Source organism: Adiantum capillus-veneris, chromosome 4, assembly GCF_014529385.1.
Source record: "Adiantum capillus-veneris isolate H3 chromosome 4, ASM1452938v2, whole genome shotgun sequence".
Taxonomy (NCBI): Eukaryota; Viridiplantae; Streptophyta; class Polypodiopsida; order Polypodiales; family Pteridaceae; genus Adiantum; species Adiantum capillus-veneris.
In genome coordinates, this window is record NC_140934.1 from 30,395,675 (window position 1) to 30,467,763 (window position 72,089).

Consider the following 72,089-nt stretch of genomic DNA (forward strand, 5'->3'; position numbering starts at 1 on the left):
TATGGCATTGGTAAATTTGGCGGGAGTCTTAAACTGAATGAAAATTAAATTTTAAAATACCAGCGCTTCTATCAATGCTAATACCGATGCTTATATTGAAGTTGATATAGATGCTTAAACCACCACCCATATCGATGCAAATATCAATGCCCAACTGTAAAATAAAACCCATGACCCTCATTTCCACGTTTTTTCTCACATTTCTCTCCTCTTGGGGTTGACTTCACACAAACTTCTATTGGCACCATTAGGAAAAATATGAACTTAGCATGGGCCATGTAAGAATCCCAAATTTTAAGGGATTAAAGCTATTTTTGTGTAGACTTTGGAGGACAAGTGCATTCAATAGGCTACTTTTGAGTATGATTCTCTAGGCTTTTTTTTAAAACCATGTAGGTTGTGGTCCTCCTACAGGTCTCTTTCTCTCTGTAGCTCTTTGAAAAAGGTGTTGTGGCACTAACTACCTACTTCCATCCCTTTCCCATGCCACATCATCAAAAACATGCAGAAACCAAAGCTAAAAAATGAAAAACAAATTAACTCATTTTCACATATTTTCTACTTAAAAGGTCCTCTCATCCTATATGCATATAAAAAACACATTTTTTGACCCTTGTTTGACTTACACTCACAAGAAGGCCAATTTTTACATTTTTCTTTTCCCTCCAAAAAAGTAACTATCTCCCTCCCCTCTCTCCTACTTCTCCCTCTCCCTCTCCTCTCCTTTCTCTCTCCTCTACCTCTCTCCTACCTCTACCTCTCCCTCTCTCTATCTCTCTGTCTCCTCTCCCTCTCCTCTCCCCTAACTCTCTCCCTCCGCTCTTCTCCTCCATCTCCCCTACCTTCCTCTTCTCCCTTCCATTGCCTTCATCAATTGCATCCTGAAGTGTAGCAGCCATTATTCTCTACAATATTACAAACCATGTACCCCGCAAACCAAAAGTATGTATATTTGCTTGCCCATAGAGTTTGCATCAAACATTTCACATGTGGGTGACCAAAGGTCATGACAACAATGTCGTGCTACAGGTTGACACCAATGTCAACTATTGAGTGGATAACATTTGTACCCATGCAAGTGCCACTCCCATCCTACTTTAAGAAGTCTCTCAACGTTTTTTCAATATGTCGGGAGAGGGAAGGCATATCTATTGGAATAATGTAAGTGATAGCCTATACACTCTAATTTTTTTTTATTGCTTTTCTTCCTTTTAAAATGTTAAATTCAAAATTTATCAAAATATCCTCTCAATGTATATGTGTATACCTAGCACACACACTCTTCTCTTTGGATAAATTTAATTGTAAATTTTTTATAACCTTGTAATCTTTGACATAATAGAGATTAAACACCACTTTCCTTTAAAACAACCTTCTTTATTATATTTTGTATGTAGGTTCTTCAAATCCATGCCTATTGGAGGTGGGTAGTCTGATCATGATGTATATTTTAGCATTGTTTAGTCCAAGTTGGATGAAAATACTTGCAAATTTTTATAGAATATACTTAGAAAGTATGTTTAGTATACAACTTGCAATGTAGAACTCGAGTGGTCAAAGGATGCATTTTCCCCCCAAAAAAGGGGGTGGATAACTTTATGTTTTTTCACCTTCCATAACTCCTACATATTATTTTTTATTTGAGTGGAGATTACATATCTATAATCTACACAACGAGCTCTTTCCATAGATATGTTACATGATATGGTTTTTCTTGTTAGATTTTAAATTTTCATTTTGGCAGGAAATTTTGAATTCAAATACAATAGTCGTTTTGCTCGTTCGAATTCAAAAGATGTCCTTTGATTGCTTTCTTAATACTAGAAGTTTGACTCCCTTGAACTTCCAAATAAAGAGGCCCTCCTAGACCCCATTCTCTTCCTATTGTGTACAAGCCAATTCTAAAGTCTATTTACGTTATTAATATGTGAAGTGGTTCATGGTTATTGCTAGTGTTCTCATTGCCATTGTGTGCAAAACATAGTAATGGTACTAGTTCAATTGAACTCTAGGTGGTGTGGATAGATGATTAATCAGATACATTTGTACTTCAAAAATAATAAATCTAGATAGATTCGTCCACCAAAACTCACAACACTCATATTTTTGGTGTAAGAAAGTACAAATACTAAATTTCCAATATATGACAGTAGGCAGTATCAACATACCAAAACACTATAAAATCCATCCTTGTTTATTCAACTTGAAGGAGAAAAATAAGGCGTATACCTATTACCTATTCCCATCCACATACACAGCATTAAGGGAAATCACAAAAGAATAGAGAATCATTATCCACTAAATCACTAAGATCTAGTTTGTCAAATCATCAGCATAAATCAATGGAGAGTGAAAGATACATCATGAAAGGGAAATAAGGACATTAATTAGTCTTAATCAAGTCACATGACCAAGGAGAAGCTCAAGCACTCCATAGTCACACACCACATGATCTCTCAGTAGAGATGGTCTCAATAAATGAAGCAACCATAATGCCATTTACACTCTTCCTTACACACCTAGGGTTAAAATGTGCAATGTTTGGACACCAAGGCCTTTAAGGATACACAACATACTATATCTGCAAGATTTGCACACTAATTGACATATTCTTCAAAGCATGGAACTCTCATTAAGCCTATAACAAAGCACAATTGTTACAATATATGGAAATAAATTGGGAATTTACAATACATGGCCATATTGGAAAATGTGCAATTCCAATCTTTAATGTATCATTGTATTCATCTCTAATGTGATTCAATTAGCATTCTCCCCATTTGATTTTAGTGCCCGTCCTTGAGCACTATATAAAAGTTTCCATAGAGGATGGAATATTGTTGATTGGTTGTCGATGGGATCTATTTTTTGCATTGGTTGATGAGTCTGTTGGTGAAATTCATTCTATTGTACCATTTTGAATGTGTTAACTTGTGGATATCTCCGGTGTGAGATGATGATGTTGCAATGTCCATTCTAGCAACATAATGGTGAGGTTTTCTCTTATTTATTTAGAGTATGTACAAGAGAAGTAGAGAAGTAATGATCTAAATTAGGCTATAATAACTAGATAGCCAAAGAAAAAAAACCATTGGAAAAAAAGTTCCTTTGGAATAGGTGCATTATTGGAGTACCTGTTAACATGACAAATATTAATATAGTACTAAAGAAATGATTTTATGATGTAGAGTATAAGATGGTAGCAAATATGAGAGTAGCAATATGGGAAGTTTTTTTTCTTGTTGTAGTTCACTCTGGGTGCACAGATAGAACCAAATAAGAGTGTATAATGCATATGTCTATTGATGGGATATCCTATATGCATACACACAAATTCATGGAAAATAATATTTTATTCAAGAAATATTTTTAAGGGGTACTTCAAAAAGAAGACATATCTACAAAAGCATATGGCATGGAGATAATATGCTATGCAAGAAAGATTTTTTAGGGGTTCATCAAATATAGAAGTCATAGCTATTAAATCATATGGCATGGCTTTACAAGTTGGAACCCCTTTACAAAAAATTCTAGTTGTGGAGGATATGTGCTCTCAACTTACTGCACAAGGTGCGTGAGTGTAAGACTCTACACCACTCCACCATCATTAAGTTAATAGACTTTCTCTTATTTTGATCTCCTTTGACACATAAGAGACATGACTTAGCTAGGCTCCACTCTTCCAGGTTGAGCATAAGCCTAATAAATACAACTCTTAACACATATTTATTAAGTCTTGAAGCTTTAAGACTAATGCTTTGCTCATTTCATGGCTCAGTAGCCCAAATCTTCCTATTCCAAGAGTGTTTTTTGCATCGTGGCCACTTGACTTTTCACATTCTTGTGCATATCACAAATATATCTTTAGATACAAGTAAGGTTGAATACTGAGAAATTGGATTATTGAAGGACCAAGTTGGCATTGAAGGTTTTTCTTGCCATACTTGTTTTATCACCTTTGAATCTATAGCTATGTCGAGTCAATTGTCCTTCTTTGACTATGAAGACTCCATTATCCATTTGATTCTCCAATTAGTCCTATTGTAAGGAGCCTTTGGTTTTTTTGTATGCCTCTGTTGAATGTCAAAATTAGGCCTTTAACCCCCATGAGTATGGGTGGTTCAATCATAAGGATAAAAAATAGCATCCCGTCAGCTCCCTAGAACGTGGGGGTACACACATAGGTCTAGTCCTTCCTGGATAGGTAACATATTCTTTTTTATCAAATACTCATTGATTTTGAGATACACGTACATCATCCATAGAAATGGTCACATCTAGCCTCTCGATTCTAACAAAAAATTAAAGTTCAATAGCTTTGAGTACTTCAACCCACTTTAATCTCTTCAATTTTGAAAAAAACATCCTTAATTTCTACATCGATGAGGAAGACACCACCAAAAATGGATAAGATTATCCCCCATACTTTCTAAATAGTTGATAAGGGAGGGAAAAAACATCTTTTCTAGCAAGCTCATCATGCTTTTACAAAGTTTGTAGTGTTGAGATCTACATGAAGCCTTGAATATAATGTTGAAAACAATAACCTTGTGGTAGTCCTTGACGGATATCTTTTTGCATTGATGGGAAATTTTTCTCCTTTTTAACGTATATCACAACTGCACTCTTAAAACATATATTGATTTTTGAGTTGATTGGTTGCAGACCTCACACTTAGCATCAAAGAATGTGTTAATTGAAATTGTGCACCTAGAAAACTGCACTACCCAAAGTATTTTCTTCCTGTTATTTCAATCAAGTGTTTGGTGTTTCTTGGTTCTTGGAAATCATGTATGCCCGTCTCAGCCTATTGATCTAGATCATGATAATGTTCTTATCAATAAAGGACCTGTATTTGAAGAGTGGCATATTGTGTATACAAATTGGCAACAAGGTGATAAAGTATCTTGTCAGTATATTCTTTTTACTATCACTAATTCTCTTATTCTTGATGTGTATGAACTTCCTACTTCCCACTACCTTATTGCAAACTTTTAAAAGAAATCTGCCACAGAAATACTTTATTTGAGAGATTTACTTACCATGTTACAATTTGAAGTTGGTACTGCTATGACTCAACATACTGATTCTTTTAAACCTATTTTTAATAATTTTTCTACTTTCAATGATCTCGTTCCCCAAAAACAATTGATTACACTTCTCCTTGATATCGTGAAGGAATTTTCCTATGATAACATTGTTACCATTCTTTCTAGCAAAGACCGTCTAGATTTTGACCAAATCCACAAATCTTTAATTAAATACTGTCAGCGTCATGACATAATGCTAGTCATAATGCAACTACAATTTCACAAGAGGAGACTCAATCACAAGAGATGGAATGTATTTTTATGCTCAAAGGAGACTATTTCAATGAGTAAATTACAAAGATAGTCGTTGTGTTGCGATAATAGTTTCTCTCGTCTCAAATTTCATAACAAGCGCATTGTTCTTATTGCAACAAAAATGGTCATACTAAAGATAATTGTTGGGTACGTCAATATGATGAAGAGCACAATAGTATCACTAAAAGACTATGTTTATCTAGAGATTCTTTTTCTTTTTGTGAATATTGTGGACAATATGATCATCCCACTCATATGATTTGACACAGATCACAATAGAGCATATGCTATTGACCATTATAACAATATTGTACTATAAATAATCCATTAGGAAGTGAATGGGGTATAGGGGGGCCTCTTTATTTGGAAGTTTAAGGGAATGCTTCAAGCTTAAGCCAAGTTTGACCAAGCCTAAAAGAGAGAGCAAAAAGGTCTATGCTGAGATTTTTTTAAAAGCCATTTCCATATTTTGTATTTGAAAATAGTCTATTTAGTACCCCAAAAGAGAGGTGGATAAATGAATTCTAAAATGTCATTTTTCCATCCCTCTTATCTATCTAACATATAAAACACTTTCTCTCACTTAGAACTCATTACAGGAGGCACTTTTCAGCCCCTTGCCAAGAAAGTAGATTTCCACATTCTCTCACTGCATTCTCTCTTTGAAACATAAGTCAGCTCTCTCTCTCTTTCTTTTCCCCCCTTTTCTCTCTTGTCACTTTCCCTCCAATCATTATGGAACATTCTTTGTTGCCTCTTTTCAACAGAGTGCAAATTCTCCAAAGTTGCATATCTGCCCTTTCTCCCACTCTCTCTTCCTTTATTGTCTATCTATCTCCCACTCTCTCTCTCTCTCTCTCTCTCTCTCTCTCTCTCTCTCTCTCTCTCTCTCTCTCTCTCTCTCTCATGCTTCTCCCACTCTTGCTCTAGCTAAGAGCAATGGAAAACTCCATTATCTCTATGTGCAGCAGCATTTCTCTCTCTACACTCATTATCAACAATTTGAATTCAAATGATATTGAGATGCACTCCCTCTCTTTCTTCCCTCACAACATAATCCTTTTCTCCTATCTCTGAGTACTCCCCACTTCTTTCCTTCATAGCCACCTTCCCCTGCTTGTAGAGTTCTTGTAAACTGCTTGTAGCAGTCACCATCACACATTCTCTCTAATTTGCTTGATTAACTAGCACAAATATCATTCAATCCACTACCACTACAAGACATTACTAGCAAGTCAAAATAATATTGATTAAACATTGATTTAGAGTAGAAGTATGCTACTGTGCGACTTGGCACATCTAATTCTAATGCTGGAGATTAGCTACGGAACCTTTGGTGCAAGGTAATCAACTTATGGGTTGATGGCCATATTTACCCTGAAGATTAAATGACCAATGCATCACTGCCCTTTCATAATGTCATTGAGCTACTTCGTTTTATCGATTATCATTGCAAGAGAAGTGTGAGAAAGATATTCAGCAAGTCAGGGAGGAAGCCAACAAGAAGACAAAGCAGCTAAACGATGAGATGTCAAAGCTTATTAAAAAAGCAGAGCATCAAAAAATGGAGCAAGAGCACCATCTAGACAATTATGTTCAGCTACAACACACTGTACATAATATGCATCGGTGAATCGATCATCTCACACGCATTCCATTGGGCTACCACATTCCCAATCGTCGCAAGAGACATGCAATCTATATGCTATCTTCAAGCGGTGGAGAAGCGGTGGAGCTCAAAAGAAACGTATCCCTCAAACTAGGAGTTGGTGGAGTTATTGGATGATCCATCCAATGCTGCCATTACTAATGTTTTACACCAGAAACATTTCAGTGAGATGAAGAGCATTGTGTCGCCTCAGGGGATGAAGCAGGTTTGTGACAGTGCATGAATAGGTTTCAAGGCCTATGAAGCTTTGTATAGACTTGTCACACTAGGTCACACAAAAAAAGGTTTGTTTAGGTTGCTGCCAACACCTTATAGTGCCAGCGTTGCAAAAATGTGCACCAATATGATGTTGCAAGCTTGTTGAGTGGTATTGAATATGTGGAGGATGTCCTGCCATTAGAATAGAGCAAATTCTTCCGTTACAACAAGTTCAATAGTGTCTATGTTGACTTGTTAAACCTCCATGAGTCAACGATCAGATTTTATGGGTTAACACAGGAAGAGTGTGATGGCAAAGTTATATTTGTGATGAAGCTTGATGAGTGCCAGATTGTCAAAGGTCAACGGCTCAAAAGGATAAGCGTTACGCTTATGAACAGAGCCTTGGTGGGTGGCGTCGATGTTGAGCTAAATGCCAACAAGAAGGGAAACACCTATCTAGGTGTTCAATTTGAGAAGAATATTTGGTGGCTAGCAGCTTTTCATCTCCCACATGAGACACATGAGTCCCTAAAATAGTATTTTAATCACACCCCAATCGTTAATGTCATTCGGCAACAACAAGAAGGACAATGATTGTAGGTTTCAGATTTTAGGCTCCGAGACCATTGTTGGAGAACTCTATGTGAGCACCTCTAAGAATCGATGCCCCAAGTGGCTCAGATAGTGCCGAAGCAAGCTATCCCTACCCATGGGCACGTTGCATGAACCTCCAGTATGCATTGCAAATTTATCAACATGTTATGCCGTTGGTGTAGCTAAAGTTGGTCGAAGCTAGGAGATGGTCAATGCCACGCAGAGGTAGCAATTGAGTGCGGTGCAAAAGGCTAGGGCAGGTGCCGATGCCCTTGGCAGCCAAAGGATAGCGAGAAAGTGTGTCTAAAGCGATTTTTTAGGCCAAAAGTGCAGCGGAATAGTCCAAAGGGGATGGCAGGTCAAGGTGCGCGAAATGCCAAGTCAGTGATCTAGAATGTAGAGTTGAGAGTGCTCTAGAAGCAGGTCCAGACGGATCGCCAAACGGAGTCCTGGGGCTCTAGAATATTGCAGTTTAAAGAAAGGGTGTGTAGCAGATTCCCGACGGGCAGGGCAGATAGGGACAGGTGGCCCGGGCTGATGTCAGTGCATATGTATGCAGTGCTCGAGTTATGGAGCATACCTCTCTTCTCGAAATGCAAACCGGAGCTCTGGTTAGCAAGTTATGGTCAGTTGAAGATTTTCCGAGGGCCGGATCCGAGACCACTTGGCCGCATTGGAAGATGTGCCACTTGGCGGTTTTTAAGCCTCGCTAAAGCTCTTAGTGATAAAGCGAGCCATGAGGAGCTAGTAGGAGTTGACGGCACGTGAAACGGAGTTCAGAATGCAAAGATATGTCCGCCCGAGGTCAGCAGTTCATGGCAAACGTGAAGGGTGAGATGTTTTCTCATCGCTTTTGAGAGCTCTGTTCGAGGTCACCGTGATGTTGGAATGCGAAGCTGAGATGCGAGCTTGGTGCCGGATGTGTCAGACGGCCGGAGCGTCGGATAACCGAGCACCAAACAGGTGGTCGATCAAGTGGGATCAAAAAAAGGTGGAATTTTTTGTGGAAAAAGATGGTTCTCTTGAGGCTCAAAGGCCATATGATGTGGTGCTGCCACGTGGCGCGGAGTGAGTCCACATGCAAGGGGAGGGCCGGAATCCGTGCGGTATATGAGCTGGGACATGGACGCCCATTAGTATCAAGGAAGCGCATGGGGAGGCCCGTGAGTTCATGGCTATGGGGGCGTTGGCGCAGCCCAGGAGGGCGCTGTGAATGGTGGCGAGTGGTGGCGGTTTTGGCCAGTCAGGGGCGACACGCCCGCATGCGAGAGGGGAGGAAGATGGTGACGTGGTGCCCGCCCATGGGGGGCTGTTTCCCGCGGACAAACTCGGTCCAAATCCTTTTTTGAAGGCAATGTGAGCCCTTAAGGGGGCAACGACGGCGCCGTCGTTGCTCCCCTAGAGGGTGCTTGTGTATAGAGTGAAGTATGAAGCCTGGAGATGAGCACAAAGCTAGTCACAGTGAAACTGAGCCTCCCAAGGGAAATGCCACATGTCGGAAAATCATGAAAATTGCTGAAAAAACTCAAAAACGAACCTGTAAGGGGGCCAAATTTTTTTGTAAGGTGGTCTTTTGTTTTTTGGGACTGTGCACTCAAGAGGAGCAGGTAAGAGTAAGAGAGAGAGCTCAATGGAACTGTGTAAGGCTTTTTGAAGCTATTAATGGGCAACCCTCTTTGTCTTTGGCTTGGTGTCGCTCCCCCCTTCCCCTTTTCTCTTCCCCGTCTCGTCTGTTGCCAGCCGCGGTGCCGGTGAAGCGTGTGTACGCCCGGATCGCTGCTGCTTTGCAAAGAGAGAGAGAGAGAGAGAGAGAGAGAGAGAGAGAGAGAGAGAGAGAGAGAGAGAGAGAGAGAGAGAGAGAGAGTACGTGTATGTGCAGAGGGAGGCAAAGCAGGTGCAGTGAGGTGTTGACTCATTTTGCGGCCTTGGATAGCGCGTGTGCGCTTGGAAGCTGAGTAGGTGAAGCGGAGTAGGTGTAAATTGTCCTTTTGAAGGTGTTTTCGAGTGGATTGGGGTGTTGTGTTGACCCTGGGCTATAGAGAGACACTTTTGGTCGTGCCGGGTGTCGTCCCCATTCCCCCTCTCCATCTTCTGGTGCCCCCACTGAGGAGCACACTGATTGCTCCTAGTTGATTGAAAAGAAGCAGTTTTCGCGTTGGAAGTCATGGCAGGGAGAATCTATGGACCCATTTTCACAGGAGAAGAGAGCCCTGATGAGTGGATGTCAGATTTTGAGCTGTACATGCTATCATTGCGTATGCCGAACGAGGATAGCAATATGTAGACTTTTCCTTTGGTGATGCGTGGTAGGACTAAAGCATGGTACGACGCATTAGAAGGTGAGCCAAAGCAAGCATGGCCGGCTCTACGGGCGACGTTTCTTCATGACTTTCGCAAGGAGACTTCCCCAGTCGAAATGGATGCAAAGCTGAAGGCGCTTAAGCAAGATGTAAGTGAAGAGTTCAATTTGTTTTTGGGTCATTTTGAAGAGTGTTGGGCAGAATTAGCGGAAGCCATGCAATTGGCCAATGGAGATTACTTCAAGCTATACAAATTCATGGTGTGTCTGCATCCCAAGGTGAGAGAAAAAGTTGATTTCGAAAGCCTAGAGAATTATCATGGTGCAGTAGGCATTGAACGGTCGAAGAGCAGAAAGATAAAGAAGAAGATAGAGCAGGGCGTGTCAGGCTACGAGACGATGGCCCATGTTCAACCGCAGAGCCCGAGGGAGGCTGGACATAAAGAAAATCAGGGAATTCGAGGTGTAGCTATTGTGCCACAAAATTGGGTGTGCACAGTGCAAGATTTATCCGAGCAGATGCAAGAGTTGCGGCTCAGTGTCATGGATAGAGGACAACGAAGAGGAGCAAGGGGCAGAGCATGGCCACTGCCTAGTAGGTGTTACAATTGTGGAGAAGAAGGGCATTATGCACCCAATTGTCCTCAACCGCAGAGAGAAAGAGGAGGTATGTACCCGCTTTTTGGTAGAGGTCGAGGTCAAGGGCAATACAATGGTCCAAGAGAGCAAGCGGTGGAGAGTCCTATGCAGCCAGCTCAGCAAAATGGAGGTGAGGTTCCAAGAGTGAACATCATAGGGGTAGACAAGCAGGATGTCAAAGTTTTGGCCAATAAGAGGGCAAGAGTTGAGAGGGAAACAGAGGTAGAACGGGAAACTAGAGCTCGCAAGGGTAAAGAGAAGGTGTACGAAGGCAGAGAGCATCCTGAGCCTAGAAAAAGAAGGAGGCGTTGCAAGATCAAACAAGTGGATTTCCAGCTAGGACGAGGCTATCCTGAGTACAATGTGGTGAGTGATGTTCAAAATCAAAAGGTAAATATTACATTTGGTCAGTTGTTAGCTTTAAATCCAAAGTTAAGAAGGCAGTGGTCCACGAGTGTTAGCACCAGGCTGCCAAGAGCTAAGGGAAATGTCCAAGCAGTGCAAAACATGGCTTTGAGAGTAGGTATCCCCACTGATGTTCTTCCATTGGTGGATGCAATTATAGAGAAGAGGATGCAAGTACAAGCCTACATAGACGATGGAGCACAGGTTTGTGTCATGACAAAAGCAGCCATGAAAGAGACGGGAGTCAACGCAGTAGTCAGGTCAAATGTGCGCATGAGGATGGCTAAACATACTAAAGCCAGGTGTCTGGGTGTGGCGCAAGATGTGAAGGTCAAGGTGATGGGCATAGAGTGCCTGATTGACTTCTTTGTGATGAAAGCAGGGGATAATGCTTACCCTATCATTTTGGGTAGGCCATGGCTGTTGGCAATAGGTGCAAAGCAGGATTGGAAAAGCAAAGTATTCACTTTGCCTAACAAAGAGAAAGGCAGACAAATTGTGCTTGATTTGAAGACCAATGAGAGCAGTTCTCATCCTATGGCAGTTAAAGATGAGGGCGACATGACGAGTTATGAGTACGAGACCGAGACGGGCTATGATGAAGGATATACTAGCACAGAGGAAGAGGAGAGCGAGGATGATATGTTAAAGATAGATGCTGATTTGTTCAGAGTCACCATAGATGACTCTCCACCTAAAGAAGAAGGTATGCAGCCTCAAGCTCATGGTTTAAGCATAGAGGAGGTTTTGAGCATGATAAGTGAAGACCTTACCAAAGGGGAAAAGAAGAGCTATGTTCAACTGTGTGAGTCCTATCCAAATATGTTCGCAACGGAGTACAAGCATTTGCGAGGTGCAAAAGTAGTGGAGCACAAGATTGTTCTTAAGGAAGGGTATAAACCTAGAGCACAAAAGCTGAGGAGATTAGGGGAAATCCAAAAAGAAGCCCTTTGGCAGGAAATCAATAAGCTACTGGATGCAAGCATCATATATCCTGTGAAAGAGTCAGAGTGGGTCTCACCAGTGGTCATAACTCCTAAGAAGAAACGGAAATGGAGAGTGTGTGTCGACTACAAACCGTTAAATGCCGCGACCAAAAGGAATCACTACCCCTTGCCGTTTCAAGATGAAATCTTAAACCAGGTGGCTGGGCATGAGAGTTACTCGATTATGGATGGCTTTTCGTGGTACTTTTAGATAGGGATTGCACTTGAAGACCAGCTGAAGACCACATTCATATCTCCATGGGGCAGTTTTTCTTACCGCAGGATGTCGTTCGGATTAGGAAAAGCATATGCCACCTTCCAGGATTGGATGACAGGGTGTTTGGCCCATATTTGGGCCGTTTTATTAGGGTCTTCATGGATGATATTGGTTGCTACAGTTCAATGTCGGAGCACCTATCGAAGCTCCAATTATGTTTTCAAAGGCTTGATGAAGAAGGAGGTCAGTTGAATCCCAAGAAGTGCAAGTTAGCACAGCCTCGAGCACAGTTGTAAGGTCATGTGGTGTCACAAAATGGTATAGAGGCGGATCCCGAGAAGGTGAAAGCATTAGTATTGATGGAACCGCCATCAGATGCTCAAGGTTTGGCTTCGTTTTTTCATAAGTTGAAGTATTTGTCACGTTTCTTTTGGATGCTGTCGCAATATGTGCATCCTCTTCAAAAAAGGGCTCAGCAAGTGCATGGTTATAAGTGGGATGGGGAAGCTCAAGAGGCTTTTGATAGGGTCAAGGAGATTCTATGTCAGTTGCCAGCGGTGTGTCCTCCCAATCGAGAGGACGACTTCTATGTGTCTATGACGGTGGGCACAGTTGCCATTGGAGCGGTTCTATTGCAAAAGGTAGGGAGAAGCTACAAGCCGATATACTTTGAGAGCAGGGTGATTAGCCCAGGAGAGGCTACCTACACTGAAGCGGAGCAGTGGGTGATGGCTCTGGTCTTCGCTTGCAGGAAGTTCAAAGTCCATTTGATCGTACGTAAGTTTTTTGTGTTAACGGCTAATTATCTGTTACCGGAGGTGGTGCTACATTTGAAGCCAGGGAGGAGGATTATGAAGTAGGTGTTGGAGCTACAGGAGTTTGAGTCTGAGTTCAAATTAGATCACACGAGTCGGTCTCACCTGGCCGACATTCTTGTCAACAAGGCTAGCAATTTACCGGCTTATCCAAGGGTGGTACGAGATGAAGCTAAAGAGGAACCCAACTTGAAGGATGCTTTTACTATGTGGTTTGATGGATCATATCGAAGGGTAGTGCAGAAAGCAGGAGGAGGTGTGGTGATACACGACCCACACGACAAAACTATATTCTCGAAGGCATATGATCTAGAAGATGTCCACACCAATAATGAGGCGGAGTATCTCGCTCTGCATTTGGGTTTAAAGCAGTGCATAGAGTTCGGCATTTCAAGGTTGGTGGTGAAGGGAGATGCATTGTTAGTCATCAAGCAACTGTTAGGCCAATGGCAGGTAAAGCGCGATTCTTTAAAGCATTGGTTCTTTTCCATCAAGAAGATGTTGAAGTCTTTTGAAGAAGTCCAATTCAAGAATGTGAGGAGAGAGCAGAATCAAGAGGCGGATCAACTAGCTAGCACCAAAGTACAGATACATGTTGCAGGTCTATATGTGGCCCCAGCCACTTATGCAGGTAGGGAGACTCTAAAGGAGATTGAATGCTTTTTTAGTACAGGGCAATGTTCAGAAGGATTATCCAAGCTGCAAAAGAGAAGAGTGGTGCAAAAGGCTCGCAAATTCACACTGGTAGGTGAAGATCTCATGAATTATGGGCGTGACGGAGTGCTTAGAAGGGTGTTGTACAAAGAAGAGATAGGAATGGTGTTGGAGCAATGACATGAAGAGAGCGGACATCAGGGCAAGGATCAGGTTCTGTTTCGAGTGCTTAGAGCAGGCTTTTGGTGGCCTTCCATTGTGAAGGATGTGCACTATTGGTGCAAAACCTGCCATGAATGTCAGACTATGGGCGAGAGGAGGCTGATAGCCGAATCGCAAGGAGCTATCATTGCCCAAGATGCTTTTGAGGAATGGGGTTTGGATACCATTGGTCCACTCCCAAAGTCGGCAAGCGGTAAAAAATACATTATAGTGGCGATTGACTACCTAACTAGGTGGGTTGAGGCCAAGGCTGTCAAAGAGGTAAATGCAAATGTGGTAGCTCAGTTCGTTTTTGACAACATTTGTTGCCGTTTTGGTGTTCCATGGGTGCTGATCTCGGACAGAGGCCAAGGATTTCGAAGCAAATTGATGCGGGCTTTAGTGGAAAAGCTGGGTATCCAACACCGCTTCTCTTCGCCATATCACCCGCAGTGCAATGGTTTGGTAGAGAGTGCCAATGGGCAAATTGTGAATATGTTGACCAAGTATATTTATAAGCAGGTGACAGAGTGGGAGGTGAACTTGGAGAAGTGTTTGTGGGCCTATCGTACATCCTACAAAGTAGCCACAAACTTCACTCCATTTGATCTGGTTTATGGTAAAGAGGCGGTTTTGCCAGTGCATGCACAACTAGGTGCATTGAAGGGTATGTGGCGTGTCAGTGCCACTCAACAAGAAGTTCTACAGGATCGAATAGCCAACTTAGAAGCTTTGTAGATGGACAGAGAGGCAGCGGCGGATTACTATGTGAAGCAGAGAGAGAAGCGGGTTGCCAAGTTCAATCAAAACCTGTCGGACAAGAAGATAGAGGAAGGAGACCTGGTCATGAAGTACGAGAGCTACCTAGATTTCACATTCCAGAAGAAGTTCAAGATGAAGTGGACGGGTCTATATAAAGTAAAGAAGGCCTTTTCGAATGGGACCTATCAGCTGGTAAGGGCAAATGGCAAACTTCTCAGGAACAGGGTAAATGGTGTACGGCTCAAACTGTATTTCGAGAGGAGTTTAGTGCCTGAAGTACATCAAATCATAGTCAAGGGGGGTAGGCAACCCACTTGAAGCATGCAGTGTGGGAAAAGAAAGGAAAAATGAAGCTTTGTACATAGCCTGTACATATGGTCATGGTTTTATAAATGCTTTTTATCATCGGTTTGGTCTGCCAATTTCAAAGTTTTGTACATATGCTTTTGGTCGAACATAAATGTTCGACGAGGGGGTTGGGCAATGATGGTGCAGCTAAAGTTGGTCGAAGCTAGGAGATGGTCAATGCCACGGAGAGGTAGAAATCAAGTGCGGTGCAAAACGCTAGGGCAGGTGCCGATGCCCTTGGTAGCCAAAGGATAGCGAGAAAGTGTGTTTGAAGCGGTTTTTTAGGCCAAAAGTGCATCGGAATGGTCCAAAGGGGATGGCAGGTCAAGGTGCGCGAAATGCCAAGTCAGTGATCTAGAATGTAGAGTTCAGAGTGCTCTAGAAGCAGGTCCATACGGATCGCCAAACGGAGTCCTGGGGCTCTAGAATATTGCAGTTTAAAGAAAGGGTGTGTAGCAGATCCCCGACGGGCAGGGCAGATAGGGACAGGTGGCCCGGGCTGATGTCAGTGCATATGTATGCAGTGCTCGAGTTATGGAGCATACCTCTCTTCTCGAAATGCAAACCGGAGCTCTGGTTAGCAAGTTATGGTCAGTTGAAGATTTTCCGAGGGCCGGATCCGAGACCACTTGGCCGCATTGGAAGATGTGCCACTTGGCGGTTTTTAAGCCTCGCTAAAGTTCTCGGTGATAAAGCGAGCCATGAGGAGCTAGTAGGAGTCGACGGCACGTGAAACGGAGTTCATAATGCAAAGATATGTCCGCCCGAGGTCAGCACTTCATGGCAAACGTGAAGGGTGAGATGTTTTCTCATCGCTTTTGAGAGCTCTGTTAGAGGTCACCGTGATGTTGGAATGTGAAGCTGAGATGCGAGCTTGGTGCCGGATGTGTCGGGTTTTAGCCGGGCTAGACGGCCGGAGCGTCGGATAACCGAGCACCAAACAGGTTTTCGATCAAGTGGGATCAAAAAAAGGTGGAATTTTTTGTGGAAAAAGATGGTTCTCTTGAGGCTCAAAGGCCATATGATGTGGTGGTGCCACGTGGTGCGGAGTGAGTCCACATGCAAGGGGAGGGCCGGAATCCGTGCGGTATATGAGCTGGGACATGGACGCCCATTAGTATCAAGGAAGCGCATGGGGAGGCCCGTGAGTTCATGGCTATGGCGGCGTTGGCGCAGCCCAGGAGGGCGCTGTGAATGGTGGCGAGTGGTGGCGGTTTTGGCCAGTCAGGGGCGACACGCCCGCATGCGAGAGGGGAGGAAGATGGTGACGTGGTGCCCGCCCATGGGGGGTTGTTTCCCGCGGACAAACTCGGTCCAAATCCTTTTTTGAAGGCAATGTGAGCCCTTAAGGGGGCAACGACGGCGCCGTCGTTGCTCCCCTAGAGGGTGCTTGTGTATAGAGTGAAGTATGAAGCCTGGGGATGAGCACAAAGCTAGTCACAGTGAAACTAAGCCTCCCAAGGGGAATGCCACATGTCGGAAAATCATGAAAATTGCTAAAAAACTCAAAAACGAGCCTGTAAGGGGGCCAAATCTTTTTGTAAGGTGGTCTTTTGTTTTTTGGGATCAAGAGGAGCAGGCAAGATTAAGAGAGAGAGCTCAATGGAACTGTGTAAGGGTTTTTGAATCTATCAATGGGCAACCCTCTTTGTCTTTGGCTTGGTGTCGCTCCCCCCTTCCCCTTTTCTCTTCCCCGTCTCGTCTGTTGCCAGCCGCGGTGCCGGTGAAGCGTGTGTACGCCCGGATCGCTGCTGCTTTTCAAAGAGAGAGAGAGAAAGAGTAAGTGTATATGCAGAGGGAGGCAAAGCAGGTGCAGTGAGGTGTTGACTCATTTTGTGGCCTTGGATACCGCGTGTCCGCTTGGAAGATGAGCAGGTGAAGCGGATTAGGTGTAAATTGTCCTTTTGAAGGTGTTTTCGAGTGGATTGGGGTGTTGTGTTGACCCTGGGCTATAGAGAGGCACTTCTGGTCATGCCGGGTGTCGTCCCCATTCCCCCTCTCCACCGTCTGCAAAGCATTTTAATTAACTTGAATACTTGTAGTAAGGAATAATAGACATTTTACCAAGTTAAGATTTGTTTACCTCAGTTTTCTCATCCTTTTCTTCAAGATTTTTCTTTGTAAGATGGATGCTAGATCGATCATCTCTACCAATTGTGATCAGTGGTTTGTGTGGATGAATAGTGCTTTTTGGTGTGCTTTCGTAGAAAGGGGCACATAATTTGATTTCCACACGTGTACTTGCTATTCTTTGCACCAACTTCGGTTCCTTTTCATTAGGGAGGAAAGAGAGGCTTTCTGGGAGACCTTGGTCTTCAAAGTCAATTTGAAAATTGACTTTCTCTTCCTTTCCACTAGGATCCTTCATGACCGCATAGATAGCAAGCACTGTGAGCGACTCATCTTCTCTAAGTCCTGATGTCTTGGCAATGTCACCAAGGAACAGAAAGTGGAGATCATCCACCACCATTGCATGCAAAGTGAGAATTTGGACGTCTGGCACCTCCTCCAGCACCTCATCTCTCTCTATCATCTAATCTTCCTCTCAGTGGAGCTGGGATCTTTCAGGAGGACGAGTGCCATATATGCTTCAGTTTCCTTATCAATCTCTTCGATCACTTCATTTTATTCGTCCACAATGGTCATAGGTGGTCTTTGGTTGACCTTTTCCTTTGATTTTTTTCTTATCCATGTCCCCAAGCATAAGTAAGACCAGATTCATGTCCCAAGAAATGAATCGGGTGCCTATGCACCCCATGCCCAAATCTATGATATCATCTTCATCCTCTGTAGTCTTGTTATGTGAGGCCTTTAATAAACCTCAACAAGGAAATCCACTGGCAACCACGCCGTGTCAAATCCATCAAAAATTATGGAATATTCTTCTATGTGCTGCGCCATGTAGTCAAGAAAGCTTTCGAATGCCTCTGCATGGAGGTTGGCAGTGGCCTGCATGTCAATTGTCCCTCGAACACAATGAGTAGTTCATGTGCTTGATCTGAAAATCCTACCTTTTCTAATTGTGTGAGAAGTGCATCAATAGACATTGCCATAAGTTCATTCTCGAAGAAGATGCGAAGAGCTTAGAGCGAGAGTTTTGTGAATGTGAGAAATGAAGTTTAAAACCTAGAAAGTCACTTATATACCCAAAGTCACTTTTTGAAAAGCACTAAAAATTAATGTCAAAATAACTTAGAACTATAATTTTAAACAACGTCATGCACAAAGCATTGAAAGACACCAACATCGAAAACATTTGTGCTCCACATCAAAGAAATTGCACGTTTCAATCGAAAACTTGAACAAGTGAGAATATACAAGTCTACAAAGAAACAAGATTCAATACACCGTATGTATTAATGGGAGAAAAATCCCTATCAGTTACAAGCTTTTACAAAAATACATCGCGGAAATGGAACGTTGTCACACAGAAGGCTCTTCTCTTTTCTGGAGCGAACAACCTTTTCATTGATTACAAAGAGATATTGCTTGGGCAAGGTATAATTGATACTAGGATACTTGTGAAGGTGACTGAGGTGCCAGTCATTATTCACTGTAATGTGGTGCACTGCATCATTGTGGAGGCATATTTCTAGGTCAACTGATTCTCTAGCAGCAACATCAAAGTCTAGTGCCTCCCATTCTCCCATTGTCCGCTTCCATCTTCTGTAGGGAAAGACCATCGACAAGCTTTGCTTCCCAATATGGTATTTGAACACCACATTGTCAACAACTACAGAGCACTTGATTCTATCTCCTTGGTGGTTGACCACCTTAGTTTCCCATCTAGCTGCAAGAAATCCATTAATCGCACTTCCTCCTTTGCAAGTCCACATTGTTGGTGTCCTGTGAACACTCTGAAGTCAAAATATAAACACAAACACATGAAGAGACATAGACCATGTTATGTGGCTTTGTGGGAACCATAGGTGCACTTCATTGTTGCTGCTTGCACATCCATCTTGATTCTCCTTTTGGTTGTTGCGATCAAGGCGCTGTCTGGCGTAGGCCATTCCAAACTCTGTAAGGTTGGCGAGTGAACCAGAGAAAGATTACCATACCCATTTTGCCTAGGTGTGACATAAGTGTGATTATTAAAAAAAATGTCACGTGAGGCAATCTCAGAGGATGGATAGCCAGCATAGAGCAACTTGCCAAGCTCAATGTGCATGGCCTCAAAAGTTCTTGTGAAGGACTCTATTGATTCCCACTCTACAAAATCGGATGGAAAAACATCTGCAAACATGAACAAGAAATGGAAATCTTACAGTCATCAAAAGAAACACACAAGGAAAAACACTAAATAGACGACCAAAAAACTTGAAAGAGGAGTAAAATTACAATTTGCAGGAAACCCCGATGGATCCATTGTTGTCTCTAGCTTCAATTGTGAAGCAACATACACATGTTGCACCTTCGCAAGCCTCTTACCGTCTTGTGTTTCCTTGATCTCCATAATTCTTCCCTTCCAATGGTGTGTTGGAGAAGCCATGTGTCTCCTTAAGACCTTGTGTGCACCTCATGAGCTGGGCTGCATTGTCACCCGTATCATTCGTTTGAACTCCATCGTCACCCAATATCCATTGTCGTATTGTACATTGCTGCATGAAAGGAGCCAATGACACTCCTAGGTTGTCGAGTACATGATGATGCCATGGGAAATAGCGGCACAACTTGCAGATAAACACTTATTATTAGACATTGCACATCCATGTTCTCAGCTGTATAAAAAGAAATATTCTTGATGGTACATAAAGGTGAAGGATGCCACTTATTGCTATACTGCTCCACCTGCTTGTTGGCTTAATGGGGAAGATAATGTTGCAAAGCTTGAGAGGGAAGTAGATCCTCTCTAGAGAGCTTAATGGAGAAGTAGCAAGAAACCTGTTGGGAAAAGAAAGATGGATGATCTAGTAGAAGGATATGTTGCAGATCTTCAGCTTTAGCTAGAGGTGTTTAGTGAGGCCCATGGAGAAATGGAGAACTTCAGCTTGAGGAGAATGCAGTAATCTTGAGGAGGGAAAGGAGGTTCAAACTCCTACTGCAGATCTTTTGGGAGGGAAAACTTAAAGGAAGGAAAGAGAATCAACTTGCAAGGTGATATGAAGAGAAGTGAGAGATGGTACAGTAGAGAGAGAGGTAGGTAATGATAAACACGTTTTTGAAGGGACCCCCTTTCAGGAGAGAGGGGAGGAGAAACTGGCAGCCACTATAGAGAGAAAGGATTGGTTTTTACTCAACTATTTAGAGAAAAGTTTAGGTTTTTGAATTTTTAAGAGATTTTTTCTTTATATTTTATAGAAGAGTACAAGTTTGACCACTTAGTCAATAGATACAAAGATACATGCAAGATCTAACAGTGCTTTGTATTAAAAATTTCTTGTTTAGTGATTATATCTCATTTGTTGAGGGATGAAAGCTATAAAGAGTTTCTATAGATGCAATTTTACATGGAGAACCTAACACAACTTTATAACCATGTTTTTTGAGTAATTTATATGGGTCAAATTTGGACGAGTAGCTAAAGTGCAGGTTGAACGAGCACATAGTTTGAATGTCAAAATAAGACACATTGAGGATACATCTAGTTATCAACAAAAGTGGTTCCTTAGTACATTGCCAGTCACTATGCTACATGCTCTTTGTCTAGTTTTACTCAGTTAGATCATGTGAGACCTAAATTTTATATGTAAGATAGGGTATGATAGTTTTCTGCATTGATTGTCGTATAAGCATAGAAAGGGGGGTCATATTCCTTAATATGAGTTGTATATAGGGGTTTTATCAAAGTTTTCTGCTCACAGGTAGCGTCTCGTTTTGAATCCCCCCAGGTGTAGGACTCGTGTCTATTGTCACAATTACTGGCCTTTAACACTCATAGTCTACCTTTCTCAAAGTTGGTGTTGACTGGAGCAACTCCTTTAGCTTTTTCATGGCTTTTGCATGTGCTTCTATCCATTTAATGAGAGAATAAGCTACATGTGCATAATGTGGAACCCAAATAGCAGAAAAGACACATGCTCCCAGAAACCTTCTAACCTCAGTGATGCTAGTGCATGTTTCATTCATTCTTTGGATGGTATCTACCTTTGTTGGACAAGGGTTCCTACCATATGGCCCGCACATGTGCCCCACAATGAGCACTTCATTGACACCAAACATAAAATTTTTCCCTGACAAAGTAAGATTCACTTCCTCCAACCTAGATAGGATTTTATCACAATCATTTATGTGAGTTTTTACAAACCTACAGCAACCTCTGATATCCAAAGCTTCATCTTTCCCACCTTCTTTACATTGTTTGATAAGAAAATCATCAATGAAAGGCATTGTGGTTTGAGGAATAAAGTCACGTAAGACTTTATTCATCCCATTCATCATATTTGCAACTAAGTTGGTTGCTCCCTGCGGCAAGGTACACATCCTTACCAAACCCAAAGGTGTCCTCATGGTTGTCAAGTCTCTGCTTTCAATTGCAAGCTAAAATTGATCATACCCTAATTAGATATCCCCCATCGAGTAGATTTCCCTCTCTACAAACGCCTGTGCAAACTCATCCACAGTTGGACCTGTACCTACATTTCTAATTGTCACCTTGTTCGCAGGCTGCATATCTTGGATGAAGCGTAGAGCACCATTCTTCTTTGGAGCTGTGAACAACTTGTTTAAGTATGGAGCACAAGAAGGCTCCAAAATCCCCATTTTGATATTTTCATTCAGTAGCTCTACTAACTTGGTCAAATGAGCCATTGGAACCAGAATAGGCGGAAAATTACCATAGGAGCTACAATAGAAGGATCAACACATCCTATCTCATGTGTCTCAAATGCAAAAGCCTTACCATGCTTTAAAAGCATTTCTTTAAAGCACTTTGTCTCCTCCTGTGTTAGAAACTCCTCGCAACCAATTTGCAACTCTTGAAAAGACTCCTTTGTGAAGGTGTGTCCAATCTTTTTAGGATTCCTCAAACTTGGTTGCAAAGAAGCCTATTCAATCTTTTCCCTATTGTTGGGTGGTAAGGATGAAGCTATTGGTTTCACCTTCTTTGTTACACTCTTGTATTTAGTTTCAACATGAACTTCTGGGCCAATTATTTGCTTAAAACATTGGTTTTCTTTAAAGGTTTCCATTTCCATAGAGCATACTTCCACAACTTCATTTTTCAGATGCAAAATAGAATCCATTATAGCATCAAACTCACTCATAGTATCTACAAAAGAAACTTGCTCACACAAACCCAAAACATTTTCAGTGGGCTCTAGCAACGCACTCTCTTTCATGCCTATTTGTACATTATGTACATATTGCCTCTCACATCTCTTCAAATCTTCAAGTTTTGTAAAACATACTCTTCCATTCCTTGTTACCAAGGAGCCCTTTGAGAAAGTTTCACTTATTCTTGGATCAAGTGAGACCCTTTTTCTTTTTGTACCACTGTAATCTCGCTTTACAATGGTACTTGGCCAAAACCCATCATTTTCCTATGGTCATGAAACTCTTTCCTCACCTTTGATAGAGGATGGTCTCTGAGGTTGTCACGATTTCTTTCATGGTTTACACAAACTGTGATAAATTGAACAGCACGTTTACCATCTTTGCTTCGTATCTTGGCATAAGTTGAACCATCATCCATTACCTTTGTTTCCATTCAAACTCCCACAATGTAGGGTTGTCCAAGAATAAGATGATATGAAGATGTGTCTTGTATAAATAAGTTTTTTTCAACCTTTATATCACCTATTATCACCTTTACACTTGGACATACTGCATATAATTCACTTGATGAATTGTTTGCCACTTTGACCATCCAACCATGTTTTGTGTCCATTGGCCATTTGCATTTGTTGTAAAGATTTTTTGATATTAAATTTATTTTAGAACCATGGTCAATTAGGGCAACAAATGGTTCTTCAAGATCACCTACCTTGATCAATGTCTCTGTAGTAGCCCATGCTGAATGGCTTCTAGAATAGCGGCTCCTATGAATACTTTCAGATTCTTCCCCATCATCAGCAAATTTCACTTGCCTTACATTCCAAGAAGACTGGTAGCATCCCACCATAGCTCCATCACCTTCTTTAACATGCACCTGTAATCCTTGTGTCTTCACAGTATCACCTCCAACTTGTGGACGAATAGTCTCTCCAAGTGTTTGCTAGCTTCTTTCTCTTGATGATGTCGGTAATTTCTTCATGGACTTCACGCTTGTCTATACCAAGCACCTCCCCCAAAGTAAACTCAACCTTGCTATTCAAAATCCTCTCCTCTAGAACTTTCTTCAAGTCTATAGCAAGATCAATGTCAGATTGTAGTTTGTAAGCTGGTCCTTTTGGCTTACCTTTTGTTGGCTCCTTTTACTTCCCTATTGTAGATTCCTCTATGGTCACTTCTGGTGAAGGTGCCTTCTGTGCTGGTGGTGCTCGCAAAGGTGCTGCATCATTCCTTCCTCCACTTCTTGTAGCTCTTTTTGAAGGCCCTTCATCACCATTTTCACGCGTACGCTTTTCTTCTACAATGGCTTCATGGCTTTGACAATTTGTAATATAGGCATACACAAACATTGAATCCATTGGATCACTCCACCCTATTTCTAGACGTATGCAATCACCTGCTTTATGTAGAATCTCTTTTGTAAGCTTTCCCTTTTTAGCTAACTCCATGACATTTGGCGAAAGTCCACCATGATGGTCACTCACCTCTTCATCACTAAGATGCTCAATTTTTACTCCATAAGTAGTTGCCTCAACCGAAGAGGTGGCATGGTTATGTGCCATATCTTCAACTAAGGTTTGCATTCCCCCCTTCCCAAATTTAGTTCTCAAGGGTAAACCTATCTCTCTTAAGTGGATTTTAATATCCTTAAAAAACACAGCATATTTTGTCAAAAAACATCACTAAAACTATCACAATTCCTTCTTACATGGTATGTACTATCACACCACATACGTCTATTAACAAAACCTTCTTTGGGCTGTTGTCTTTGCCTAGGAAGTGTCCCTGATGGGTGGCCTTTTTCTTCAAGCTTTTCAAGCTTTACCTTAAAGTCACACATTCCCTTCACAAGCTCATCTAGCATAGACTCACTAAACTTAAGAGCTATAAAAGTAGGCTTTATCATTTTTTCAGAAGTTGAGGTGGAAGCTCGGGGGGTTCACTATGTGTAAAACTACCATATCACGTGCGTTCAAGACATGTTTATAAAACCCCTTGTCTGTGAATTTTGATAGGAATATAATGTACCCTTTTATTTTAAAATCTGTAAGTTTTTTTCAAATTTGAAAAAATAATGCCCTTTTGTATATATATTTCTATAAGTTTCAAGAACTTTAAATACCCTTCTGTTGAACTCACGTGATAGGTTAAATTTTTATTAGGTGACCTCCCCATGGGTGGAAGGACTTATAGTGTTTACTACCATCTTGTCTCTTCTTCTTTGTCATTTGGCAAGCAGTGAGAAAGCACCTTCAACTTCATTCGAGTCAGTCTTTATTATCTTCAAGAAGAAGCTCCAAATTTTCTTGAAACTCTTTATCTGCAGCTTGTAAGAAAAGATATGTCTTCTCTGCATCTAGTGTGGCCCTTTCTGCCCTAGTGAGTTGTGCATAGCACCGCTCAAATTTGCTAATCAGCTCTGTTATTGATAGTCCTTGCTTTGGCTTGACACCATTCTAAGAATGTCCTTTTGGTCACTCTCTCAGAGTCCTCCATGAAATATTCCTCCTTTATAGCTAGTTTGAGTTCTTCACATGCCCATTTTTAATTGCTCTAACATGTTCCCTAATTTCTGGAGCAACAACTAGCTCAAATCTTTGAATAGTCTCACCTTCTGACAGGCGATACAGCTCCATCTTCTCCACATATTCGCACAAGTATTTTGTTACATCTTTGCCATAGAACTGATCCATTCTGTTGCAGACCCCTTGTATGGATTTGGTTGTTGAAATCTCCCTTCTTTTAGTGGAATTTTGTTGTTGAATGAACATTATAAATTCTTGAAACATTTGCATTGTTGTTGGGTCAAAATGCATACCATGTTTCTCCGCATGATCACCCATGGTTACCCACAAACTCTCACCCTGGCAGATTCACGTCGAGTTCACCAAAAATATGTCGAGAATTTTACGGTCTTGCCAGGAAATCACTGGGCTTTCATCTGTGAGAGTTTGTGAGAGAATAAGAACTCCAAAATCTATATGAAGAAGTTATACCATAGGAACCATGAAGTCTAGGGTTTGCAGGAAGGAAGTGCAATCAAAGAAGCCCCACGCTTTCTCTCTTGCACTCATACACACAAAGAGAAAACACGAAGATAATATTAAAACAACACAAAGATGAAAACATCAAGGCTATGGTCGTATCGTATCATGGGTAATATGAAAGGGTTAATAGATGAGCTAATAACGTTCAATATTTGTCGACCAAACAGGCTACAAATTGTTCTTTGGAATTGTAATTTTGTGCTTACCATAATATATAGATTTTATCTAGTGATTGAGATTAATTGTGTGTACAAATCCTCTTGGCTCATAGCAAGATAACTACACTTATGTCACAAAAAAATTTATAGACTATAAGGGATAGTATGATGGGATCCAGTGAATGAAGTATTCCATTGAGCCTTTCTAGGCCAAAGAGAAACACTATATGTTGTTGAAAGTGTATTTTATGGCTAATCCATACGTTAATTGCAATAGATCGCACAGAGTGGAAGCGATAAAAATTCACATCATGTGAATTATTCATCTAAGATAACTCTAGTATGTGCAAAATATAGATGTGAGAAAAATGAAGGAAAGAGAACTTCCCTCCCAAGCCCTATTCTTATTCGTAGGCTATAAGGATACTACGGAGAGAGATGTACATGTAGTAAGAAGAACCTAGAATTTGTAGAGAGAATGAATTTCTAAGAGTGAGAGAGATAAATTTGGTTCGAGAGGGAGATGAAATTAGAGATATATGTTGGATTAGAGATGAAAAAGAAAACAACAAAAAATCAGCAAAATATAAAAATAGAACACATCTTACTTGAAAAACCCTTCAGGAGTTATTCACCATTTTTTATGGAGAGAGAAAAAGAGGGAAGACTTCAAGCCTTGATCGATGCACTAAGTTCAAGTCCTTCTTTGATTAGAGCTTATCTTCCAAGGATAGCTTACAAGATTGACTAGTCTTCCTTTAGGAGTAAGTGTAGGCTTACACTTATGTTTATGGTTACGTACAATTAGGCATTACTCCTCTCACTCCCTTATGAATGGTTTTAAAGGAAGAAGAGTCCCCTTTTATACGTGAAGGGAACCCCCAAGGGTTACACAAGAAAGATAAGAGCTAGTGTGAACAGGAACTGACAAACTTTGAAATGAGTTGTTCCTACATGATGTGGACAGACTAGGGTCCACCATTTTGATCATATCTCCTCAACCATGGCTCCAAATAAATAAATAAAAATAGGGGCAAAAAACTAGCTCATAATCTACGACCCCCATTTTAGATACTATTTTCAATTCGGATTGGGACCTTGTGTTAAAAAATTATCAAAATAGGATACATTTCTGGTAGCAAAAGTCTTCTTGTGGTCCCCTTAGCGTAGACTTTCATTTGATTTCAATGGACACCTCATGCAATATCAAGGCATGGCATTGCTCCTTGACAAAGTTTTGTAATCATGCTTGTAATAATGCATTAAAATAGGTGTGTCTTTGAAAATCATACACGCTAGTGTCCCACTAGGATTTGTTTCCTTCTTAGTAGCTATCACTATGACATTTGGAGCACATTACCGCTCAGATAGACGCACAAAAACAAAGGAAAAGTTCAAGGCAAAAAATCTCGGGAGCGGTAATGCTCGAGTCAATGCTAGCGGTAATGGTCCTTCAGAAATGCACGCGGTGATCGGCCCGGCTATATTGCCGCGCTGATTTCCGCGAAACTTACTGCCAGTATTACTGCGACCATTACCGCGCACGCGAGTATTTTAAAAAAAAACCAGATGACCATTTGGATGGTCCTTGGTAGGACCCATCTAAATGGTCGTTTGCCTTTTTTTTCCTATACATTTAATAAATAAAAAAACAACAATTTCATTGCACAAAAACTTTGGACCAAAATCAAATGTTTACTTATATTGGAGAAACTATTCCTTACAAAATTGCCCAAATAGCTAGGCGATACATGGCGGCTATACAACTGTGGCCAAAAGAAGACTTTGGGCCAAAATCAAGTGTTTAATTATATTGGATATTACAAAATTGCCCAAATAGGCGATACATGGGGGCTATACAACTGTGGCCAAAAGAAGACGGGCCCAAAAACACTTGGAGGATTGAGCTACTTGGATCGTGGGACCTCTCGAGGGAATCCTTGACTCTGGAAAAGAAAAAAACAACAAAACCTTTAATTAATACAAATGGATACATATTTCTGCATGCACTCATTTTTAAAAAAAAGTTCACACTTACAAGCTGTAGTGTACGACATGCATTTTCAAATTCTTCGCGATTGATTTTGTTGTTTTCATATAGCCAGCACCATGTTTGATATTTGGAGTGGCTCTCTCTATATCTCTGGATCTCTCGGCTTGGACGGGTCATAGTAATCTTTTATTGTATATCAATTAAAAAATATCACAAACGTAACCTTATTACCACAAATTAAATCAATTCAAATGAAAATACACGCACTCACAAATTTATCTTTCCATGTTGCTTTTCCGCCCGAGCCGTAATGCGTGGGCGTTTGCTGCGCCCTCGCCTCCACCTGCCGAGTGTGCACCCTGTCACCTGCCGCTCTCTCGTCCTCCAGCTCGCCCTGGGCTTTCTCCCACTCCTTGTCGTGAACATTTCCAGGGCGATAGTTGTGACCCTCAGATTCAAATGTTCTCTTTGCCACCCTCCGCACACTGGACTTCTTATTTTTCAAGAAATTCTTGACGTACTCCTCAACCCACTGCCTGGAGAACTCTTCCACTTCCGGATTAGGGAACCGCATGAGCAATGTCGTGTGAATGTACGTCAAGTCGGCTGGGTCCTGATCTTTGAAATATTTAAAGCAATCTTGGTATGTCGAGTGGATCAGCTGGTTCAGGTGCCCTCGAAATGCCCTCCCCAAAGAGGAACCTAGATCCACCTCCCCCCCTCGATGTATATAATAGTAGTGGCCACGAGCGTCCGGGGTGGGCGCATCGTGGTCCTCATCCTCATGTGGAGCTCCAAGGGGTGAGCGAGGAGGTCGGGGTGTAGGAGGAGGTGAATCTGTAGCACTGTCCCCTCCACCACCAAAGCAGCACGAGCCACTACCTCGACGAGAGCATGAGCCACCACTACGGGAAGAGCGCTAACCACCCGAAGAGCGAACCGCTGGGTGGTGTAGGCGACGGATAACTCGACAGTGCAGACGTGGATCGTTGCGAATGCAAGGTGGAGGGAGCTGCAGGTGATGGTAAAGTCGAGGGTAAGGTGGAGGGAGGCACACTCTGCACGATCAGAGTGTCGGCGCGCCCGGTGTCACAAGCGGTGAGAACCCATAGGCAGCCAACTGTGTTGGTGTGTACCGCCCACGAAGACTCTTCTGCGAGGATAGCCACTCTGCCTGGGCGCGGTATGCCCTCTCGAGGTCGGGGTCATGTACTGCATCTCAGAACCATCGAAAGCCGAAGGTGGATTGTGACTGGTGGGAGGAAGACTGTGAGTAGTAAGCATCACAAGCGTCCTCGTAAGAAAGGCCCTCGGCAAGAAAGTGCTCTATGGATCGATATAGCCGGGCGTGGAAGAGGATGCCATATCCTACAATTTCACAAAAAAAAAGAGACTCTAATTAACATTGGATTCTAGTCAAAGTGAGATTCTTTATTGCATAGGATTCCTCCCTGCATAGGATTCCTTTTATCTCCTATTTAAGAAATGGTTTGTGTGCTTATTTTTTTTGCATCCATTTAGAGTGTGTGTGCTTCTAATTAATCTATTGTGTGTGTGCGTTAGTGTGTGGCAAAGAAATTTATCTAGTGTGTGTGTGTTGGACCTTAATCTACGGTTGGGCTTCTCGGTGACCATTGGGGTCTCAATCAACTTCATCGCACACCCACATGGAGGTATGTTTTGGTATGCTAATGCTAATGGAGGTATGTTTTGGTATACTAATGCATGCCTAAACACACACTAATGCTAGCGTTAGTGTGTGCTTGTAACGCATGCACACACAAATGCTTTCATTAGTGTGTGCTTGTGCACAAATTAGTGTGTGAAAACACACCAATGCATGCACACACACACTAATGCTCGCATTAGTGTGTGCTAGAGAGGTATGCACACACTAACTCTTGCATTAGTGTGTGATTCGGCACAAATTAGTGTGTGAAAATTAACACACCAATGCATGCACACACTAATGTTTGCATTAGTGTGTGTGTGTGTATAATGCATGCATTGTGCACAAATTAGTGTGTGCAAACACACTAATTTGTGCACAATCACACACTAATGCAAGCATTAGTGTGTGTGTGTGTATAATGCATGCATTGTGCACAAAATAGTATGTGAAAACACACTATTCTGTGCACAATCACACACTAATGCAAGCATTAGTGTGTGTATAATGCATGCACACACTAATGCTTGCATTAGTGTGTACTTGGACACAAATTAGTGTGTAGAAACTAACCAATGCGTGTGTGTGTGTATAATGCATGCACACACTAATGCTTGCATTAGTGTGTGCTTGGACAAAAATTAGTGTGTAGAAACTAACTAATGCGTGTGTATATAATGCATGCACACACTAATACGGGCATTAGTGTGTGATTGTGCACAAAATAGTGTTTGAAAACACACTAATGCAAGCATTAGTGTGTGTATAATGCATGCACACACTAATGCAAGCATTAGTGTATTCTTGGGCACAAATTAGTGTGTAAAAACTAACTAATGCATGCACACACTAATGCTTGCATTAGTGTGTGATTGTGCACAAATTACTAGTGTGTGAAAACACACTAATTTGTGCACAATCACACACTAATGCAAGCATTAGTGTGTGTGTGTGTGTGTATAATGCATGCACACACTAATGCTTGCATTAGTGTGTGCTTGTAACGCATGCCCACACTAATACGGGCATTAGTGTGTGATTGTGCACAAAATAGTGTTTGAAAACACATTAATTTGTGCACAATCACAGCGTGTGTATAATGCTTGCACACACTAATGCTTGCATTAGGGTGTGCTTGTGCATGCATTAGTGTGTTTACACACTAATTCATGCACAAGAACACCCTAATGCAAGCATTAGTGTGTGCTTGTAACGCATGCACGCACTAATGCGGGCATTAGTGTGTAATTGTGCACAAAATAGTGTGTGAAAACACACTTTTTTGTGCACAATCACACACTAATGCAAGCATTAGTGTGTGTATAATGCATGCACACACTAATGCAAGCATTAGTGTGTGATTGTGCACAAAATAGTGTGTGTGTGTGTGTGTTCATGTGTGTACAATGTGTGTGTGCATGTTAGTGCATGTGTGTGTGTGTGTGTGTTCATGTGTGTGTGTGTATGTGTTTGTGTGTGTGTGTGTGTGTGTAGAAGAACGAGAAGAAAGAAAGAGAGTTCGAGCACTTACAGTCGTGACCTCGATTGCTTGGATATGGTGGGGATGGAGATGAAGAGAGTAATAGAGGTTGGAGATGGAGAGGGAGAAGGAGAGAGAGCTTGGAGATGGAGAGGGAAACAGGCCCCCGCAAAAGAGGAGCTCATTTTTGAATTTTTGGCATTCAATTTCGCGGGGGCACGCACGTGCCCCCTTTATATAAAAAAATTTGCTAGAGATTTTACCGCAATTATTACCGTGCCTGTTCTCGCTTGTATTACCGCCAGTATTACCGCAAAAATCTCTGATGAGACATTAAGGTTACGCCGACTGCATGACCTCTTGTACCCACCTCTCCTCTATCTTTAATGAGTGTCAGTCATGTCAGTACCAACATTCTTGATTCTTCTTTTTATTATTTAATTTTTTCTTATTTAGTGTGTGGTCATGTGTGCAGGTCGATTGGGATGACGTGGGTCTGCCGGTTGGCGCGGAATGAGCTCGATGGTTGAGCGAGCGACTACCATGTGCATGGAAGATATGCCCTACTACATTCTTTTCGACTTTAAGAACTTAAAAAATTAGTCTTATTACATTCTCCCCTTATCAAAATTAACTCTGTCCTCATAGTTGAAAGGAGAAAAATTATCTTTGCAAAATACTAAGGTCAACCCATGATGCATCCTCTACTGGTAGTTCTGGCAGTTAACCAAAACTTCCACAATGTCTCTATTTCTCAGCTGTTTAGCAAGCCTATCTAGCACTAAGTCTGGTTCTACAGTCAATGTTCCATCATCTTTCAACTTAGAGTTGTCCTATAAAACATGATACACATTAGGAACATACTTTTTCAATAAACTCACATGAAATACAGGATGCACTTTAACAAGAGAAGGAAATTCCAATTTGTAAGCTAATGAACCAATGCGTTTCAAAATTTTAAACGGCCTAGCAAATCGTGGAGACAATCTTCTATCCTTTATGTAAGCGTGCAATTGCACGGTTTCGGCGTATATGCTTCGCTCACGTGGATGATTATGGACTATGGGACGATCCGAGAAAACGCGCTCGAATGGAAACTAGCGAACCGAGGGTTTTGGCATCCATTGATGTCGCTCCCCATTGGAGTGTGATCGGGGGCAGAGGCGGGAGGAGGACGGAAGAGACATTGCGCGCCAAGAAGCAGTCATGGGAGGGGGGTCACACCCGCCGTCCGATGTGGGTGGGTCCACACGAGCGCATGTGCATCCTACATCCACCACATATGGGGATCTCCCCACCACCCCGCCCCACATGGAGGTGGAGGAAGATTATTTGCACAATATGGTTGAGGATCTTCTTGCACGTGAGGCGGTGAATGAGTGTGATCCTGAGTGTGCATGTGAAGAAGCCGCCCAAGAAACATTGCTAGAGGCAGCACACACCGCTCTTTACGAGGGATGCTCCTACTCCATATTACGAGCGTCTCTTGAGATCTTGAATATTCAAGCAATGTTTAGATGAAGCAATGAAGGGGTCGATGCACTATTGAGGTACGTTTAAGTGTAATAAGTGTTAGTTGTGAGTTTGTTTCGTGGTTATATGCAATAACGAGTGTTCTTTAATTATTTCAAAGGCTATTAGGCAAGATGATGCCTAAAGGCAATCATCTTCCAGAAAATCAAAGGAAGGCATGACAGGTGGTGACAGGGCTTGGGATAGACTATGATCGCATACATGCATGTGTCAATGATTGCGTGCTATTCCGCAATGAACATGCAGGGCTTGATGCTTGCCCCGAGTGTGGAGAATCAAGGTACAAAGAGGGAATTCAAGGAGCCACAATACCTCGCAAGGTTCTTCGTCATTTCTACCTCATTCCCCGCATCAAGCACATGTTCAGCACCAAAGGAACAAGCGAGCTTCTTACGTGGCATATGACAAATCGCTCCACCAATGGGGTTATGAGAGTGCCGACTGACTACCGGCATGGCAACACATTGAGCAGACATGGCCGGAGTTTAGAGAAGAGCCTCGTCACTTGAGGCTTGGTCTCGCTAGTGATGGGGTAAACCCATTTGGGCATCGGTCTACCTCATGGAGTACTTGGCCAGTTGTTGTTGTGAACTACAACATTCCACCATGGGAGTCAACCAAGAAGGGGAACATTTTGCTCTCTCTTCTAGTCCTAGGAAAACACAAGGTGAAGAACATGGATGTATATTTAGCACCTTTGATTGAAGAGCTTCAAGAGATATGGAATGGCATAGATGTTTTTGATGTATCAAGACCACTTCGTGATCGGCGCACAATGATCAAGTGCATTCTCATGTGGACCATGCATGATTACCCTGGGCTTGGAGAGATTTCTGGTAAGCTTATACTTTGTGACACTCTTTAATGTCTTTGCATTGGTCACTTATATGCGGTTATGTCTTTTGTTTTTGTAGGACTATCGACATCTGGACATAGGGCATGCCCAACTTGTGGACCCTCACTCGTGACAGAGAGACCCGCTCTACTTGGTAAGGTGATCTACCCCAATAACCATCGCTTCTTGCCACCCACACATCAATCTTATGCTCCACCGCGCAATGGGATGGAGCCACTCCATTGGACCATGGCCGATTGGGCAATACATTGGAACGAGCATCACAACACATTGCCTCCTCCCAATGATACACCTAGGGGTATGTCTAGGTACTCTATTTTCTGATCACTACCCTATTGGGCTTCATTGAAAATCCAACACCTATTGGATCCAATGCATGTGTTCAAAAATGTTGGGCAAGCTATATGGGATCACATAGTAGGCAAGAAAGATTCATTGGGGGCTAAAAAGGACATGAGGGCCATAAGGAGGCTCCCTCCTTCGGCCACACCTCAGATAGGACCTCAGGGGAAGATGGTTCTTCCAAAGGCACCTTGGATTCTATCAAGGGTGGATCAAGAGCGGATGAAACAAGTTATTGCATCCATCCGTACTCCAACAGGTTATATGCGTTTGCTCAAGGGTGCCTTCACTAAAACTAAGAAAGGAGGATCCACACAAGTGTATGGGCTCAAGTCCCATGATTGGCACAAGATTCTTCAGGTAATGTGTGTGTTTTGTGTGTGTGTGTGTGTGTGTGTGTGTGTGTGTGTGTGTGTGTGTGTGTGTGTGTGTGTGTGTGTGTGTGTGTGAGAGAGAGAGAGAGAGAGTGTGTGTGTGTATGTGGTTTAGGGTTCTGGATACTAATAAGTCTTTTTGTTTGTGCAATAGTTTGTGCTTTCAATTAGCATTAGTGGATTTGCGGACACGAAGGTAAAGACTGCAATATTCAAGGTGGGAGAAGTTGTCAAGTATAGCACATTTGATCCTCCCTCCTAAACTTTACTTTGAAGACTAACTTTACTATGAAGATTATGAAGGGTTTTTTGGTTACAGGTTTGTGAGTTCCAAAGAAATCGAAGTTTCAGCCATTCCAATAGCTCGACTTCTAGCGATTGAAGCAACTTGTGCTATTGAGGATGCATTCCCACGTTCTATCCTCGGGGGGTTCACTATAAGTAAAACTACCATATCACGTGCATTAAAGACATGTTTGTAGAACCCGTTATCTGTGAATTTTGTTAGGAATCTAATGTACCCTTTTCTTTTAAAATCTGTAAGTTTTTATCAAATTTGAAAATATAATGTCCTTTGGTATATATATTTCTGTAAGTTTCAAGAAATGTAAATACCCTTCTGTTGAACTCACGTGATAGGTTACATTTTTCTTAGGTGACCTCCCCGGGGTTCTATCCTTGTTAGCCAAGTTCACCTATTGCTCCATCTTCTTGAGGAGATAGCCATTTGTGGTGTGGTTCACTCCAGGTGGATGTTCTTTCTTGAGAGGTTCCTAAAGACCTTGAAAGACTTTGTAAGGCTACGATCACAACCAGAGGTATTCATCGATCTTAAGCCTTAAACCTTGTTAGGATTGGATTGTATTCACAACGCTTTTTATTGGTTACTTTAATCACTAATGGTTTCATGTGTTCAGGCAAGCATGGCAGAGGGTTGGATTGTACAAGAGGCTTTTGTGTATGTCTCTCAATATCTTTTCACAATAGACCCATCATTGCCTCGTTTTAAGACGGAGGAAGAGGATCCAAAAAAACACGCAAACATTCCAAGTGGGAAAGGTTCTCTCTTGATTTTGGATAGGGAATTTCAAGCCATAGTCAACAACCATTGTCTATTCAATGGTCCCATCATGGGAAAATGGGTGGATATGTATGTAGAGGTGCGTACAACGAGAGAAAGGGAGAGGGAAGCATGGAAGAGGTCGCATGGCGATAGGCCAGCACCTCCCTTTCCTAAAGATCTTTCCAAATACCCTGATCTAATTCCAGTTGGGTGGATACACAATGCCATGACCAAGGCCAAGGCACAAGGAGAACAAATAAGCCCTAAAGAATGGGAGTACGCGCGAGGATGTCTACCAAGGGTAATATACTCAATGTGTTTAGTGTGTGTGTGTGAGTGTGTGGGTGTGTGTGTGTGTGTATGTGTGTCATCTCTCTCTCTCTCTCTCTCTCTCTCTCTCTCTCTCTCTCTCTCTCTCTCTCTCTCTCTCTCTCTCTCTCTCTCTCCTCTCTCATCTATCTTCATTGGTTTTTGCAGGCCTTCACATTCAACTCTATGTGATCCGAAGGACGTCATTTTCGAACCCACAAGATAGATGAGCGTCGAACCACTCACGATAGTGGAGTTATGGGCAACTTTGACACAACAACACAAGAGGTGGGGGAATGTGGAACAATAGAGAGGATAATCAAAGTGGATTTCAGAACATTTCACAAATATCTCTTTGACTGCCGATGGTTTGCGGGTGAGGTTAAGAGACATGAGAATGGGCTCTATATGGTAGACTCTGGGCAATTTCATCGCGGGAAGACCGACAACTTGGTGCAACCTACTAGTTGTGAGCAGGTAAAGTCCATGTGCAACTCACTAAAACATTATATGATACATATAAAACTACATTCATGTTGTTGTTTTCTCTATGACCTACAGGTGTTTTATGTGCCTTGTATGTATCGAAGACGACTTTGGTATGTTATTCTAGTCACACCACGGAGCAGATCTATCTTTGGAGATACGAACATAAAGACTTTAGCAGATCCCACCATACCATATCAAGAAGACGCCAATGACGATGATGCAGTTGAGGTCGAGGAGAACCAACCATAGTGAGGAGGAGGACGAGGATGGAGAGGATGATGATGATTCAATAGGAGAGGCTATAGAGGATGAATCAATAGATTTATTTGTTGATTTAGCTACCATGGGGTTGGACATGGATGTAAGCACTTGTAGAGATCTCTTGGAGGATGAAAATTAATAAATATCTTTTGGATTTTGTCTTCTTTCTCTACTTATGCTGTACAAAAGGGCTATTTGTTTTTGAACGCAAGACAATATAATTTTGATCATCGTTCGCTTGCCATTTCCATATGAATGCATAGTTGACATAAGATTTTGAGGTGGAAACAAAATATTTTTTGATATAGAATCTCATGGAGTACAAATGAGTAGAGTAGGAGAATCATACCAATAGATGAGGCAAGCAAAGAGAAGAGAGGTACTAAAAATCCCAATGAGAATGGGATTTCTCACACTCCATGCAAAAAGGGGGTACCAATTTCTGAAAAGTAACAAAATAGAATAGGATTTATAGAAAGGGAAAAGTGGGAGAGGAATGGGCCGCGTGGATTCTATTGCGGTAATATGGGCGGCTATAATTGCGGTAATGCTCGCAGAAAAATTGGAAAATGCGCCGGCGGGGCTGCAGCATACAATCTCTCTCTTTCTTAAAGCTCTCTCTCTCCTCTTATGCAGTAATGATGTGCGGTAACAGCAGCATTCTCCCATAGTGTATTAAAAATATGAAAAATACATAGAATATATACATATTGAAAGATACCCTAAATATAAGATATAGCTAAGGTGTGAGATGATATTGAGATAGTAGAAAGAAAGAACCAATGATTCTTGCCCCAAGTTAAAGAGGTCGAGTGATTGACGCTTTTTCCCATAGTACTTTCTAATGGTAAAGTAACAATATGTTACCCTTGAGATAAATAAGAGGATGAGTTCTAAAGCTATTATTATAATAAAATATGTATGTACATTATGAAAATTATACTTATGTATCTGAAAAGGTGCAAGATAGATCTTGTAGCATTCGTTTCCACTATGTACGCGTCACAGCACAACAACGGTCAATCTAACGATCAACCATTCTGCAACTTAAGGTAGTCACAAAACATTCCCCCCCTCTCCCTTTCCCTATTGTAATCTACTCCATTCACACACACATACAAACATGCACACATACACACACACACACACACACACACATACACATTTACATGCATAAATGTAGAAACACAGAAAAAAAGAGAAGTGCACATACCTCATTGATTTGTTGGAAGTTTCTTAGTGAAGTAAATGCAATCTTCTTGTGCATTGTTGGAATGTATAGACTCCTATACATTTGACGTATAAGAAGTTTTTTATAAAGTTTAGAGACCAACAGCTCAATCATGCACGCTGCATTGAGGACGTGCTACATGCTAGATTTTCAAATGTCCTCGATCAACATTTTTCACAACAGTGGTTGGAGGGATACATAAAAACATTAAGCAGTCCAGTGTACGGTGCACAGCAGCCAACCAGGTTAGAGATCCAGGCAGAAGCTATCATGGTGGCAACATGACAGATGCCGAGTGGGAGTGGGCAACGGGCTCATCCTACAAACAACAACACGAAGCTCGCGTCAGACAAACTTTCACGCACTATGGCTTGGGAGGCACATTAGCATGGAAAGACAAATATATAAGATTGATTTAAAAAATCGGTGATTATAAAGATTTTAGTTAATGATTTGTTATTGTTATTGCTAACTTAGAAAAATATCACTCTTAGTCGACCAATTAGAGAGATGATCAAGTATCGGGAGCAGCATATAGAATTTGATACTTGGTGATGGTTGTTCGAGAACAACCATATCTCTCACGAGCAATTCGACGCAGCGGTACTTGGATCACTACAAGTGGTAAGTTTCAACAAATAAATTTGTATCAATTGTTTTGAGCTACTGATATGTGTTTAATTTGGTTTGGGTTTATGTTGAGTCAAGGTGATCAAACATATGTGCCTCTAGACAACAACGAGGAGGAGGATTAGATAGAAAAATATTTGTCCAAACTTTTGTAAAGTCCCAATGTGGCACAATGTATATACAACTATTTTCATTTTATTTGTAACTTTTTTTAATAGATGATCTTATGCACATTGAATTGTCAGGGTAAAGTAAATTCAATTTCAATTTTTTGTTTTTTTGTTTATAACTCTCTCAAAAAACAATTGATATTTCATTGTTTTATGCAGGTCTTGATAAAAAATAAAGGTGCTCATTTGGGCCACCCAAAATGAGCACCTTTATTTTTGAATAGGCGTTTAGCGGTAATATCAACGACAAGTGATGCAATAATAGATGCGGGCATATTCCCACAAATATTATCGTGAATATTGCTTGTAAACAACTACCACGTTTTTAACCGCGGTTATTATCGCGTACGAGATATTTTCTCTTTCAATTTTTCTTTGTTTTCCACAGCAATGCTAACGGTTATGGATTGCTCCTCTTATAGTATACATAAAGCCTTTTAGAATAGGTGAAGAGTGCATGGATGTAGTTGCTCGAGTGAAATGTGTGTGCGATAGTAGAAGGGTTAACAATGGCAATAATAAAAGCAAAAATATCCGCAGTAAACAAGAGAATGAGAAAGACTCTTGAAAAAGTATAGGCCACGTGGCGTACACATTGTTGCAAGATAGCGCTTGAAGAAACTAATAGAGATGCTACCATCTGGTAAAATGTGGGCCACTTCACTCTATCATCCCCATGTCGCGATAGAAGATGTCATCCATGTTTGGCTTCTCATCTTTGAGAGTGCTTGCTTTACAAGGAGACGCATGCATAACTTTAGGATGGAGCAGGCTCTTTGTAGTTTCATGTTTATGATCCACGTAACTATTGTTTCATGTTTTAATATTATTTTATTTTATTTTTTTAAATTATAGATAATGTTCTTAATTTTTTTTCACAAATAAAACAGAGAGAAACACCAAAATTTAAATGTTTAAGCGTCTACTCAGTGTTAGATACGGTAATCATAGCGATAATAATTGCGACAATGAACATGGTAATTACAATAAAAATATCCGCGCTAATGTTTAAAATACAAAAAATCCCTCCCTTCCCCCCACCCCCAACCCCTCGCCCTCCTCTCTCTTTCATGCCCAACCCATTGTGGGATCTCTCTCTCTACAAAACGCGATAAATGAGCGTGATAAACGTTATAAGATTTTCATAGTGCAAAGTAAAAGAGTTCAAACTTCCCTATATGCTAATGTCAATGCTCTCTCTCTCTCTCTCTCTCTCTCTCTCAAGCTTCAATGCTTATGACTAAGAGTAGAATCTACAACAACCAACCAAAAGTAAAAGGGTCCAAAATTCTCTATATGCTTATGCTAATGCTAATGCCAATGCTCTTTTGCGCTCTCTCTCCCTTTTGGGAAAGCTCTCTTATATTACATTTTTAGCAATGCTCTCTCTCTCTCTCTCTCTCTCTCTCTCTCTCTCTCTTTTTGAAGTTGCTATTTACAATAATTACATCATATCTCTCTCTCTCTCTCTCTCTCTCTCTCTCTCTCTCTCTCTCACACACATTCATGAGTAAAGCACAATACTATAAGGGATCTTTATTAATGGTTAAGTATCTAATTGCTGTGAAGCTTTCCGACACCAAGCCACAAATGTAGAACTGAGGTCTGGCCAGAGGAAGCTTCCATTGGTCGCTGTAAAAGCTGGCAATACAAGCTCACGAGTACCATATTTGTTTGTATGATCATCAAATGGGCAGAGGGCCTCCCACAGTCGAAAGATGTGCTCTTGTTCGCGGTGCAAGAGCGTGCTCAAGATGGCGCACAGCCCCTCCTCTATCACCTGGTCGTGCCTCTGCAGGAACTCGCTCCAAATTAGCGAGCTCCTAGCCGTCAACACCCACGTGGCCACCACCAGCCAGTCCATGCTCAACACCATCCGGTCGCGCCGACACAGCACCACCTTCCCTCTCATAAATGCCTTCAGCACTCGCACTCCTGCTTCCAGCGTGGCTATGGCGTCGCCATATCCCTCGTCTTCCCTCCTACACAATTTCGCCAGCTCCGCCAATCGCTTGGCGCTTGTGAAAACCCCAAAGTCAGCTGCATAATCCGTACCTTCCTGATTTGGGTTTGCAATGGGGTTATATCCTTCTCTACGTTCGAAGGCACAAAGTATTGTGGTAATCATTTGCCACGCAAGCAGTTGGGGGCACAACCGGAGACGATAAGGTCGTGCAGCCGGTCGCGCTTGCTCAATGGAGTCGAACCTTTGGACGCAGGATTTAGCCAGCTGCTCATCTCCTTCGCTGCAAGCAGCAATGGCGAGGTTGTGTTTGGCGCGAGCTTGGGCACGCATGGTGGGCAGTATACCAAATCCCGCGAGGCTCAGGGCCACGGAAAAGAGCCCTTCGTTGATTGAGATGCAGATGCCGCTGGCGGCTTCATTGTCTTCTCGGTAGCGCAGCCGCACGGAAATGAGCGGGAAGGATGTTAAGCAGCTCGAGGGAAGGGACGACTGCATGGGATCTACTATGATTCGAATCGCATCCAAGACTGTCTCGTCCCACGGCAAGCAGGATAAATGGAGGAGGCAGGCGGCAATGCAGTCCTCGTGCAGTATACTAGAAGCGGCATGTATGAGTGCAAGAGCCTCGCCAACGCTTTGCAATTGAAGATCTTGAAGAAGGGCAGAGTAGCGCTTGTTTGATATGGTACTGGTGAGCTCTTGAGCTGCCGCAACGCTTTCACCGGCAGCCAGCTGCTGCGTGAGTATGTTTCTGAAGAAGGAGGTGATCATGGCGCTGATGCAGAGCTCGTAGAGCTGCCCTGCGTCGGGGTCTGTCAACGGCATTGCAACGCAAATGCTACGGGTGGCTGTTTCCTCTTGCTGCAGCTGGCCGCCGCCATGAGCGGACGTCAGGTCAGCATGCAGCGACCACCGACCAGAAAGCTTAGCCTCGAAGAAGGCGGAGGCGCCCATGAGCGCCTGGATGGGAACGCGCAGCGGCTTCTCCAAGAGGCACCCTCCCTCGTCGTCCGTCAGCCACACCCATATCCACGTCGTATTGTCATCCTGAACTGGCTGCATGACGTTTGCCATAATGATTCTTCTTTACTTTTCTACCCTATGCCACCCTCGACTTTTGTATCTGAGCTTTTCGCTGGTCGGCCCATGTCCTAGAGCAAAGCTAAGTCTGCCAACCAAACCCGCTCCTTGGATAACAATTGTAATTTTTTGTTAATTTAAAAACAATATATGGCTTTCCAATATGGGGAAGTGTCAAGGGAGAAAAAGCTAGAATATTGGTTAAGTTAGCAGACCGGCCACACTAGGGATCCAAAGGAGGGAAAATAGGAATCCAAAGGGGGGGCCATATGCAAAAGAGCTATGTGCAAAAAATGGACTCAAAAGACCCTAAGGTTCAACCCATTAAGACTTCAAAAATGCTAAGGTTCCAAAATTCAAAGGTTGTGTCCAAAGGTCAAAAGCTTAAGAAAATTGGATGCTTTGTGTGTGTCCCAAAAGCTTAAGAAAATTGGATGCTTTGTGTGTGTCCCAAAAGTCTTCAACCATCCGTACATAGGAGGGGGCCAACCCTAGAAGTAGGAGAAACTCACACACACACAAGCTCCCTTTACACAAAGGGAATGAGGGACACATGTCAGCTCTCTAGCTTAGATGCCCACAAGGTGTACTCAATTCCTATTGGATGGCCTTGGAGGTGGACCAATGTGAATTAGGCTAGAGTAAATCTACTTTAATTAATTTAAAAACACTTAATAAAAGAACCAATAAGAATTCAGCTCTCGAGAAGACTATTGGACAGTCTTCCAAGGGGTCCAATGAGCATTGAGCAGCCCAATGGCTTGCCTGATTCCTATTGGCCAGGAGGCAAAGGGATCCAATGATAGTTTAGTTGAATTAATTAATTACCTAAAGCTCTCACAAAAGGAGAAAGGCGGACACATGTCAGAAGACTATCACTTATGCTGCATAATTTCCATTGGCTCGCCCTGGGGAGGTCCAATGAGGTGTAAGGATAAGCAATTAGCAAGAGGGGTCGACCAAGAGAGAGAGGGTGCTGATTTTCTCAAGGCATTATTCACTTACACACTTACACGATCAATGTGTGAAGCAAGAAGAGTCTCTCTCTCTCCTTGTCAAGCTTTAATGGAAAGCTTACCACCTACTCCAAGCTTATGAGAAGGGAGGTCTACACCAACAACTCTTGGCTTTGTGATGCAAATCCAACCAAGAGCCAACCTTCAATGCATGTTCATCTCCTCCACCATGCTAATTACTAAGCTAAGCTATGCTAATATGAGTGATTATGTGAGGAGATGTATATCTTTCTCGTAAGAATAATCCTTTTTCCTCTCAATCTACTCTCATCCGCTAGCTCTCACCATCTTCGAAGGTGTGTAAGGTCTTGGATCTGAGACCGTGAGGGGACTGATGTTGTGTTTAATAAGTGTTGTGCTTAGTGCTTGAAGTTTCCATCCTCATAGCACTAGCTAGTATTGAAGGAACACAAAGAATTGTATTGTAAAATGTCTCTCTTGATGGGAGAAACCATAATACAAGCCTTTTGGAGGGGGGACCGGCTCCATCCGGCCCTCAGCTGTTGTCAATTGCTTAATTTCTCTCTCTTTTGAAGTATTTTTCATGATATCTAACTAGGTGTTATACTTTTTGTTGCTCTCTCCACCCAAGCACTCTTGTTATTCTCGTTAGGAATCTATTCTAATGAAATGCTCACTATGTTCATGCTATTTTCCGCTACACTAAACCATTAACTGTGACATTGGTATCAGAGCACAAAGTTTCTTTTTTCTTGCTCAAGAAGGGAGGTCCTCAAGTTAGCTATAAATGGTTGGTATTATTAATTGCATGTCAGTAAGTAGAATAGGGATTTTTCAGCCTTGCAGTGCGGTTGCCTTTGTGCAGTTAACGGGGCATCACCGTCGAGAGCTATGGTCTTAATAGTGGAGTCCTACGGGGCTTAACCACTATTGAGCTATTAGAATCTTGACAGAAGCCGATGTTGTATTGGTGTTGAACGACCCTCTCTTCTATTTCTTGCAATTAATGGTATTCGAGCCACGGGTACAGTAGCTTGAGTGCTTTTTCTAAAGGGGTAAAGAGGAGTAGCAACTAGGGCTTGAAGTGCCAAAGTACACGTAAAAAATTTACACCTAAAAGTTGTTAGAATGGCTGACAATGGTAAAGAGAGTGAAATTAATGTTGATAACTTTGATTTTGTTAATGAGCAGGCTACTAATGATGCCCCGATGCTTGTTAGATATCTTGTTTCTAAGCTTCAACAAGCCATGGGCAATCCATCCCTCCAAACTGAACTGCAATGACAGCTTCGTGCTCATGGGATTCTCCAAGCTCCCCACCATGACGAAAGAGCACCTAGGAAGACTCCTTGTGAGACTTCCAAAAGAGGCCTCTCTCCGATTCGGGAAGAAGAAGAGGATCCATATGAAGGGCTCAGAAATTTTCTCCTTGATGACGCATCTCATTCTCAAAGGAGAACCCCCACCAAAGGAACGAGAAAGAAGTGAGTCTCTGCCACCTCGACGGAGATGGCTCCACGAAGACGACGGGCTAAACGCTCTCCATCACCTCCAAAATAGAGATGAACATCACATACTTCTCCACACCATACTTCAAAGAGGGATGACAAAAATCAACATAAGAAAAAGGTGAGAAAGAGGACACTTTCTTCTGCATCTTCTTCATCATCTTCCTCTTATGAAAGTGATGGTGAAGACAAAGAAGATCAAGGCAAGAAAAAGACGAGAAAGAGGTCATCCTCTTCTCCATCTTCCTCAAATTCTTCACCTTCTGAAGGAAGTGATGGTGCAACCTTTGAACCATCAAAAAGAAGAGGCCATAGGAAATCCTATTCCACGTGGAAGAGGTAGTCCAAGCTCAAGAAGTTCAAAGAGGGAGGCAAGAGCATCTCTTTCCTTACCTACGATGGCACCTTTGGTGCTACGGACAAAGTCTTGGCCTCTATCCAACAATTCAATGCGGCGTTTGGAGATGAGGGCTTCACGGAGTCCTCTAAGCTACGCCATGTAGCTATGCACTTTCAAAAGTCCGCCACACAATGGTGGTCTATCCTACGGGCCAACGGTGAAGCACCATGAACATGGAAAGCTTTAAGAGCTTCCATTATGAATCAATTTTTGGCCACTGATGCCAAAGACAAAGTACTCACCGAATGGCGAAGCCTGAAGCTCTCTCCCTACGAATCCATTCACAAATATGTAGACAAGTTTTGGGACTTACAACTCAAAGCCATTGTCTTCAAAAAGTTGGATTTTGGACAGCAAAAGCAACAATTTTGTGCGGACTTAACTAAAGAAATGGCAGAGTATGTCAACTCCCAAAGGCCACGCACCATATCGGCGGTTATAAACCATACTATGGTGGCTTCTCAAATCAATTTCCAAACGGAGGCTAAAAGAAATTCTAAGCCCACAGAAAACAAGGGTTCCAACGAGCCTAAGGGGAAGGAAAATGTCCAAAAGTCTCCTAAGGGCAACTCCAACAAAGCTAAAGAGAAGGGAGTTTACAAAGGCAAAAATAAACTCTCTCCTAAATATCTTGAGCATTATCGCAAGGATAACCGTTGTTTCAAGTGTGGCGAGCAAGGGCATGTGTACCGTGCTTGTCCCCAAAAGAACACCCACCATGAACTTCCTAGAGCTACCTTGTCGAAATCCAAGAGGAGGAAAACACCACAAAGGATCTTCTCTATGCCATGCTTGGGGAAAGGTAAGAGAACATGATGCTTTTATTCTCTTTGACCCTGGCTCTACTAACAATTTCATATCCACAGAGTTGGCCGTCAAGCCTCGGGGGGTTCACTATGTGTAAAACTACCATATCACGTGCGTTCAAGACATGTTTGTAAAACCCCTTATCTGTGAATTTTGTTAAGAATATAATGTACCCTTTTCTTTTAAAATCTGTAAGTTTTTTTCAAATTTGAAAAAATAATGCCCTTCTGTATATATATTTCTGTAAGTTTCAAGAACTTTAAATACCTTTCTGTTGAACTCACGTAATAGGTTACATTTTTATTAGGTGACCTACCCGGGCACCAAGCTAGGCATACAAGCCTACGAGATGGGAGATGTCCTACCCGAAGAGGGTGTTTTCAAGGGGCAGGAAGCTTTAGTCACTCCCTTAATCAGGAAATTGAGGCTCCATGTCCCAATCTATGTGGAGAAAGAGGACTTCTTTATCTCTCCTCTCAAGCATGAGGATGTAATCCTAGGGGCAACATGGTTTGATCGCATGGTTGTCAATGTTAAATTCCCTGAAAGGAGAATCTCCTTTAGGTTCAGGGAAAAAGATATGTACATAGATGCCAAGCAAATGGGTAACACCATACCCATTGTACATACACAAGCTTTCAATAAGACAATAAAGAGCTCAATTTTCGTGTACATGATTTTTGTTAAAGACTCTCAAAATGAACCTAATGTTTTAGCAAAAGAAAATATACACAATCAAAAGGAATTAGAGTTATCCAATTTTCTCAAGGGATTTCAAGATGTCTGTATTGACGACATCCCTTGTGAGCTACCTCCAAAACGAGGCAATGATGACCATGCAATTGAACTTCTTCCAGGAAGTTCACCGCCTAACAAACCTCCTTATGCAGTCTCTCAAGCTCAAGAGGATATTATGCGGCAAGTGCATGAGTTAGTTGAGAAGGGCATGGTTAGGCCTAGCTCATCTCCATTTTGCTCTCCTGTGCTACTAGTGCAAAACAAAGACGGTACATATCGTATGTGTGTTGACGATAGAGTACTAAATAGGATCACTATCAAGAATAGGTTTCCCATTCCACGGGTGGAAGACCTATTTCATAAGCTACCAAGGTCCACCTACTTCAGTAGGATTGACCTAAAAAGTGGCTATCGTCAAATAAGGATAGTTGATTAAGACATTGTAAAGACCGCATTTTGCACTACGTTTGGCCTTTACGAATACAATGTCATGCCTTTTGGTTTGACCAATGCACCAGCCACATTCAACCACTTGATGGAGAAGCTATTCAGGCCTCACCAAACCTTTATTGGAGTGTTCTTTGATGATATCATCATCTACTCTAATTCATTATACGAACACAAGCAACACCTCCAGGTATTATTTCAAGTTTTAAGAGAGAATAAACTTTATGTTAATCTAAAGAAAAGTGAATTTTTCTTACAAGAGATTTAGTATTTAGGGAGTCACATTATCTCTCAAGATGGCATCCAAATGGATCCATCAAAGTTAGAGGTAACAAAAGGATGGCCTAAACCAAGGAATCTTCATGAGCTAAGATGCTTTGTAGGTATGTGTGCATACTATAGACACTTCATAGAAAAGTTCTCACTAATAGCAGGACCATTACATGACCTAAAAAAGAAAAACATTAGGTACACATATATGGTCAGCTAAAGAGAACAATGCTTTTGAAAAGCTTAAAGAAAAGCTTATCTCTCAACCTGTGCTTACACTACCGGATCTCTCAAAGCCATTTGAGGTCCAATGTGATGCTTGTGGTGATTGCCTTGGAGCTGTTTTGCTCCAAGAAGGGTACGCCATAGGCTATGAAAGTCGAAAGCTCGACCCTGTTGAGCAAGCTCTAGGCATATATGAAAAGGAACTCGTCACAGTTCTACATGCCTTAGACTCATGGAAGCACTATTTGTTGAGGATTCCTTTCATTCTGCGAACGGATCACCAAAGTTTTAAGTACTTCATGACGCAGACCAAGCTCTCCCACAAACAAATGAGGTGGGCAAATTTCCTTTCGCAATTTCATTTTCATATTGCTCACATTGCTTGCAAGCATAATCAAGTAGACGATGCACTCTCAAGACGGCCAAGAGTCAATGCGTTATCCATAGCAACTCACAATGATCTATCTTCTATGATGGATGAGTATGCTATTGAGACCGATTTTAGAGATGTGATTTCAGCCCTTGCACTAGGGAAGAAAGAGAAGCCATTTACTTTACAAGATGGTTATCTTCTCTATGGCAATAGACTATGTGTTACTAACTCACTCCGTGATAAAGTAATTGATAGCGGGAAAAAGAGCAATGCAATCGGGTGGCCTCTGTGCTCGTGCACACTCCACAAACCACACCTCATGCAAACAAGCAAAGAACAAAACAAGGGGGCACCACCCTAAATTAAGAGGTTTAGGGACCTCACACATAGTGCACATAGGCAAGTGAGACTTCTGGCATTCTGATGGCATCAAAACATATGGAAAAACACATAGAAACGAAGCTTAGGGACCTTATGTAGCATATATATACACAAGACATCAGCTTAACAATACAACGGCATCTGATCATACATAACAAGAATATAGAGAAGCAAGCCAAGGATGGCATAATCCCTTGTCAAAAACAATCAACCCAGCAAGTAGGTATGATCCTACTAGCAACACATCAATACCTGAGAGAATGATGGCGAGGATGGTGGCCATGGAGCATGAGAGAAGACTCCTTATTTAGGTTTTAGGGCTAGTAATGTAGCATACTAGAGGGAGAGAGAGAGAGGGAGAGAGAGTAGAGCTCCATCCATAGCTCCTCGTTGTGAGCAATGTCGTCATAGCTTCATTGTTTGGTGAAGTGGGTGAAGTGTTGTTTTTGAGTGAGAGAAGGCCTCCTTATATAGGTTTCTGAGAGGGTTTAGGATTAGGGATAAAACATGCTTAAATCCGCTGATTGGGGTTACTTTTTGCTTAGGGTGGTCAACAGATTGAGGTCACCTGATATGTCACCATCAAGATATTCTCTAGAGTGATGTGAGAGGGGAGGGTAAATGCTGATTTTTCTGATTGTGACACATGGAGATAAGGCCTTGACCAGCATTTAAGAGCAGGTTAGGTGGCTGTTGAAACTGGAGGTTCTGCACATGTCAGGGGGGAACCTGCGGGGGCAGCTGGGTCCTCCTGAATATCAAATTCTCAAAAAATCCTCAACCATGGCTTCTTTTGACATGTGTTCTTTGAAAAAATCAGCATGTCTCTTTTCAACTCAAAAGTCTTTATCCCTGTTGACTCACCTTCACCATAAGATTTTCCCCTTTTCTCCTCTTGTAACTGCATTGTTGATGCCCAATCACTGCTTCTAGTAACAGTGAACTGCTACCTACCAAATACTTATGGTACAGTAAAAAAATATTTACCATGGGTAAAAAAAGTTACTGTAGGTAAAAAGTGATTTGTATTTACCATGTAGGTGAAAAATATTTACTGTAGGTAAAAAATATTTACTGTCGGTAAAAAAGTGAAAACGGAGTATGCTGTGCTATGAGTCCACACGAACATCCTCGTGTAAATTTCACTAGAAATTCACACCTAGAATGGGCTATTCTGTAAGATATAGGTTGTAGGCATGCATAAGAGCTCGTTCCCACGTATCTTCTGTCCATGGCACTTTTTACTCTTTGGTTCTTGTGAAGTAGATTTTTCTTCTCTTTCGAGATCCCTTGGACTAGAGTATCCTCATCTCCCCAACAACTGACTGTGCCTTTATTGTATCTTCAGAAGGGGTCCTAAAAACCATGCATCATATAGCCCTCCCCCTTAAGCTAGAGGTATTTGATGCATCTAGTTGTAGGTTGTGCTACAATAGGGTTCTCTTGAATACTTACCCACCTGGTACCAATTGAATTTGCCATGTTACTGCTTTCTTGGCTGATGCACCCTGTTTAGTCCTTTCTGATGAATAATTGTATCCATCCATGACTAACAACTGGTCTCCTAGACCCTTGAAAGCCATACCCCATCCATTGTCAATATCCGCTTTCACTGGTAGCATTCTCTTTTTTTTTTTCTTTTTTTTTCTTTTTTTTTTCTTTTTTTTGAAATGACTATGTACATGATTGTTACCTTAGTTGGAGCTCGAATATGATGAGCTCTCCTCTGAACCATCCTTAGCATTGATTTCACCAGCATATGGCTGTGAAAGACGACATTGGTAGGCCTTCAATCGCCAACCATTTATCAGGGTCTGATGTACCTTACCATCTAGGTCACCTAGTTGGTAACTACCATTTGAGAACCTCTGTATCACTACAAAAGGGCCTTCCCACTTAAGCAAGAACTTACCATCCTTCCTGCGATCAAAGCGATTGTCGTATCTAAGCACTAAAGAACCTTCCTTGATACCTTTCTTGACAAGGTTGCGATTGAACTTCTTTCGTTTCTTCTCTGCCTGGGCTGCATAGTACTTCACTGCTGACTCTCGATCTATCCCTAACCTCTCCAAATCGATGATTCTTCCTTCCACCCGCTTCTCTTGACTATCCTCTTGATGTGCTTTTAGAACTCGGAGGCTCGCTAGCTCCACTTCTATAGGCAATAGTGCCTCTTGCCCATAAACCAAGTGAAAAGGTGTATACCCCAAGGATGTTTTAAAGGATGTTCTGTAGGTCCAAAGTGCTGCATCTTGGTGTTTGTCCCATGCCTTAGGATGTAAATGCACTTGCTTAGTGATGATTTCACATATAAGACCATTTACCTTTTCCACAAGACCATTGCACTGAGGGTAGTATGGTGTAGAGTGCCTGCGCTTGATTTTTAACTTGCTCATCAATTGCCCGACTAAATCAGCTCGAAATCCCGGTCCCCTATCCGAGAGAATCTCCAAAGGTGTGCCAAAACAGCAACAAAGGCATTCAAAAATGAAATCACTCACGTCCTTGGCTGTGATGCGCTTTGTGGGACGAGCTTCTGCCCATCTAGTCATGTACTCCACCCCCATAATGATGTATTCCTTCCCTGATTGAGTGCAAGGTAGTGGCCCTATTGCATCTATCCCCCATTTTTCAAATGGCCCATAGGTTTTGATTGGATGCTGATTTTCATGGGTAAGACGCCTTGGTCCAGCTTTTTGGCAAACCTCACATGTGCGGCACCACTGTTGTACATCTCGATGGAGGCTTGGCCACGTGAACCCTGCTTGTAAAATCTTTCTGCTAGTAATCTCTTGTGCAAAGTGGCCACCACACACACCTTCATGACAACTAAACAGAATATCCTTTATCTCTTGGGATGCAGGAACTCTCCTTAAGACAGCATCTTTCCCTCTACAATACAAGTCCTCATTCACTAAGCTATAGCTGGTAGCCTTTTTTGCCAACCACCTACGTTCACTTTTACTCATACCAGAGGGTGCTTCACAATGCTCAAGAAAGTAAAGTAAATCATGCAGCTCCTCCTTTCCCTGGTATAAACGACTTTTCACAAGGATAGCACCTACTATGAGAGTTTGTAGTTCTTCACTTGCTAAGGCATCTGCTTCTCAATTTTGATCTCTAGGTACAAAGTGCACTCGAACTTCCTTAAAACCCTTCAACAAGGCCTTTGCTTCCCTCATCTTAACAGAAAATTTGTCATTTTTACAGGCCCATACACCAACCATTTGCTTAACAATCAACATGGAGTCACCAAAAACATTTAGCTTTGTGATGCCCTGAGAAAGACAACATTGCAACCCTAAAACAAGGGCATGGTACTCTACTTCATTGTTAGAATGAACCTCTTTTAGATGAAACCCTTTTGCAAAGATCTTCTCCTTCTCTGGACCTAATATTACTATGCTTGCTGATGCCTTGTCTTTGGTCCTCTTGTAAACCCCATCAAAATACAGACTGTGTGCTCCCAGTAGAACTTCAGGCTCCGGGATAGGCGGTACCTTACTAGGTGCCTCTTTCTTGGCCTTCTCATAACACCTTTGTGTGAGGACATCTGCCAAACAAGCACGGGTGGAATCCTCTACTTGTAGTGTGTAGTCAAACTCTTGAAGCTACACCACCCACTTTGCTATTCTTTGAGACAATTCCATGTGTTGTAGGGCATATGGAAAAACCTCCTCAGTTGTGATCACCACAAATTGTCTCGGAAGTAAGTAAGCCCGAAACTTCTCCACTGCAAACTTAAGAGCTAGCACCAATTGCTCAGTTGCGCTGAAACCCTTTTCAACAGCTGTCATCACTCTACTAGAGAAGTAGATTGGTCTCATGAGAGATGTCTTTGGGTCTTTTTGCATCAAGACAGCTCCTAGAGCTTCTGGACCTACAGTAGGATTTACATAGAGTAATTCACCCCATGTGGGTTGTAGGACGACAGGCAATGAGCTCAAAATGGTTTTAACTTCTTGAAAGCACCTTTCACCCTCCTCACTCCATGTCAATGTAGTGTGTTTAGTGAGCTGCTGCAAAGGATAGATTGCCTGAGAAAGGAGATGTATGAATCGTCCCATGTAGCGAACCTTTTGAATGAAGGAGACTAGTTGCTTCACGTTTGAAGGAGTAGGTAAAGCTAACAATGTCCTTACCTTTTCAGGGTCAGCCTCAATACCATCTTGAGACACAACATGGCCTAGTATAGTGACCTTGCTCTCACCTATGTGGCACTTGTCTTTATTCAATTGCCCACCCAATTGGGCCAGACGGGTGAAACCTTCATCAACCTTGGACAGATGTACTTCCCTAGAGCTGTAAATGCAAAAATCATCAATGAAGACTCGTATGGACTTACCAAAGTAAGGTTGAAACACCAAGTTCATAAACCTCTGGAAAGTAGTTGGGGCATTAGTTAAACCAAAAGGCATAACTCTATAAGCAAAACACCCCCAAGGTGTTATGAAGGTAGTCTTTCTTTGGTCTTCATCTGCAATTCTGATTTGGAAGTAGCCTGAGTACCCATCACACACTGTTTACCTTTCATGACCAGCCACTTCATTTAGTATTTCATCTTGAAAATCCAAAGGAAAATGGTCCCTTTTTGTGGCTGCGTTTAGAGGCTTGTAATCCACACATACCCTCCACTTCCCATTTTTCTTTGGTGCTACCACAACTAGAGACACCCACTCAGAATCTTCCACTGGGTAGATAAATCCTGCCTTGAGTAATCTTTTTACTTCTTTTAAGAGTGCATCTTTTTGCACTAGCCCTAATCTCCTTAGCCTTTGCACCACTGGTTTGGCACCTTCCTTTAATTGGATATGGTGTTGGGTTACCGTCACTCCTTTAATGTGCTCGTAATCAGTTATAAAGAGGCCAGCATGCTTCTTTAGTACCTGCAAATAGGTTTCTCTCTCTTCTTCTAGTACATCCTTAGCTAGCATCTCCTCTAAGTCTGTGGCTTCTTCCTTGTTTAGAGAGTCTTGACCACCTTCTCCTTCTGGGTTTCGCAGTATTATACCCATGACTTCCAAAGAGCTAGCATCCTCCTCAGATGAAGAGCAACTGCTTGTGCTCCATTCATCCATAGAAGTCTCCATCTCTAGGTCTTGTTGTCTACCCTGCTTCATGTCATACACAATTTTTTGTTGCTTGCCACTTACCTTATGATTTGGTCGCAACTCAAGGGAACCTGTCTCCCAATCTTACCTAGCTTTCATAGCCATAAGCCAAGGTCTTCCAAGGATTAGCAGATAGCCCTCCCCCTTAGTTGGGATCACATAAGCATCAATTGAAACTGCAACACCAAAAGCTGAAACCTTCACTCCATTAACCTTTCCCACACAAGCCACCCTTACATTATTTGCCATCTTAGCTTGTAAGGAAGTTTGCTCGTTTACTTCCAAACCCAACCTGTGCATTAATTTCTCTGTCATAACACAAATCTCAGCTCCACCATCTACGTACACATTGGAGACTCGCTGACTCTTAATCTCTGCATCAATGACTGGCACGATATCCTTCATGCCTCTTTCACTAATAGACCCAACTGACTTTGCCTTAGCCCTCCTGGTGCTAACCATCTTAGACCAGGTTCTACGCATCTTTGGGGAAAGGTGGAGGAGTTGCTGCCATGAAATCTTTGGTCCTTGCTTACTCACATCTGCTACCAGGTCGTAAGGTATGGATCCTACCCCAAGTGGAAAGTCTTCTACTCCTATGTGCCTCCTTGACCTAATCTTCCTTTTCTTGTCTCCTATCACTTGGGAGGAACCCTCATTCCCTTTATCCGGCTCTGAAGCTTCCATTTCATCAGTTCTTTGTCTCCTAACTCTCTTTATTGGCATGGCAACAGCTTCCTCCATTTTTTCTTTCCCTTTATCCTTACCATTGTCAAGACTTATGACAGAGACAGCCCTGTCCTCCCCTCTCGATGGTAGTGGAGGGATCTCTGCTGGTGCTTGTGGTGGTGGAGGAGGGGGTCTCAATATTTGGATTGGTGGAGCCACGTGTGCATTTTGTCCATTTAGTGGCCTAGCTCGAGGAGGAGTGACTTGCTGGCAAGGAGGCCGTCTTTGATTACCATTTCCTTGATAGCGTCGTGGATGGGGGCAATAATACATGCCGTGACCTACCTCTCCACAGTTGTAGCAAATGTACTCACGTGCTTGCCTTTGTCCTTCTTGTCTATTTCGTTCATTTCCTGGCTGGGGAGCCCTTACACCTTGAACCAGATTGATGGACAGGCTCTCTAGTTGATTGGTGATTTGTTGAAGTAATTCTTGTTGAGAGGACTCTTGGTCTGTTGCTCCTGTCCCTGCTACTATCCTTGCCGTAGGTTGAGCTAGCGGTGGAGGCTTCATTCCCCCTTGTAGTTGAGCTTGGAATTTTAACTTCCTATCCTTCTCCCTTGCATAAGTCATAGCTTTATCAAAGGTATCTGGGAATTTACCTTTTACCTTTTCTCGAAGGATGGGGTAAAGCCCTGCCAAGAAACAGTCCTTCTTTAGGCATTCTGGCGCCCTTTCTCCTTCACCTACTGATGCACACCATTTCTCCCACAGGTTGGAAAACTTTCCTTCATAGCTTCTATAGTCATTGGGTGATGTTTGGCGTAGCTCTAAGAGCTGTCTCCATATCTCCTCTGGAGGCTCATGGCGGCAAAATTCTTCGATGAAGGCCATCTTTAAGGACTCCCAGTCTCTTCTTTCTTCAGGTGCCAAAGTTTGATACCATAATCTTGCACCTTCCCTCAAGACCAAAGGAAAGGCTCTTAACTTAGTAGCTTCGTCATCCCTTCCCGATACCAGAAAGGCCATTTCCAAATTATCCAAAAAGTCTGGAGCAACCTCCCTAGGCTTACCATAAAAATTAGGGAAGGCCATAAGTGAGAGAGTAAACAATTACACAAACAGCTCCAATTTATTTTAAAATAGAGTATGGTAATTACAATTTGGAGCTTTAGCACAACTTAGCTCAAAATAGGATGAAGATCGACACATCAAAGGAATGGTAATAGTCTAGTAAGGGTAGAATGACAGGATGAGGAGAGCGCAAGATTTCACCAAGTCTCTCGGCTCCAAACAACAGGGCTATTCTTTGCTGATAAAAGATTTTTCTATCAATACAAATATTCACACGGATATGACGCACAAAATGGAAAGGAAACATGAGGGGATCATCATTCTCATTATTGGCATCCATACTTACACACAAGAGCCTAGCTTAGTTGCACCACCTTGGGACCAATGAGCCTGATCAGCCACAGAAGGTCAGTACCTCGGATCACTTCGACTCTTCCTGATGCATCTGTGAAGACGTAAGGCGTGATGGCAACACTTTGTACAATGCTGAGCCTTTTAGCAAGCAACAATTGGATGCTATTACCATAATCAGCATGACGAATGAAAGTGACACCATTAATGTGCAGCACATCATCAACTAAGATATTTTCCTTAGATTGAGATAACTTCTTGAAAATTAGCAGCAAAGGTAGGGCAGGGAGGCTTTTCACCCGGTCTCCAAAGCACTTTGGACAATATCCAAAGTGATCTTCACGCGGACCGGAGTTTGGCTTGGGATTGGTGGTGTCTGGATTCACAAAGTGCACTGGGAGCACTCGCAGATGGGCGGAAATCTTGTAGGCAAGCCTTCGCCTCTTTGCTTCAGGAGGATTTAGGGGTGAGAGTTGTGGTTGCAAGTTGGAGGTTGAAGTTGGTTGCTCACTAGCCTTTTTCTTGTCTGTAGTGGTCATGTAATCCCTTATTAATGAGATTAAGCCAAATGTTACCTTACGCTTGAGCACGCGCTGGTAACAAGACCTCGATGAAAGCTTTTAAGGCCTCTAAAGCCTCCTCCTCTTCTGTTCTCCAATTTGCAAACTCCTCACGCCATTCGTCCATGTTGTAGATTGCACATCTTCATTGCTTGTGTACTGAAGGTCTGTGTAGCCCTCCTCCGTGGGGGCACCAAAATGATAGCGGGAAAAAGAGCAGTGCAATCGGGTGGCCTCTGTACTCGTGCACACTCCACAAACCACACCTCATGCAAACAAGCAAAGAACAAAACAAGGGGGGACCACCCTAAATTAAGAGGTTTAGGGACCTCACACATAGTGCACATAGGCAAGTGAGACTTCTGGCATTATGATGGCATCAAAACATATGGCAAAACACATAGAAACGAAGCTTAGGGACCTTATGTAGCATATATATACACAAGACATCAGCTTAACAATACAACGGCATCTGATCATACATAACAAGGATATAGAGAAGCAAGCCAAGGATGGCATAATCCCTTGTCAAAAACAATCAACCCAGCAAGTAGGTATGATCCTACTAGCAACACATCAATACCTGAGAGAATGATGGCGAGGATGGTGGCCATGGAGCATGAGAGAAGACTCCTTATTTAGGTTTTAGGGCTAGTAATGTAGCATACTAGAGGGAGAGAGAGAGAGGGAGAGAGAGTAGAGCTCCATCCATAGCTCCTCGTTGTGAGCAATGTCGTCATAGCTTCATTGTTTGGTGAAGTGGGTGAAGTGTTGTTTTTGAGTGAGAGAAGGCCTCCTTATATAGGTTTCTGAGAGGGTTTAGGATTAGGGATAAACATGCTTAAATCCGCTGATTGGGGTTACTTTTTGCTTAGGGTGGTCAACAGATTGAGGTCACCGATATGTCACCATCAAGATATTCTCTAGAGTGATGTGAGAGGGGAGGGTAAATGCTAATTTTTCTGATTGTGACACATGGGGATAAGGCCTTGACCAGCATTTAAGAGCAGGTTAGGTGGCTGTTGAAACTGGAGGTTCTGCACATGTCCTCAACCATGGCTTCTTTTGACATGTGTTCTTTGAAAAAATCAGCATGTCTCTTTTCAACTCAAAAGTCTTTATCCTTGTTGACTCACCTTCACCATAAGATTTTCCCCTTTTCTCCTACTGTAACTGCATTGTTGATGCCCAATCACTGCTTCTAGTAATAGTGAACTGTTACCTACCAAATACTTATGGTACAGTAAAAAATATTTACCATGGGTAAAAAAAGTTACTGTAGGTAAAAAGTGATTTGTATTTACCATGTAGGTGAAAAATATTTACTGTGGTAAAAAATATTTACTGTGGTAAAAAAATATTTACTGTCGGCAAAAAAGTGAAAACGGAGTATGCTGTGCTGTGAGTCCACACGAACATCCTCGTGTAAATTTCACTAGAAATTCACACCTAGAATGGGCTATTCTATAAGATATAGGTTGTAGGCATGCATAAGAGCTCGTTCCCACGTATCTTCTGTCCATGGCACTTTTTACTCTTTGGTGCTTGTGAAGTAGATTTTTCTTCTCTTTCGAGATCCCTTAGACTAGAGTATCCTCATCTCCCCAACAACTGACTGTGCCTTTATTGCATCTTCAAAAGGGGTCCTAAAAACCATGCATCAGTAATGTATGAATCTCATGCTCCTCCTTACGCAGGGCATAGAGGGATTGAGTCTACCCTAAAGGGGATTGAAATATATTTCTATTGGCCTACCATGAAAGCAAACATACAAGATTATGTTTCTAAATGTGTAATATGCCAAAAGAAAAAATTTGATAGAGGGAAGCAATCTGGATTGCTTCAACCTTTGCCAATCCCTAATTCACCATGGGAGAGCATATCCATGGATTTTATCTTTGGATTGCGTAAGTTTATCCATGGGAATACGGGAATATGGACGATAGTAGACAAGTTCAGTAAACAAGCTCATTTTATACCTGTCAAAAATACTATCAAAGCCCATCAAATGGCAACCCTCTTCATTTCAAAAATCTTCAAGTACCATGGCTTGTCAACGTCCATAGTGTCGGATAGAGATCCTAGAATGACCACTAATTTTTGGAAGGGTCTCTTTGAGAATTTAGGAACAAGGCTAGATTTCTCTTCGGCCTATCACCCGCAAACGGATGGCCAAAGTGAAATGGCTAACCTAGCAATTCTCGATCTACTAAAATCCTATGTAATGGAAGTAGATCAAAGATCCCAATGGGAGAAGTACTTACCCTTAGTGAAGTATGCCTACAATAACATTGTACATACTTCCACGGAAAAAACACCTTTTGAGGTAATAGAGGGAAAATCAAAAAAGTCCCTTTCTACTCAAGGTGCACGGGAAGATCTTCACTACAGATGAGTATAGCAGAGACCTACAAGAATCTTTCCAAAAGATTAAGGATGCTATCTCTATCTCACAGCAAAGGCAAAAGGCTACTGCTGACAAGCACAGAAGAGCCCAAGCCTTTAAATAAAATGATTGGGTCTTATTAAAATTTCCCAAGGCTCGATTAAGGCACACGTAGGCAAGAATCCTACGGGATACCAAAAGTACTATGCTAAGTTAGAAAAAAGATACTATGGTCCCTTCCAGATTTTTAGGTCATTGGCTCATACACAATGCTTTTCATGTGAGCCGAGTCACCTCAAGAACCTACTGCCCTAGTGTGGCCCTTTCTGCCCTAGTGAGTTGTGCATAGCACCGCTCAAATTTGCTAATCAGCTCTGTTATTGATAGTCCTTGCTTTGGCTTGACACCATTCTAAGAATGTCCTTTTGGTCACTCTCTCAGAGTCCTCCATGAAATATTCCTCCTTTATAGCTAGTTTGAGTTCTTCACATGCCCATTTTTAATTGCTCTAACATGTTCCCTAATTTCTGGAGCAACAACTAGCTCAAATCTTTGAATAGTCTCACCTTCTGACAGGCGATACAGCTCCATCTTCTCCACATATTCGCACAAGTATTTTGTTACATCTTTGCCATAGAACTGATCCATTCTGTTGCAGACCCCTTGTATGGATTTGGTTGTTGAAATCTCCCTTCTTTTAGTGGAATTTTGTTGTTGAATGAACATTATAAATTCTTGAAACATTTGCATTGTTGTTGGGTCAAAATGCATACCATGTTTCTCCGCATGATCACCCATGGTTACCCACAAACTCTCACCCTGGCAGATTCACGTCGAGTTCACCAAAAATATGTCGAGAATTTTACGGTCTTGCCAGGAAATCACTGGGCTTTCATCTGTGAGAGTTTGTGAGAGAATAAGAACTCCAAAATCTATATGAAGAAGTTATACCATAGATGCCATGAAGTCTAGGGTTTGCAGGAAGGAAGTGCAATCAAAGAAGCCCCACGCTTTCTCTCTTGCACTCATACACACAAAGAGAAAACACGAAGATAATATTAAAACAACACAAAGATGAAAACATCAAGGCTATGGTCGTATCGTATCATGGGTAATATGAAAGGGTTAATAGATGAGCTAATAACGTTCAATATTTGTCGACCAAACAGGCTACAAATTGTTCTTTGGAATTGTAATTTTGTGCTTACCATAATATATAGATTTTATCTAGTGATTGAGATTAATTGTGTGTACAAATCCTCTTGGCTCATAGCAAGATAACTACACTTATGTCACAAAAAAATTTATAGACTATAAGGGATAGTATGATGGGATCCAGTGAATGAAGTATTCCATTGAGCCTTTCTAGGCCAAAGAGAAACACTATATGTTGTTGAAAGTGTATTTTATGGCTAATCCATACGTTAATTGCAATAGATCGCACAGAGTGGAAGCGATAAAAATTCACATCATGTGAATTATTCATCTAAGATAACTCTAGTATGTGCAAAATATAGATGTGAGAAAAATGAAGGAAAGAGAACTTCCCTCCCAAGCCCTATTCTTATTCGTAGGCTATAAGGATACTACGGAGAGAGATGTACATGTAGTAAGAAGAACCTAGAATTTGTAGAGAGAATGAATTTCTAAGAGTGAGAGAGATAAATTTGGTTCGAGAGGGAGATGAAATTAGAGATATATGTTGGATTAGAGATGAAAAAGAAAACAACAAAAAATCAGCAAAATATAAAAATAGAACACATCTTACTTGAAAAACCCTTCAGGAGTTATTCACCATTTTTTATGGAGAGAGAAAAAGAGGGAAGACTTCAAGCCTTGATCGATGCACTAAGTTCAAGTCCTTCTTTGATTAGAGCTTATCTTCCAAGGATAGCTTACAAGATTGACTAGTCTTCCTTTAGGAGTAAGTGTAGGCTTACACTTATGTTTATGGTTACGTACAATTAGGCATTACTCCTCTCACTCCCTTATGAATGGTTTTAAAGGAAGAAGAGTCCCCTTTTATACGTGAAGGGAACCCCCAAGGGTTACACAAGAAAGATAAGAGCTAGTGTGAACAGGAACTGACAAACTTTGAAATGAGTTGTTCCTACATGATGTGGACAGACTAGGGTCCACCATTTTGATCATATCTCCTCAACCATGGCTCCAAATAAATAAATAAAAATAGGGGCAAAAAACTAGCTCATAATCTACGACCCCCATTTTAGATACTATTTTCAATTCGGATTGGGACCTTGTGTTAAAAAATTATCAAAATAGGATACATTTCTGGTAGCAAAAGTCTTCTTGTGGTCCCCTTAGCGTAGACTTTCATTTGATTTCAATGGACACCTCATGCAATATCAAGGCATGGCATTGCTCCTTGACAAAGTTTTGTAATCATGCTTGTAATAATGCATTAAAATAGGTGTGTCTTTGAAAATCATACACGCTAGTGTCCCACTAGGATTTGTTTCCTTCTTAGTAGCTATCACTATGACATTTGGAGCACATTACCGCTCAGATAGACGCACAAAAACAAAGGAAAAGTTCAAGGCAAAAAATCTCGGGAGCGGTAATGCTCGAGTCAATGCTAGCGGTAATGGTCCTTCAGAAATGCACGCGGTGATCGGCCCGGCTATATTGCCGCGCTGATTTCCGCGAAACTTACTGCCAGTATTACTGCGACCATTACCGCGCACGCGAGTATTTTAAAAAAAAACCAGATGACCATTTGGATGGTCCTTGGTAGGACCCATCTAAATGGTCGTTTGCCTTTTTTTTCCTATACATTTAATAAATAAAAAAACAACAATTTCATTGCACAAAAACTTTGGACCAAAATCAAATGTTTACTTATATTGGAGAAACTATTCCTTACAAAATTGCCCAAATAGCTAGGCGATACATGGCGGCTATACAACTGTGGCCAAAAGAAGACTTTGGGCCAAAATCAAGTGTTTAATTATATTGGATATTACAAAATTGCCCAAATAGGCGATACATGGGGGCTATACAACTGTGGCCAAAAGAAGACGGGCCCAAAAACACTTGGAGGATTGAGCTACTTGGATCGTGGGACCTCTCGAGGGAATCCTTGACTCTAGAAAAGAAAAAAACAACAAAACCTTTAATTAATACAAATGGATACATATTTCTGCATGCACTCATTTTTAAAAAAAAGTTCACACTTACAAGCTGTAGTGTACGACATGCATTTTCAAATTCTTCGCGATTGATTTTGTTGTTTTCATATAGCCAGCACCATGTTTGATATTTGGAGTGGCTCTCTCTATATCTCTGGATCTCTCGGCTTGGACGGGTCATAGTAATCTTTTATTGTATATCAATTAAAAAATATCACAAACGTAACCTTATTACCACAAATTAAATCAATTCAAATGAAAATACACGCACTCACAAATTTATCTTTCCATGTTGCTTTTCCGCCCGAGCCGTAATGCGTGGGCGTTTGCTGCGCCCTCGCCTCCACCTGCCGAGTGTGCACCCTGTCACCTGCCGCTCTCTCGTCCTCCAGCTCGCCCTGGGCTTTCTCCCACTCCTTGTCGTGAACATTTCCAGGGCGATAGTTGTGACCCTCAGATTCAAATGTTCTCTTTGCCACCCTCCGCACACTGGACTTCTTATTTTTCAAGAAATTCTTGACGTACTCCTCAACCCACTGCCTGGAGAACTCTTCCACTTCCGGATTAGGGAACCGCATGAGCAATGTCGTGTGAATGTACGTCAAGTCGGCTGGGTCCTGATCTTTGAAATATTTAAAGCAATCTTGGTATGTCGAGTGGATCAGCTGGTTCAGGTGCCCTCGAAATGCCCTCCCCAAAGAGGAACCTAGATCCACCTCCCCCCCTCGATGTATATAATAGTAGTGGCCACGAGCGTCCGGGGTGGGCGCATCGTGGTCCTCATCCTCATGTGGAGCTCCAAGGGGTGAGCGAGGAGGTCGGGGTGTAGGAGGAGGTGAATCTGTAGCACTGTCCCCTCCACCACCAAAGCAGCACGAGCCACTACCTCGACGAGAGCATGAGCCACCACTACGGGAAGAGCGCTAACCACCCGAAGAGCGAACCGCTGGGTGGTGTAGGCGACGGATAACTCGACAGTGCAGACGTGGATCGTTGCGAATGCAAGGTGGAGGGAGCTGCAGGTGATGGTAAAGTCGAGGGTAAGGTGGAGGGAGGCACACTCTGCACGATCAGAGTGTCGGCGCGCCCGGTGTCACAAGCGGTGAGAACCCATAGGCAGCCAACTGTGTTGGTGTGTACCGCCCACGAAGACTCTTCTGCGAGGATAGCCACTCTGCCTGGGCGCGGTATGCCCTCTCGAGGTCGGGGTCATGTACTGCATCTCAGAACCATCGAAAGCCGAAGGTGGATTGTGACTGGTGGGAGGAAGACTGTGAGTAGTAAGCATCACAAGCGTCCTCGTAAGAAAGGCCCTCGGCAAGAAAGTGCTCTATGGATCGATATAGCCGGGCGTGGAAGAGGATGCCATATCCTACAATTTCACAAAAAAAAAGAGACTCTAATTAACATTGGATTCTAGTCAAAGTGAGATTCTTTATTGCATAGGATTCCTCCCTGCATAGGATTCCTTTTATCTCCTATTTAAGAAATGGTTTGTGTGCTTTTTTTTTTTGCATCCATTTAGAGTGTGTGTGCTTCTAATTAATCTATTGTGTGTGTGCGTTAGTGTGTGGCAAAGAAATTTATCTAGTGTGTGTGTGTTGGACCTTAATCTACGGTTGGGCTTCTCGGTGACCATTGGGGTCTCAATCAACTTCATCGCACACCCACATGGAGGTATGTTTTGGTATGCTAATGCTAATGGAGGTATGTTTTGGTATACTAATGCATGCCTAAACACACACTAATGCTAGCGTTAGTGTGTGCTTGTAACGCATGCACACACAAATGCTTTCATTAGTGTGTGCTTGTGCACAAATTAGTGTGTGAAAACACACCAATGCATGCACACACACACTAATGCTCGCATTAGTGTGTGCTAGAGAGGTATGCACACACTAACTCTTGCATTAGTGTGTGATTCGGCACAAATTAGTGTGTGAAAATTAACACACCAATGCATGCACACACTAATGTTTGCATTAGTGTGTGTGTGTGTATAATGCATGCATTGTGCACAAAATAGTATGTGAAAACACACTATTCTGTGCACAATCACACACTAATGCAAGCATTAGTGTGTGTATAATGCATGCACACACTAATGCTTGCATTAGTGTGTACTTGGACACAAATTAGTGTGTAGAAACTAACCAATGCGTGTGTGTGTGTATAATGCATGCACACACTAATGCTTGCATTAGTGTGTGCTTGGACAAAAATTAGTGTGTAGAAACTAACTAATGCGTGTGTATATAATGCATGCACACACTAATACGGGCATTAGTGTGTGATTGTGCACAAAATAGTGTTTGAAAACACACTAATGCAAGCATTAGTGTGTGTATAATGCATGCACACACTAATGCAAGCATTAGTGTATTCTTGGGCACAAATTAGTGTGTAAAAACTAACTAATGCATGCACACACTAATGCTTGCATTAGTGTGTGATTGTGCACAAATTACTAGTGTGTGAAAACACACTAATTTGTGCACAATCACACACTAATGCAAGCATTAGTGTGTGTGTGTGTGTGTATAATGCATGCACACACTAATGCTTGCATTAGTGTGTGCTTGTAACGCATGCCCACACTAATACGGGCATTAGTGTGTGATTGTGCACAAAATAGTGTTTGAAAACACATTAATTTGTGCACAATCACAGCGTGTGTATAATGCTTGCACACACTAATGCTTGCATTAGGGTGTGCTTGTGCATGCATTAGTGTGTTTACACACTAATTCATGCACAAGAACACCCTAATGCAAGCATTAGTGTGTGCTTGTAACGCATGCACGCACTAATGCGGGCATTAGTGTGTAATTGTGCACAAAATAGTGTGTGAAAACACACTTTTTTGTGCACAATCACACACTAATGCAAGCATTAGTGTGTGTATAATGCATGCACACACTAATGCAAGCATTAGTGTGTGATTGTGCACAAAATAGTGTGTGTGTGTGTGTGTTCATGTGTGTACAATGTGTGTGTGCATGTTAGTGCATGTGTGTGTGTGTGTGTGTTCATGTGTGTGTGTGTATGTGTTTGTGTGTGTGTGTGTGTGTGTAGAAGAACGAGAAGAAAGAAAGAGAGTTCGAGCACTTACAGTCGTGACCTCGATTGCTTGGATATGGTGGGGATGGAGATGAAGAGAGTAATAGAGGTTGGAGATGGAGAGGGAGAAGGAGAGAGAGCTTGGAGATGGAGAGGGAAACAGGCCCCCGCAAAAGAGGAGCTCATTTTTGAATTTTTGGCATTCAATTTCGCGGGGGCACGCACGTGCCCCCTTTATATAAAAAAATTTGCTAGAGATTTTACCGCAATTATTACCGTGCCTGTTCTCGCTTGTATTACCGCCAGTATTACCGCAAAAATCTCTGATGAGACATTAAGGTTACGCCGACTGCATGACCTCTTGTACCCACCTCTCCTCTATCTTTAATGAGTGTCAGTCATGTCAGTACCAACATTCTTGATTCTTCTTTTTATTATTTAATTTTTTCTTATTTAGTGTGTGGTCATGTGTGCAGGTCGATTGGGATGACGTGGGTCTGCCGGTTGGCGCGGAATGAGCTCGATGGTTGAGCGAGCGACTACCATGTGCATGGAAGATATGCCCTACTACATTCTTTTCGACTTTAAGAACTTAAAAAATTAGTCTTATTACATTCTCCCCTTATCAAAATTAACTCTGTCCTCATAGTTGAAAGGAGAAAAATTATCTTTGCAAAATACTAAGGTCAACCCATGATGCATCCTCTACTGGTAGTTCTGGCAGTTAACCAAAACTTCCACAATGTCTCTATTTCTCAGCTGTTTAGCAAGCCTATCTAGCACTAAGTCTGGTTCTACAGTCAATGTTCCATCATCTTTCAACTTAGAGTTGTCCTATAAAACATGATACACATTAGGAACATACTTTTTCAATAAACTCACATGAAATACAGGATGCACTTTAACAAGAGAAGGAAATTCCAATTTGTAAGCTAATGAACCAATGCGTTTCAAAATTTTAAACGGCCTAGCAAATCGTGGAGACAATCTTCTATCCTTTATGTAAGCGTGCAATTGCACGGTTTCGGCGTATATGCTTCGCTCACGTGGATGATTATGGACTATGGGACGATCCGAGAAAACGCGCTCGAATGGAAACTAGCGAACCGAGGGTTTTGGCATCCATTGATGTCGCTCCCCATTGGAGTGTGATCGGGGGCAGAGGCGGGAGGAGGACGGAAGAGACATTGCGCGCCAAGAAGCAGTCATGGGAGGGGGGTCACACCCGCCGTCCGATGTGGGTGGGTCCACACGAGCGCATGTGCATCCTACATCCACCACATATGGGGATCTCCCCACCACCCCGCCCCACATGGAGGTGGAGGAAGATTATTTGCACAATATGGTTGAGGATCTTCTTGCACGTGAGGCGGTGAATGAGTGTGATCCTGAGTGTGCATGTGAAGAAGCCGCCCAAGAAACATTGCTAGAGGCAGCACACACCGCTCTTTACGAGGGATGCTCCTACTCCATATTACGAGCGTCTCTTGAGATCTTGAATATTCAAGCAATGTTTAGATGAAGCAATGAAGGGGTCGATGCACTATTGAGGTACGTTTAAGTGTAATAAGTGTTAGTTGTGAGTTTGTTTCGTGGTTATATGCAATAACGAGTGTTCTTTAATTATTTCAAAGGCTATTAGGCAAGATGATGCCTAAAGGCAATCATCTTCCAGAAAATCAAAGGAAGGCATGACAGGTGGTGACAGGGCTTGGGATAGACTATGATCGCATACATGCATGTGTCAATGATTGCGTGCTATTCCGCAATGAACATGCAGGGCTTGATGCTTGCCCCGAGTGTGGAGAATCAAGGTACAAAGAGGGAATTCAAGGAGCCACAATACCTCGCAAGGTTCTTCGTCATTTCTACCTCATTCCCCGCATCAAGCACATGTTCAGCACCAAAGGAACAAGCGAGCTTCTTACGTGGCATATGACAAATCGCTCCACCAATGGGGTTATGAGAGTGCCGACTGACTACCGGCATGGCAACACATTGAGCAGACATGGCCGGAGTTTAGAGAAGAGCCTCGTCACTTGAGGCTTGGTCTCGCTAGTGATGGGGTAAACCCATTTGGGCATCGGTCTACCTCATGGAGTACTTGGCCAGTTGTTGTTGTGAACTACAACATTCCACCATGGGAGTCAACCAAGAAGGGGAACATTTTGCTCTCTCTTCTAGTCCTAGGAAAACACAAGGTGAAGAACATGGATGTATATTTAGCACCTTTGATTGAAGAGCTTCAAGAGATATGGAATGGCATAGATGTTTTTGATGTATCAAGACCACTTCGTGATCGGCGCACAATGATCAAGTGCATTCTCATGTGGACCATGCATGATTACCCTGGGCTTGGAGAGATTTCTGGTAAGCTTATACTTTGTGACACTCTTTAATGTCTTTGCATTGGTCACTTATATGCGGTTATGTCTTTTGTTTTTGTAGGACTATCGACATCTGGACATAGGGCATGCCCAACTTGTGGACCCTCACTCGTGACAGAGAGACCCGCTCTACTTGGTAAGGTGATCTACCCCAATAACCATCGCTTCTTGCCACCCACACATCAATCTTATGCTCCACCGCGCAATGGGATGGAGCCACTCCATTGGACCATGGCCGATTGGGCAATACATTGGAACGAGCATCACAACACATTGCCTCCTCCCAATGATACACCTAGGGGTATGTCTAGGTACTCTATTTTCTGATCACTACCCTATTGGGCTTCATTGAAAATCCAACACCTATTGGATCCAATGCATGTGTTCAAAAATGTTGGGCAAGCTATATGGGATCACATAGTAGGCAAGAAAGATTCATTGGGGGCTAAAAAGGACATGAGGGCCATAAGGAGGCTCCCTCCTTCGGCCACACCTCAGATAGGACCTCAGGGGAAGATGGTTCTTCCAAAGGCACCTTGGATTCTATCAAGGGTGGATCAAGAGCGGATGAAACAAGTTATTGCATCCATCCGTACTCCAACAGGTTATATGCGTTTGCTCAAGGGTGCCTTCACTAAAACTAAGAAAGGAGGATCCACACAAGTGTATGGGCTCAAGTCCCATGATTGGCACAAGATTCTTCAGGTAATGTGTGTGTTTTGTGTGTGTGTGTGTGTGTGTGTGTGTGTGTGTGTGTGTGTGTGTGTGTGTGTGTGTGTGTGTGTGTGTGTGTGTGTGTGAGAGAGAGAGAGAGAGAGTGTGTGTGTGTATGTGGTTTAGGGTTCTGGATACTAATAAGTCTTTTTGTTTGTGCAATAGTTTGTGCTTTCAATTAGCATTAGTGGATTTGCGGACACGAAGGTAAAGACTGCAATATTCAAGGTGGGAGAAGTTGTCAAGTATAGCACATTTGATCCTCCCTCCTAAACTTTACTTTGAAGACTAACTTTACTATGAAGATTATGAAGGGTTTTTTGGTTACAGGTTTGTGAGTTCCAAAGAAATCGAAGTTTCAGCCATTCCAATAGCTCGACGTCTAGCGATTGAAGCAACTTGTGCTATTGAGGATGCATTCCCACGTTCTATCCTCGGGGGGTTCACTATAAGTAAAACTACCATATCACGTGCATTAAAGACATGTTTGTAGAACCCGTTATCTGTGAATTTTGTTAGGAATCTAATGTACCCTTTTCTTTTAAAATCTGTAAGTTTTTATCAAATTTGAAAATATAATGTCCTTTGGTATATATATTTCTGTAAGTTTCAAGAAATGTAAATACCCTTCTGTTGAACTCACGTGATAGGTTACATTTTTCTTAGGTGACCTCCCCGGGGTTCTATCCTTGTTAGCCAAGTTCACCTATTGCTCCATCTTCTTGAGGAGATAGCCATTTGTGGTGTGGTTCACTCCAGGTGGATGTTCTTTCTTGAGAGGTTCCTAAAGACCTTGAAAGACTTTGTAAGGCTACGATCACAACCAGAGGTATTCATCGATCTTAAGCCTTAAACCTTGTTAGGATTGGATTGTATTCACAACGCTTTTTATTGGTTACTTTAATCACTAATGGTTTCATGTGTTCAGGCAAGCATGGCAGAGGGTTGGATTGTACAAGAGGCTTTTGTGTATGTCTCTCAATATCTTTTCACAATAGACCCATCATTGCCTCGTTTTAAGACGGAGGAAGAGGATCCAAAAAAACACGCAAACATTCCAAGTGGGAAAGGTTCTCTCTTGATTTTGGATAGGGAATTTCAAGCCATAGTCAACAACCATTGTCTATTCAATGGTCCCATCATGGGAAAATGGGTGGATATGTATGTAGAGGTGCGTACAACGAGAGAAAGGGAGAGGGAAGCATGGAAGAGGTCGCATGGCGATAGGCCAGCACCTCCCTTTCCTAAAGATCTTTCCAAATACCCTGATCTAATTCCAGTTGGGTGGATACACAATGCCATGACCAAGGCCAAGGCACAAGGAGAACAAATAAGCCCTAAAGAATGGGAGTACGCGCGAGGATGTCTACCAAGGGTAATATACTCAATGTGTTTAGTGTGTGTGTGTGAGTGTGTGGGTGTGTGTGTGTGTGTATGTGTGTCATCTCTCTCTCTCTCTCTCTCTCTCTCTCTCTCTCTCTCTCTCTCTCTCTCTCTCTCTCTCTCTCTCTCCTCTCTCATCTATCTTCATTGGTTTTTGCAGGCCTTCACATTCAACTCTATGTGATCCGAAGGACGTCATTTTCGAACCCACAAGATAGATGAGCGTCGAACCACTCACGATAGTGGAGTTATGGGCAACTTTGACACAACAACACAAGAGGTGGGGGAATGTGGAACAATAGAGAGGATAATCAAAGTGGATTTCAGAACATTTCACAAATATCTCTTTGACTGCCGATGGTTTGCGGGTGAGGTTAAGAGACATGAGAATGGGCTCTATATGGTAGACTCTGGGCAATTTCATCGCGGGAAGACCGACAACTTGGTGCAACCTACTAGTTGTGAGCAGGTAAAGTCCATGTGCAACTCACTAAAACATTATATGATACATATAAAACTACATTCATGTTGTTGTTTTCTCTATGACCTACAGGTGTTTTATGTGCCTTGTATGTATCGAAGACGACTTTGGTATGTTATTCTAGTCACACCACGGAGCAGATCTATCTTTGGAGATACGAACATAAAGACTTTAGCAGATCCCACCATACCATATCAAGAAGACGCCAATGACGATGATGCAGTTGAGGTCGAGGAGAACCAACCATAGTGAGGAGGAGGACGAGGATGGAGAGGATGATGATGATTCAATAGGAGAGGCTATAGAGGATGAATCAATAGATTTATTTGTTGATTTAGCTACCATGGGGTTGGACATGGATGTAAGCACTTGTAGAGATCTCTTGGAGGATGAAAATTAATAAATATCTTTTGGATTTTGTCTTCTTTCTCTACTTATGCTGTACAAAAGGGCTATTTGTTTTTGAACGCAAGACAATATAATTTTGATCATCGTTCGCTTGCCATTTCCATATGAATGCATAGTTGACATAAGATTTTGAGGTGGAAACAAAATATTTTTTGATATAGAATCTCATGGAGTACAAATGAGTAGAGTAGGAGAATCATACCAATAGATGAGGCAAGCAAAGAGAAGAGAGGTACTAAAAATCCCAATGAGAATGGGATTTCTCACACTCCATGCAAAAAGGGGGTACCAATTTCTGAAAAGTAACAAAATAGAATAGGATTTATAGAAAGGGAAAAGTGGGAGAGGAATGGGCCGCGTGGATTCTATTGCGGTAATATGGGCGGCTATAATTGCGGTAATGCTCGCAGAAAAATTGGAAAATGCGCCGGCGGGGCTGCAGCATACAATCTCTCTCTTTCTTAAAGCTCTCTCTCTCCTCTTATGCAGTAATGATGTGCGGTAACAGCAGCATTCTCCCATAGTGTATTAAAAATATGAAAAATACATAGAATATATACATATTGAAAGATACCCTAAATATAAGATATAGCTAAGGTGTGAGATGATATTGAGATAGTAGAAAGAAAGAACCAATGATTCTTGCCCCAAGTTAAAGAGGTCGAGTGATTGACGCTTTTTCCCATAGTACTTTCTAATGGTAAAGTAACAATATGTTACCCTTGAGATAAATAAGAGGATGAGTTCTAAAGCTATTATTATAATAAAATATGTATGTACATTATGAAAATTATACTTATGTATCTGAAAAGGTGCAAGATAGATCTTGTAGCATTCGTTTCCACTATGTACGCGTCACAGCACAACAACGGTCAATCTAACGATCAACCATTCTGCAACTTAAGGTAGTCACAAAACATTCCCCCCCTCTCCCTTTCCCTATTGTAATCTACTCCATTCACACACACATACAAACATGCACACATACACACACACACACACACACACACATACACATTTACATGCATAAATGTAGAAACACAGAAAAAAAGAGAAGTGCACATACCTCATTGATTTGTTGGAAGTTTCTTAGTGAAGTAAATGCAATCTTCTTGTGCATTGTTGGAATGTATAGACTCCTATACATTTGACGTATAAGAAGTTTTTTATAAAGTTTAGAGACCAACAGCTCAATCATGCACGCTGCATTGAGGACGTGCTACATGCTAGATTTTCAAATGTCCTCGATCAACATTTTTCACAACAGTGGTTGGAGGGATACATAAAAACATTAAGCAGTCCAGTGTACGGTGCACAGCAGCCAACCAGGTTAGAGATCCAGGCAGAAGCTATCATGGTGGCAACATGACAGATGCCGAGTGGGAGTGGGCAACGGGCTCATCCTACAAACAACAACACGAAGCTCGCGTCAGACAAACTTTCACGCACTATGGCTTGGGAGGCACATTAGCATGGAAAGACAAATATATAAGATTGATTTAAAAAATCGGTGATTATAAAGATTTTAGTTAATGATTTGTTATTGTTATTGCTAACTTAGAAAAATATCACTCTTAGTCGACCAATTAGAGAGATGATCAAGTATCGGGAGCAGCATATAGAATTTGATACTTGGTGATGGTTGTTCGAGAACAACCATATCTCTCACGAGCAATTCGACGCAGCGGTACTTGGATCACTACAAGTGGTAAGTTTCAACAAATAAATTTGTATCAATTGTTTTGAGCTACTGATATGTGTTTAATTTGGTTTGGGTTTATGTTGAGTCAAGGTGATCAAACATATGTGCCTCTAGACAACAACGAGGAGGAGGATTAGATAGAAAAATATTTGTCCAAACTTTTGTAAAGTCCCAATGTGGCACAATGTATATACAACTATTTTCATTTTATTTGTAACTTTTTTTAATAGATGATCTTATGCACATTGAATTGTCAGGGTAAAGTAAATTCAATTTCAATTTTTTGTTTTTTTGTTTATAACTCTCTCAAAAAACAATTGATATTTCATTGTTTTATGCAGGTCTTGATAAAAAATAAAGGTGCTCATTTGGGCCACCCAAAATGAGCACCTTTATTTTTGAATAGGCGTTTAGCGGTAATATCAACGACAAGTGATGCAATAATAGATGCGGGCATATTCCCACAAATATTATCGTGAATATTGCTTGTAAACAACTACCACGTTTTTAACCGCGGTTATTATCGCGTACGAGATATTTTCTCTTTCAATTTTTCTTTGTTTTCCACAGCAATGCTAACGGTTATGGATTGCTCCTCTTATAGTATACATAAAGCCTTTTAGAATAGGTGAAGAGTGCATGGATGTAGTTGCTCGAGTGAAATGTGTGTGCGATAGTAGAAGGGTTAACAATGGCAATAATAAAAGCAAAAATATCCGCAGTAAACAAGAGAATGAGAAAGACTCTTGAAAAAGTATAGGCCACGTGGCGTACACATTGTTGCAAGATAGCGCTTGAAGAAACTAATAGAGATGCTACCATCTGGTAAAATGTGGGCCACTTCACTCTATCATCCCCATGTCGCGATAGAAGATGTCATCCATGTTTGGCTTCTCATCTTTGAGAGTGCTTGCTTTACAAGGAGACGCATGCATAACTTTAGGATGGAGCAGGCTCTTTGTAGTTTCATGTTTATGATCCACGTAACTATTGTTTCATGTTTTAATATTATTTTATTTTATTTTTTTAAATTATAGATAATGTTCTTAATTTTTTTTCACAAATAAAACAGAGAGAAACACCAAAATTTAAATGTTTAAGCGTCTACTCAGTGTTAGATACGGTAATCATAGCGATAATAATTGCGACAATGAACATGGTAATTACAATAAAAATATCCGCGCTAATGTTTAAAATACAAAAAATCCCTCCCTTCCCCCCACCCCCAACCCCTCGCCCTCCTCTCTCTTTCATGCCCAACCCATTGTGGGATCTCTCTCTCTACAAAACGCGATAAATGAGCGTGATAAACGTTATAAGATTTTCATAGTGCAAAGTAAAAGAGTTCAAACTTCCCTATATGCTAATGTCAATGCTCTCTCTCTCTCTCTCTCTCTCTCTCTCAAGCTTCAATGCTTATGACTAAGAGTAGAATCTACAACAACCAACCAAAAGTAAAAGGGTCCAAAATTCTCTATATGCTTATGCTAATGCTAATGCCAATGCTCTTTTGCGCTCTCTCTCCCTTTT

At 42.0% G+C, this 72,089-nt stretch overlaps 1 protein-coding gene across 1 annotated transcript; it reads right to left on the reverse strand.

Moving 5' to 3' along the window:
• Positions 1 to 39,498: 39,498 nt before the first annotated feature.
• On the reverse strand, positions 39,499 to 40,992 carry LOC147458940 (uncharacterized). Its single transcript, XM_086511521.1, has one exon. The coding sequence runs from the start codon at positions 40,990 to 40,992 to the stop codon at positions 39,499 to 39,501; it is 1,494 nt and encodes a 497-aa protein (XP_086367647.1).
• Positions 40,993 to 72,089: the final 31,097 nt, after the last annotated feature.

What these genes read in the sequence shown, in the direction of transcription:
- LOC147458940 (XM_086511521.1), bottom strand. Translation starts at nt 40,992, where the DNA reads ATGGCAAACGTCATGCAGCCAGTTCAGGATGACAATACGACGTGGATA.